Source organism: Erithacus rubecula (assembly GCF_903797595.1).
Source record: "Erithacus rubecula genome assembly, contig: scaffold_237_arrow_ctg1, whole genome shotgun sequence".
Classification (NCBI taxonomy): domain Eukaryota; kingdom Metazoa; phylum Chordata; class Aves; order Passeriformes; family Muscicapidae; genus Erithacus; species Erithacus rubecula.
Window position 1 is genome coordinate 1 of NW_027636085.1, and position 51,647 is coordinate 51,647.

Genomic DNA, 51,647 nt, shown 5'->3' on the forward strand with positions numbered 1-51,647 from the left:
TTCTTTTTTTTTTTGGGCGGAAACTGAAAGGGATTATTTTATTATTTAAACTTAGCGGGTAACAGCAATTTTACATTTGTTTACTTTAATATGAATGCTTTTGTTATATTTCATTTAGAACAGTCATATTCACTTCACAACATTTTGATATGTTAGGGAAAAAAGAGTTTTTTTCCCATAGTTTAAAAAAAGAGAAATTTTATTCATGACTTCTTCTTCCTCTATTTGGGATTTGACTTTTGTTTTGTTTGATTAAGGTGTTTTTATCTTGTTTCTGTGTGTATTACTATTTAGTTTTTGTTGTTTTGTTTTTTTTAATTCAGGAGAGACAATAAAGTACCTGTAGAGGTATATTTTAGGCACTGAAAGAGTTAATGCATGGCCCGGGCAGCAGAGGGTTTTGTGGTTTTTCCAGGTGGGGCGGTCGGAGCTATTTACAATAAAGAGTCTTTCAAGGCCACGCTGGGCTGGTGAGGACTGTAGGGTTTAGCCAGAGGAGCGGTGATGAGTTTCTGGATTCATGGCTGTTCTCCAGCGCCCGCTGCACTCAGTTCCAGCCGCGGGCCGGGGGTTCTTCCTCCACCCTGCCCAGCAGACAAGGCTGTGGGTCCTTGCCTGAACGGGGCTCGGTTGTTTTTCCCCCAGCCCCGGGGGCAGCGGGGCGGGCCCGGCCGTTCGGAGCCGCTCCGGGCCGGGGCAGGGCAGGGTTCTGCCGAACCGTGGCTATGCCGGGGCAGGGATGGCAGCAACAGGCCTGTCCTTTCCATTCCCTGGATATCGGGGTCCCTGCTTGGAAATGGGGCCCGGCAGCTTCCTGAGCTCTGAGTCAGAGCCCGCCTGCCCCTGCCCGGGCAGCTTGGAGGGGCCTGGGCTGGTGTTACTCTGTGAGAGGCCAGAAGGGAAAGAGAACTTTCCCGGGGCTTTTTGTCTTTACATGTGTGTTTCACAAAGATATATAAATTTGCTTATTGCTGAAAAATGTGCTAATCCAACACTGACTGGTTCTTGTCAGATACAAGGGAAACTGTCTCTGCCCCCCCCCGCGAGGCTCCCGGAACCCCTTGCGTGCCCTGCCGGTGGCTCCCCCCCTCATCCCGCCGCCTCGGATGCATCCTCGCGTTTCCGCCCGCCGTTCCGCCACGTCCGAGCCTCGCCCCCTCGGTGCCCGCAGCCGTCCCTGTCCCGGCTCCCAGCCCCCCGTGCGCCGCGTTATCGACCCCGCCCCTGCGTGCTGCCGCCCCTGCACCCGCCGCGACCGCGCTGCTTGCTGCTGCCGCCGCGCCGCCCCTGCCCTCCTCCCCCCTGCCCATGGCTTCCCCTGCACCCCCCACGTCAGGCGCCGCGCCATTACGCACGTGGAGCCCATTGTGCCCTGCGCGTTACATGCCCAGCACTCTGCTGTGTCCACGGCTTTGATAAACACACCCCTGCTGCAATACCCAGCCCCGGCCAGCCAGACCGCGCCGTTTCACTCCGTGCAGGCGCCCCCGGGGACGGTCCCCTTTCCCGAACCGGGGGGAGCCTGTCGGACAGTGAACCAGCCGCCGGAGCTCGCCTGCGGCAAAGCGTTTCCGCTTGGCCATGGCCCCGCAGCCGCGCTGGCCGTGGAGCCGCCGCTCGCACCGTCCCGTCCGGAGCGCGGCTGCAGCCGCGTCGCCGGCCCACCCGCCTTCTCTCGCCCCTCCACCCGAGCCGTCGCTGCACAGCTGCTGTCCGGTGCCGGCGCTGCCGTCGCGGTGCCCCGTCCCCGACCCTCCCGAGCAGCCCGCGTTCCCCGCGCCGCTGCCCATCGCCGCCGCGGTCCCGGATCCGGCCGTGCCGCCTTCACCGCAGCCCCGCCTCCGGCCCGCCGCGCTCCAGCCACGCTCTCGCCTACAGCACCGCAACCCGACCTGGGACCAGAATTCTCCAGCTCAGCCTTATTATCACACCCTGGAACACTCGCTATAAAAGACAGAGGGGGAGGTGATGCCACAGCACCCCCGTTAATAATGGAAAAACAAGGAACTATTTTACACCTGCCAGAAACAGCTCAGGAAAAGAATGGAGTTGTATCGATTGTGTGAATGCATGTTATTTTTCTTTTGTTTTAGTTTTTGTAGTCAAGCTTTACCTATAAGTCAACCAAAGACAAATGTGTGGGTTAATTTAGCCAAGTCTGCAGGCTCTGATACCATTTTCCTATCTAACACAAGTCCTGAAAAACCCTTTTCAACCTGTTTAGTTGGAGTACCTTTCCCAAAAGGTTTTGATAATGTTACTCTTGAGAGGTACTGGCCTTACCATGATCCACATGCTCTTTCAGATCCCAGCCAAAAATACCAAACTTATATTGACAATTCTAAAGTTGACAAATCTGATCTCCAAGAGCTTGAAATCTTAGGTTCAGTAACTATGAACAAATGCTATTTCTTTCATCTCATGGAAGGAGACAGTCCTCATTTAAATGTTACCCCATATCATCCAGTTTATAGCAATGTGACTTTTTGGTGTAATCAAACTAAACTTCTCACATATTTTGAGTCACACACAAGTTGATTTAGCAAACTTCCAATACGATTTCCCAAGGGAATTTGGCTTATTTGTGGAGACAGAGCATGGCAGGGCATATCTTCATATATAGAAGGTGGCCCCTGTGCACTTGGACAACTTACCATAATAGCCCCCAGTGTTAAAGAGGTGGTCAAAAAGAAAAGTAGAAAAATCAGATCCTCCACAGGACATCATTTTGAAAGTGACTTTCGCCCGTGGAACTCTGGCACGACAATTATCACAAGCATTTTTTTACATCAGGTGAGCACTTCATTTGCTCTGAGACAGTTAAATCAGTTGGGATGTTGGGTCAGTAAAGAAGTAAATGCCACATCAATTGCAATTAGTGACTTGGTGACAGATGAGGAGGCAGTGAAACATGCCACTTTACAAAAGAGAGGAGCCCTTGACTTCCTTTTACTAGCTCATGGGCATGGCTGTGAAGATTTTCAAGGATTGTGCTGCATGAATTTATCAGATCATACTGTTTCCATTCATAAACAGTTGCAAAATTTAAAGGATTTAGCTAACCAAATACTACAAGCAATCCAACCTGGCTAGACAGGTTGTTCGAAGGTTGGAGCTTTGTCTCTTGGCTAAAGGAACTCTGTAAAATAGGTCTGTTTATTCTATTAATAATAGTTGTGTTATTAGTGTTTTTAACCTGCATACTCCAGTGTATAAGGAAAATAATGGCCAAGATAGTTTCTAATATTTTTGTTGTTCAACTAAATGGGGGAGATGTTGGTGAAGGAATAGCAAAGACTTATGAATGCCTAGCAAGCAGTTCTGAAACAATAGATGAAATAGAGATCTTAGCAGTATTTGACATAGATGCTGAAAATAGTTATGTTAAGGTTTGAGGCCTCTTCCTTTGTTTAGATAAAACCAAATACCACACATGCCAAAGAAGCACCAGATATCCTGTCTCAAGCCTGGCAGGAAAGATCTCAAGACAAGACTAAAGCCATAAAACATGGTAATTTAGTTGTTCCTCTAGGTTGCATGCAAATATTAGGAAATTAGTATATTGTATTAGATTGGTTGTTTGAATTTAGATTATTCATTATGGAATAATACTTATCATACTGCAAATGGAAAATCTTTCTCTCTCTCCTGCTTCTCTCTCTCTTCTCTGCTTCTCCTCTCTTCTCTCTGCTTTTGTCTCTTCTTCTTCTTCCTCTCTTCTCTCCCCGCTCCTCCTCTCCTCCTCCTCGCTCTTATTACCTCTAATCTCTAACTTTTCTCTAAGCTCTCTCATATACCCACGCCCTATAATAAAATACAACCCTGAAGAACAGCAAATAATCATCTCCTGAGTCTGTCCAGTGACTGTCCAGAAACCCCACGGTCCCACAACACTTGGCCTGTGGGGGACACAAGAGTTTCCCAGGCCTGGGCTCTGGTGCTGTCCCTGCTGACTGAGTGCCAGAGCGGCTCCCAGCGACACCTGCCACATGTTCCTTCCCCTGCCCTCACCTCCCTGAACCACCAGCACCCACTGCAGTCCATGGTGGCATCAGAGCTGTCTCCTGCCTGTTCAAAAGGAGACAGATCACAAACAGGCACAGGGTGCCCATGGTGACATCTCAAGTCTCTCTGGGCTGCTAAAGAGCACTGAGGTCCCATGAGGCCAGTGACTCCATGGTGACATGCCAGACCTCTTTCACCTTCCAAAGACTTGTGAGCTCCCAAGCACTCACCAGAGGACAACAGATGTGCCTCTACATGCCAAGGAGCCCATTTGGCACAGGCACTCACTGAGGTTCCGTGGTTACATCCCAGTGGTCTCTGTGATCCTGAAGAACACTGAGGTCATGTGCAATCCCAAGGGCTCCATGGTGACATTGCAGCAGTCTCTCATCTGCCAAACCACACTGACCTCACAGGCTGTCACAGGGTCTCAATGGCAACATCACAAGTGTCTCCAGGATGCTAAGCAGCTGTGATGTCACAGGCACTCACAGGGACTCTAGGGTGACATTCCAGGGGTGTCAAAGGCTGCAAAAGAACCATGAGGTCACACAGTGTTACAGGAATTCCACAGGGACATCCCAGCGGGCTCCAGGCTGCTAAAGAAGTGCTTTGCCACAGGCACTCAGAGGGGTTCCATTGTGACATGCCAGTGGTTGCCACGCTCCTAAGGAACACGGAGGTCACAGGCAGTGACAGCAGCTCTGTGCTGACATCCCTCGTGTCTCCATCCTGCCAAAGAACTCTGATGTCACTGGCACTGACAAGGGCTCCATGGTGACATCCCAGATTTCTATGAACTACTAAAGAGCACTCAGGTCAAAAGCCCTCCCAAGGCCTCCATCCTCACATCCCAGAGGGAGACAGGTTTTTAAAGAGCCCTGAGCTCACCTGCACTCTCAGGGCTTCTACGGTGGCATCACAGGGCTCTCTGGGGCTTCTAAGGAGCCAGGAGGTCCCTGGCAGTGACAGGCACTCCGTGGTCACATCCTAGAAGAATCTGGGCTGCCAAAGAGAGGTCAGGAGCAGTCACAGGTACTCCATGGTGTGAAAAGTAAGATTCACTTTGCTGGTAAATTTCAAAACGTTTAATAAAAGACAGTAAGAGACAAACAATAAAGCCAAAGGTTATAAAGGTTCAGGTGCTTGACATACAGCCAAGAGCATACACTAACTCAGAAAACATTTTTTAAATGCATCAACATGTTGCATATTCATGGGGCTTCATGCATTATTCAATCAGTTAATCAACTTTAAAAAACTTTTTTTTCTCCTTGTGGCTCATGCTCTTTCTTGTCAGCGCATTCACAGTTAACGGAGATCAATAAATTCCTTCCCTGGACTTCTGGTGTTCATCACCCCTCTGTTCATCCAGACAGAATAATCCAAGAATGTGTAGAAATTCCTGAATATCTTCCTTTTTTTGCCATTTTCCGAGTTAGTTACATGAGCAAAAGCTTTTTACATCACCATGTTACAGTCCAAGAAATATAGATATTTATCACATTACTATTTCTAAGTTTTGGTAAGAGCAGAACTAAAAGAAACTATATTCATACAGCAAAGTTTTCCAACATTATACACATAGCATTCATTTTAATACTTGCGAAAAGCCAATAATATAATATGTAATTATAACAACGGTGACATCACAAGGGCCTTTAATCTTCCTCCCCTCTCAGTCACCCTCAGCACGCCCCACTGCTCCCGGCAAGGGAAGGATGGAGTCTTTAGGAGCCGCCGGAGCTCCTGCCCCGTCCCTGCACGGGCAGCAGCGTGAGACCCTAAACCCGGTGTGCGGGACTCTGAACCCGCCGCGCCCCTGCCCCGCCTGCCGCCTCCATTTCTGCATCGCTCCCTCGCCCCGCTGCGCTCCCGCTCGCCCGGGCTGAAGAAGCAGCGGGGAGGCGTGGGAAAAGCGCCATCAAACAAAACTCCAAGCGACCCGCACAGAAATCTCCTTGGCAGAGAGACACCGGGCAGGGCCCCGCCATCGCCCGCAGCCCGTGCCCGGCCGCACCGTGCCCGGCCCCGCTGCTCGCCCAGCGCAGCCTCCTCCTCTCCCGCCGCCGCCCGGGGCCCTCACGCTCGGCTGCCGCCGGCGGGAAAAGCCCTTCCCGTGCTGCCCCGCGCCACCGCCGAGCCTGAGGGAACCTGAGGGGCTGCGCGGGCAGCGAGGGGAAAACAGAAGGAAAAACAGAAATCAGAAACAAAAAGAGGCCTGGCGGTGGCGGAAAAGGGAGACTAACAACTACCACACTCCCGCCTAAGACTCCTGCCCATAGCCGCAGGTCCGCCTGCCGCGCCGAAAAATAAAACGCCCCGCAGCAGAAACACAAAATTCCCTCCCCTCAGAGCGCAGAGCCAAAGCCGAAAGCCGCCAAGGGCGCCCGGCCCTGCGCTGCCGCGGCGGGCGGGGGAACTCGGGCCGGGCCGGTCGCTTCGGGCCGGGCTCTGGGGGCAGCGGGGCCGGGGCGGCGCAGTATTTCTCTGAATATTCAGGAGAAGCCAATCCCACAACATGTGTTTGTAGCAGCGGCAGAGCCGCAGCGCCCAGCGCTCCCCACTCCCACCCCACCTGCGCCACCCCCTCGCATCCAGCGACCCCCGGGAGCGGAACTGGGGCTCGGGGGGAGGGGGACGGCACGGACGGATCTGCACTGGGGGCCCCGAGCCCCCTGCCCAGCCCTGTGAAGCGCGGAAAAACTCTCTATACCGCACAAAATAAGGTATAAGAGTAGGTATGTATTTATTCAGCGCTCAGGGGGATAACTCCTCCAAAACCACGCACACCTTTGGCGACCTGCACCTCTCTTTTTATTCTCTACAAACTACAATTGCACAATACACCTAATACATATTCATTGCCTGCTCTGCTTCATACTACAATTAGCTACACGCCTCTTTCTGCTCCACACGGCTCCTTGGGAAAAAGGAAACAGTGTTCCTCTCAGTTGAACATTTCATCTTGTCTCCTTGCACATATTCTTTTTACTCCTTTGCTCATCTTCTGGACTTTGATACCAGTTTTCCTGGGTTCAGGGATCTGGACAATCCCCCTTATCCTGTGGTGCCTTTGTCCTTGCATCCTGTTCGCCCACCCCAGCTCTTTATCTTATCCTGCAGCCTTGCTCTCCCCTGTTCTTGTAAGCACCGTAAATTCCAGCAAACATAGGGTTTTGCCAGCCCCCTTCTAGTCCAAGCATTTCTCGATGCTCGATTCCTAACTCTCAGTTGCTCTGTCTCCCCTGCAGGCTCAGGGGGTGCTGCCCCCTCCCCAACAGCCGCTGCTGCGGCGGCCGCGGGGCACAGGGGGTGGCAAAGGGGGGTCCGGGATGCGAGCGGGGGGAGCAGCGGGAGGAAGAGGAGGAGAGGGGAAGGGGAGGAAGAGAGGAAGGGGAGGAGCAGGAGCAGGAGGAGCAGGAGAGGATCAGCGGGCGCAGGCGGAGAATCGCGGTGCTGCAGGGCGAGCCCGCTGAGCCCGCAGCTCCGCTGGCCCCGGCAGCATCGCATTCCTGCATCCCGCGGGTGAGCGCGGAGGGGAAGCTCGGCCCGGGGCTATCGCGGCAGCTCCGGCACGGCTGGTTGGGTTTTGGATTCTTGGGGGATGAGGGTTGGTGTTTGTGCCTCGCAGATTCGGGAATCGAGTCCCAAATGTATTTGGGTGTCCGTGGGAGAGGTATTGTTTTATTGATGTGAGGAGGGGATGTTTCTGGCTCTTGCAGGAATCCAAAGCTGAGCCGTAAATGCTCCTTGGGGGGATTTGGAGGGGCCCACGTGGCGATGGCCCGGTCCCGGCGGGGCGGGACATCGGTTTTGGGGATCCCCGGGAGAGGCGGGGGATGAAAGGCGGGAGCCCCGGCGTGGGGAGAGGGGCGACAGCAGAGCTGGGGGACCCCCGGCAGCCTGGAGGGGAGGTGGAGCCGGGAGATGAGTGGGGTGCGGGCCCCCGAGCCTGGAAGGGCTGGCAGGGAACGGGGGAAGCCCTGAGTGCCTGGAGTGGGGGGATGCTGGAGAGGGGGACCCTGGGACCTGAGTCAGGATCAGGGCAGGATGAGCCCTGGGACCCACAAAACTCCCTCAGCGTGCCTGAGCAGGAGCCAGGAGAGGGGGAATCCCCAGGAGCCACGGGTTCCCATCAGCTCTGAGAACAGAATCCCCATAACCCCAAAGTGAAGACAGTGCGAACAGGGATCTCCTGGGAAAGTGTTTCTGGGCTCCTTCGTGAGTTTTGGTGGTTTTTATGGACACCAAACAGCCCAGGCATTTCTAGAGATGCACTCAGACAGCAGGACCTTCAAAGCCATATCAAGCACTTTGTTTTTCCCCCAAACCAAGATTTTCCATTCCCAAGTCTTATCCAGATGGACGAAAAGGCTGTGAGGAACAGGAAGATGTCCCAGGACAGCCAGGCAGGTGAGGAGGAAATTACTGCCCCTTTCCCCCTCTGTCCTGCTGGGGAGGATTGGGGGCATCTCCTTCTCCTTCCCTCTGGCACAGAGGTAAATCCCATCCTCTCCTTGTCCTTCCTCCTCCAGACCAGGAGCTGAGGACGGAGACCAGGGAGGACAAATCCCCACAGCAGAACCTCGTGGAAGAGGCCGTTTGCAGTGGCTCCACAGTGCAGGAATCCAACAGGGAGGAAAAGCCACGGAGATCCCGCACCAGGAGGGGCTGCAAACGCAGATCATGGGGATCCGAGGAGGAAAGACCCAGCCTGGGCCAGGCAGGCAGCCAGAGATGTGGCCAGAGCTCTGAGCTGAGGGTCCATGAGCAGCTTCATGATGGCAAAAAGCCCCTTCAGTGTTTGGAATGTGGGAAGAGTTTCCACACGAGCTCCAGTCTCGTCCAGCATCAGATGATCCACAATGGGGAGAAGCCGTATGAGTGTGGGGAATGTGGGAAGGGATTCGGAGGCACCTCAGATCTGATCAGGCACCTGACAGTGCACACTGGGGAACGGCCCTACGACTGTGGGGAATGTGGGAAGGGATTCAAGAGCAGCTACAGCCTATCCGCCACCAAGGACCCACACTGGGGAACGCTCCCTATGAGTGTGGGGCAATTTGGAAGGGAGTCAGTGCGCGTCCAGCCTGATATGCCACCAGAGGACCCCACTGGGGACGGCCCTATGAGGTGGAATGTGTAAGGGATCAGTTGTGAGGTCCCGTTTGACCTACCCCAGGGATCCACACTGGGAAACGCCCTACGTGTGTTGGTAATGTGGGAATATTTCATGATACTAGACCTCACCCCCACAGACGATCCACAGTGGGGTAAAACTGTATGGTTGGGAATGTGGGGAGGAGCTTCAGCCGAAACACAGCCTGATTTTGTCCACAAGATGAATTCCACACTGGGGAACGATCCTATTGTGGTGGGGAATTGTGGGAAGAGGCTTCAAGGCCGGAACAGTAAACTGATTGTCCACCAGAGGATCCACACTGGGGTACGACCATATGTGTGTGGGGAATGTGGGAAGGGATTCACAGACATTCTGGCCTGACCCCACCAGACAGTGCCACATGGGGAACGGACCCTACACGATGTGGGGAATGTGGGAAGGGATTCAGCTGCAGCTCCAGCCTGATCTGCCACCAGAGGATCCACACTGGGGAACGGCCCTACAAGTGTGGGGAATGTGGGAAGAGCTTCAGCCAGAGCTCCAATTTGATCTGCCACCAGAGGATCCACACTGGGGAACAGCCCTATGTGTGTGGGGAATGTGGGAAGGGATTCCGTGACAGATATGATTTAATCTGCCACCAGAGGATGCACACTGGGGAGAAGCCCTATGAGTGTGGGGAATGTGGGAAGGCCTTCACCGTCAGGTCCCATTTGATCCGCCACCAGAGGATCCACACTGGGGAACGGCCCTACAATTGTGGGGAATGTGGGAAAAGCTTCCATAACAGCTCCGAACTAATCTACCACCGGAGAGTGCACACCGGGGAACGGCCCTACGACTGTGGGGAATGTGGGAAGAGCTTCAGCGCCAGGTCCAGTTTGATCCGCCACCAGAGGACCCACACTGGGGAACGGCCCTACAAGTGTGGGCAATGTGGGAAGGGCTGCCATGACACCTCTGGACTTCTGCAACACCTGACAGTGCACACCGGGGAACGGCCCTACAACTGTGGGGAATGTGGGAAGAGCTTCAAGCACAGATCCCACCTGATTGTCCACCAGATGATCCACACCGGGGAGAGGCCCTATGAGTGTACTGAGTGTGGGAAGAGGTTTCAGAGGAGATGGAGTCTGCTAAAGCATCAGCAGATTCACGTAGAGGAGAGGAGAGGCCCTTCTGCTTCCCCTAGTGCAGGAAGAGCTTTAAGAAAAACTCCACCCTCGTCACCCACCAGCGGATCCACGCCAGGGAGAGCCCTAACAGTGTCCCCAGTGTTGGAAGAGCTTCTCCCAGAACTCTGCCATGACCCAGCACCAATGGGGGCACTGGTAAGGGAAGCTCTGTGAGTTCCCCATGTGTGGGAAGAGGTTCCTGTGCTGCTCCAGCTCCATCTCCTCTGTTGGACCCTGTTGGATGCTCCCCAGTGATCCATAGTCCTGGTGATCCATGTTGGGAATGCACCTGGCTTGTGGTCTCCACATCTTCCTGGCTCACCGTGGGCACCTGGACTCAGCAGGCCAAAAATCCATTGGGATGCAGACTGACATCAGGAATTCATTTGGGACAGCGGATTTTACTTTCCACCTCAAAAAATTGCACTTTTGTATCCCATAATTTCTACTGGCAGCGTCAAGGAGTACTGGATGGACCTTGAGATCTTCACCAACCTAAACATTACATGATTCTACTTCTGTCTGGGCCACAGGCATCTTCCACAGCCAAATAGCGATGGACTGGGGCAGAAAACCGAGATTTTGGAGACAATGGAGTGGAAAGTCGTCTAAAAACAGTTATTTTTACCTGCTGAAGCCTATGCATACCCAGCCAGCATGAACAGGTAAATGCTTTTATTTGGGCCCTGATTTTCTTTAATTTTTCTTCATCCCTTCACCCAACATTGGGGTAAAAATAAAGACATTGAACTAAGATATTGACATGGACATTGTGGGTGGGGACATGGTGGGCATGGGAATATGGATATGCACACAGACATGGGTATGGACATAGACATGGACATGGACCTGGATATGCATATGGACATGGACTTGGATATGGACATGGGCAGGGCTGTGGATGGAGATATCAGGCTTGGGGGGGGTCACAGACATAGATGGTGACATGGGGGAATGTGGTCATGGATGGTGACATGGCGGTATGGCCATGGATGGTCACAAGTGGCCTAGGGGACAAGTCCATGGGTGGACACATCCACACCATGACGTGTCCCATGACCAAGGAGAACACATCCCCACCACCACCACGATGTTGTCCCTTTCACTACCGTTGATTCACTGCTCCTCCCCTGGGTGTGACACCTGCCTGGCGGGATGTCCCCATGTTCTGGTGACCCGTGTCCCTCAGGCCACTCCCACCAGTGGCTCCAGCAGCAGCCAGAGCCCGTCCTCGGCTCGCAGGATCAGCTCGGGCTTGCGGCGCGGGGGTGGCCTCGCTGTGTCCCTCCGCAGCACGAACCGGGACAGTGTCAGTGCCACCACCACCTTCATCTCAGCCATGGCAAAGCTCTGCCTGATGCAGTTCCTGCCACCACATCCCCATTGTCACTGTCACCCCACTGTGATCCCAGCCAGGGATGGGGGTGGCACTTGGGGACACTCCTGTCCCCACCCCACCACGTCCCTGGGGCCAGCAGAGAAGGGGATGAAGGAGGACGGAGACCGTCCCTTGCTGTTCTCTGGGCTGAACCTCAGGGGATTGAACACCTGGGGTGACAGTGACACTGTGAGGACGCAGCTGTCACCACCATGGTGACAGGGACACCTCGTAGGGTGGCACTACCTCAGGCTCGGGCCAGAGCTCTGGGTTGTGGTGGGTCCCGTAGATGCTCATCAGGCAGATGACCCCTGGTAGGATGGGAATGGCCACTTTAGGGACAGCAGGTGACAGCAGTGGGTGGTGACACTGGGGACACACTGGCCACGCCATACCCTTGGGGATAACACGGCCGTCACGCAGGGGGACGTCCTCGGTGCAGCGCCGGGACACGGCAGTGACAGGAGGGTGCAGCCGCAGGCTCTCCTTGATGCACATGGTGGTGAAGGGCAGCTGGGACAGGTCCTCCCTGGGGACAAGCAGGAGTGACACCGTGTTCCCTGGCCACACAGCCAGGGGTGGCCCTGGGGACATCTCACCATTCAATGTCTGCAGTGTCCCGGCCAGCTAGGAGCTCCTGGACCTCTCGGCGGCACCGCTCCTGGTGCTCAGGGTGGCCAGCCAGGTTATAGAAGAGCCATGCCAGGCCACTGGCCGTGGTGTCATGGCCTGTGGTGACATGGGATGAGTGAGGGGACACTGGAGTGGCTCTGCCCCAGTGGCACCTGGGAGCTCGTGCTCACCCTCAAACATGAAGGTGTCAGCCTCGGCCGTGATGTCCTCGTCTGACAGGGTGTGGCCGTCCTCGTCCTGCGGGAGTCAAGGTGAGCCTGGGGCCACCTGGGGCCACCAGTCTATGGCCAAATCCCTTCCATGGCCACCGCCCTACAGGCACCACTATCCCACTGGCTACCAGCTCTATGGTCAATGGTGTCAATGGCCACCACTGTTGCCTGTGGCCACCGGTCTATGGCCAATCCTTCCATGGCCACCACCACCCCCTTGACCACCATCCTCCATGGCCACCACCCTATGGCCACCATCATCTCCCCATGGCCACCACCACCCTCTCAACCACCTCCATGTCCCCCTGACCACCACCCCACGCCCACCTTGGTGAGCAGCAGGAGGTCGATGAAGTCCATGCTGCGTCCCCGGTGGCCATTCAGCCAGGCCTGGTGGCCCAGGCGGGCGAGTTCGCGGCGCCGGCGCTGCACCACGTCAGCGGTGAAGGCGTGGACAGTGGCGCAGGCGCGGGCGAAGCGCCGGCCATCAGAGGAGAGCCTGTACAGCCACCATGGGTGGAGAAGTGGCTGGAGCTGGCGCCGGACCACCAATGAGCTCAGCTCCAGGATGGCCTGGATGTACTCGCTGGGCCGCCTGTGGGAACCAGGGACACTGAGGGACATTGGGGCCACCAGCATGGCCAGCAGAGACCATGGCAGGGCCTTGGGGACACCAGCATGGCCAGCAGAGACCATGGCAGGGCCATTAGGGCCACCAGCATGGCCAACAGAGACAATGGCAGGGCCATTGGGGCCACATGGCCAACAGAGACCATGGCAGGGCCATTGGGGCCACCAGCATGGCCAACAGGGACGATGGTGGGGTCACCATGGCTCCCAGGATGGCCAGCAGGGACAATGGTGGGGTCACCACAGCCCCCAGGATGGCCAGTGGAGACAGGTGGCACTCACTCCTGGCAGTGGCTCTCATGGTTGAAGATGCACTTCTGGAGCGTGTCCAGGGTGAGGAGGCTCAGGGGCTGCAGCACCTCCATCTCCAGCGGCCCCCCAGCAGCGGCCGCTGCTGCTGCCCCCCACTTGTCCTGGGGGGATGGATGGGGTCAGGGACTGAACAGGAACAGGGGCAGGGGATAAATTGAGGGGTGGGACAGGGTGGTAGAGGGGCAAGAATTGGGGTGGGGGTGTGGGACAGGGATGTGGTGATGAACAAGAGGTGGAGTTGGGTTTGGGGGCAGGTTTGGGGTATGGGACAGGACAGGATTTGGGGTTTAGGACAGGACTTAGGGTGCAGCAGTGGATGCAGGACAGAATTTTGTGTGCAGGACTCAGAGTTTGGGATGCGGGTAAGAGTTTGGAGTGTAGGTCAGGATTTGGGGTGCAGGACAGAATTTTGGGTGTAGGACTTAGGGTTTGGGATGCAGGTCAGAGTTAGGGGCAGAAGTCAGGATGTAGGGTGCAGCACTTATGATTTGGGGTGTAGGTCAGGATTTGGGGTGTAGGTCAGGATTTGGGGTGCAGTGGGGACTCGGATCTCTCACGAGCAGCACGCGGGTGCTCTGGTTGAAGATTCCCAGGTAAGCCCGGAGAACATCCCCGTGGAAGGCGGGGGTCAGGAGCCGCCGGTGCCGCGCCCAGCGCTGCCCACTGCTCAGCAGCAGCCCCTCCCCTGGGGAGGGAACAGTGGGGTCGGCCCAAGGCACCCAGGGGGTGTCCTGCCCTCCACTGCCCTTGTGACACACCCGGGTACATCCTGGGGGCACCCAGAGTGTGTCCGGGTCACCCACTGCCCCTGTGACACACCCGGATCCACTGCGGGTGCCCAATGGTTCTGTCCCCAAAACTTGCTGTGTCCTCCCCTACGACACCATCAGGGGCACCCAGGGCTGCTGTCCCCAACCGTGTGACACCCGGAGGTGCTGTCCCGACCCGTGTGACACCCAGAAGTGCTGTCCCCACCCAACCCCCTCCACTTACCAAGCCAGGGCTTGAGGAAGCCATAGAAAGTTTTATCCTTGGGGGCCACGAAAGCTGCAACACACAAGGATGGGGTGGGCAGGGATTCACTGGGGTGGGGACACTGGGGTCCCCCGGGTGGGGACACTGGGATGAGGCACCCTGTCTGCACCCCTTAACCCACAGTGGGGACCCTCTCCCGGCACCCACGGCCTTAGGGAACCTCAGGGACAGGTTGGTGGCCACTCTGGGGTGGTGTTTGGCCTGGCCATGGTGACACCTCTGGGGACCTGTGGGGTTGGGCTGGTGGCCACTGCCTGGGCACTGCCAGGTCTCTGTGCCAGGTGCAGTGACACCCATGGGTGGCCCTGGGGACCCATCTGGTGTCTCGTGTCCTACCTGAGGCACTGAGGAGTGGCCGGAGGGTGCTGGGGTGGAAGAGGCGCAGGACGGGCAGCCAGGGAAGTCCCCACCAGAGGCAGCCATGACGGTACCGGGCCACCAAGGCATCCACCTGCTGCAGGCCCTGCTCTGTGCTCTGGCCCTGGGGACAACAGGGGACATGTGTGTCATTGGGGACATGCACAAGCTTAGGGACACGTGTGCCCTCAGAGCACTGCCAGCCTTGGGGACAAGTGTGTCTGTCCCCACTGTCCCTTTGCCAGTGCCACCACCCCATCCTCACTGTCCTCCCAAGTGCCACCACCCTGTCCTCATTGTCCTCCCAAGTGCCACCACCCCAATCATTCCTTCTGTCCCATCACAGGTGTCACCACCCTGTCCCCATTGTTTCTTTGCAGGTGCCTCCAGCCTTGATCCCGCTGTCCCCGCAGGTGTCACCCCTGTCCCCTCACCATGCCAGTGTGTCCCAGCAACCAATTGCGCCATGGCGGGGTGGGGAATTTGTTCAGCTGGCGACAAGTGGCCCGGAATCGGGTGACAGCCAGCAGCGCATCCCAGAGCCACCGCAGCAGCAGGGCCACCAAGAAGGTGCCCAGGGCCACCACGGCCAGAGAACCCAGCGCGGCGGCCACCGCCATGGAGCCGCTCCTGGGGACAGGCTGGGGACAGGACAAGGGTCGGGCGGGGCGGTGTCACCCGCGGGTCACGCGGTGGCCCCGCGCTGGGTGTCACCGCATCCGGCTTTTGTCCTAGTGCGCGTCCTGGTGACATCGTGTTCCCGCCCCTGCCCCGGTGTGTCCCCGTCTCCCTGTGTGTGTCCTTGCCCCCCACCCTGTCCCCCCCACCTGTGTGTCCCTGTCCCTCTGTCCCTCTGTGTGTCTCTGTCCGCTCCGAGTGTCCCCATCCCCCTCTCCCCCGTGTGACCCTGCTCCCTTCCGTGCGTCCCTGTCCCTTCCCGTGTGTCCCCATCCCCCTCTCCCCCGTGTGACCCTGCTCCCTTCCGTGCGTCCCTGTCCCTCCCCGTGTGTCCCCTGCTCCTGCCCCCCCTCGCGGGATCCAAGTCCCCGAGGTCCCGGGGCCGTGTCCCGTCGGATGTCCCTGTGTCCCACAGGGAGTTCCCGTGTCCCATAGTGTTATAGGTACATATTACATTATTGGCTTTTCGCAAATATTACAATGAATGCTATGTGTATAGTGTTGGAAAACTTTGCTGGGTGAATATAGTTTCTTTTTGTTCTGCTATTAACAAACCTTAGAAATAACAGTGTGATACATATCTATTTTTCTTGGACTACAACATAGTGATGTAAAGCTTTTGTTCATGTAACTAACTCGAGAGAATGGTAAAAGGATAATCGGGATTTTCTTCACAATCTTGGATTAATCCATCTGGATGAAGACGGGTGACAACACCAGAACTCCAGGGAAGGAATTAATTGATTTCCATTATCAGCGAGTGCGCTGACAAGGAGACAAAGAAGGAAAAAAAAAAAAAAAAAAGTTGTTTTACAGATTGGGAGGTTGAGGGGGGGGGTGATTTTGAATAATGCATGAAGGTCTATGAATATGCAACAGGTTGATGCATTTAACAAAGTGTTTTCTTAGTTAGTGTGTGCTTTTTGCTGAATGTCAAGCACCCGGCCGTTATAACCTTTTGCTTTATTCTTTGTCTCTTATTTTCCTTTATTAAACCTTTTAAAATTTACCAGGAAAGTGGGCCTCATTTTTAGCACACATGTTCCCGTGGCTGTTCCTTGCACTGAGCATCTGTGTCTGTCCCGGCACAGACAGGGGCACCCAATGACACCCCACGACTCTTTGACCTCTGGTTGTGTGTCCTTTCTCCTTGATTTGGGTCTTTTCTGCCTCTTTTGGATCCTTTAACCCTGTTTGGGGTCCTTTCCTCTTTTTCTGGCTCATTTTCCCCCATTTTGGGTTCTTTCCCCAGTTTTATGTGCATTGTTCAGATTTTGGCCCTTTCCCATAATTTTGGGAGCCCTCCCCATGGCTTTGATGCATTTTTGGGTGTCTGTGCCCCTCCCTTCCCCCCATATGCCCCCACCCCCTGCCCACCTCTGTCTCCCCTGGCATCCCCACGGGTGTCCCCCACGCCACATGGACTCTGTGACAGACACCAAGGTGTCCCTCGAGTCCCCTGGGGTGGCTCCCCTGTCACCACCATGGCACTGGGGCAGGCACTCAGGGTCTGCAGCAGCCTGGAGTGCCAGGCAGTGCTGGGTGAGCACCCCTGGGACCCCCCCGGGGCCTCAGTGCCAGGCAGGGGCAGCTCCTGACCGAGCTCCTCTGCCACGGGGTGGGTGTCCCAGTGGGGCTGGTGGGAGGGGGCTCGGGGTGGTGCTGGGGCTGACTGTGCCCTGTGCTGTGCTCCAGGGTCATGTCCCCTGTCCTGTGCCCTGTGCCATCTCATGCCACACTTCACACCATGCCCCATGCCATGCCCCAGGCCCCACACCAAGCTGTGCATGGCTGCCTCGTTCTGTCATTGTCCCCATTACTGCACCCTTCTTGCTGTTGCTCCAGGGTTAAAACCTTCAGCTCCCTCCAGGACTGGTGTGACATTGCCCAGCCCTGGGCCCTGCTGATGGCTGCCCTTGTCCCCCAGGATGGGGGGTGACACTGGCACATATCTGGCACACATCTGGCACACAGCTGTTATCAGTGCTGGCACCCGACTGGGACCAGGGTGGGACTGGATAAGTGCTTGGAATCATGGCTGGGAAATGAGCCTGGGAACTGGGACTGGGGCTGGACAGTGGGGCTGGACACGAGGACTGGGCAGTGACACTGGGGACTGGACAGTTGGACTGGACAGCTGGGATGGGCACTGAGGCTGGACACAGGCACTGGACATCAGCACCGGGGCTGGACACTGGGAATGGACACCAGAACTGGGCACTGAGGCTAGACACTAAGGCTGGATACTGGGGCTGGGCATCAGCACTGGGCACTGAACCAGGAGCAGGATGAACCCCTCTGTCCCTTGGTCTCCCTGAACCCCCCTTTGCCTACCCAAAGCTTGGCTGCACCAGATCCCAGCAGGATTTGGCACCTTTGGGGGATGTTTCCCAGGGAAAGAGGGGTGGTCTGGGGGTACTGGCTGTGCTGGCTCTGGCCCCCTCCAGACCCAGATGGGAGGATGCCCTGGGGGGCTGCAAGAAGCCCTAAAATGAGACTCCACTCCCCAACCTCCCAGTTCATCAATCTCAAGCTGGGCACCCCCTACCCATGACCCCCTCCCCCGCCAAGGGTGCTGGTCCTGGGGGTGGCACAGAACTGTCCCTGTCCCCTCCTCCAGGGGCTGTTATGGAAGAGGCTCCTCCCCTTCCACAGGAGAGGCAAAGTCGCAGTTCACAGTTCACAGAATTAACTGAGTTGGAAAAGACCTCTGAGATCATCAAGTCACACCTATGACCTAACAGCACCTTATCAACTAAACCATGGCACTGAGTGCCACATCCAGTCTATTTTCATACACCTCTAGGAGTGGTGACTCTACCACCTCCCTGAGTAGCCCCTTCGAATGCCCAATCACCCTTTCAGTAAAGAATTTTTTCCTAGCTTAAGACTGTGTAGTCTCCTTCTGTCAGTGGTTGCCTGGGAGAAGAGAGCAGCGCCCATCTGGTTACAGCCTCCTTCCGGGGAGTTGTAGAGAGTGCTGCAGTTGTGACAGTGGTGACAGACTCGGTGGGGAGAGTTGTGGAGTAGGAGGGGTCCCAGTGACACTGCTGTCCCTGTAGTCCCTGGCTGGGGGTCCCAGTGACACTACTGTCCTTGCGGAGTCCCTGGTTGGGGGTCCCAGTGACACTGCTGTCCCTGCAGTCCCTGGTTGGGGGTCCCAGTGACACTGCTGTCCTTGCACAGTCCCTGGTTGGGGGGTCCCAGTGACACTGCTGTCCCCTCAGGGTGCCCACCAGGCACCCCATTTGAGGTGTATGTTGGTGCTCGGGGGTCCCAGTGACATTCCTGTCCCCACCAGAGCAGTTTTGGGTCATTCTGGTGACACTGCTGTGTCTGCAGGGTCCCTCTGAGTGCAGCAATCAGGAGAGTTCCCAGCTCACAGAGCCCCACTCACAGGGACTGTGCTGCTCACCCTGCTGCAGCCAGCACAGCTCCAAGGGGCTTCTTTGTTTAGAGGGCCCCAAGGGATGGCCTTTATCACAACCAAGTTTTATCCTGGCCCCATTTTTAATTGATAGCTTTCTCTGCAAGTGTGATGTTATAAGTACATATTATATTATTGGCTTTTCACAGATATTAAAATGAATGTTGTATGTGTAACATTGGAAAACTTTGCTGTATTAATATAGTTTCTTGAATGGGAAAAAGATAATTAGGAAATTCTTCACATTCTTGGATTATCCTGTCTGGATGAGCACAGGGGTGATGAACACCAGAACTCCAGGGAAGGAATTTATTGATCTCTGTTATCAGGGAGTGTGCTGACAGGAAAGAGCCACAAGGAGAAAAAAAAAAAAAAAAAAAAGGAAAAAAAAAAGAAAAAAAAAGATGATTTACAGGTTGAGGGGGTGAGTTTGAATGATGCATGAAGACCTATGAATATGCAACATGTTCATGCACTTAACAAAGTGTTTTCTGAGTTAGTGTGTGCCCTTGGCTGACTGTCATGCACCCAGCTGTTATAAACTTTGTTTTATTGTTTGTCTCTTATTGCCTTTTATTAAACTTTTAAAATTTACCAGGAAAGTGAGCCACATTTTTCACATGGTGATAAAAGCCATCCCTTGTCCTCCATGTCCACATCCATGGGATACACCTCTATGTCACCACCTGAGTCTGTGACCCACCATGCCCTATAGCTCCATCCACAGGCCTATTCACACCCATATCCATATCCATATCCATGCCCATGTCCATGTCCATGTCCATGTCCATATCCATATCCATGTCCATGTCCATATCCATATCCATATCCATATCCATGTCCATATCCATATCCGTATCCGTATCCATGTCCATGTCCATATCCATATCCATGCCCATGTGCATATCCATGTCCCAGTCCCCACCATGTCCCCATCCACAACCCATAATGTCCACGTCCATGTCATAGTTCAATGTCTTTATTTTTACCCCAATGTTGGGTGAAGGGATGATGAAAAATGAAAGAAAATCAAGGCCCAAATAAAAGGATTTACCTGTCCATACTGACTGAGCATGCATGGGCTTGGGTGAGTGACAGAACCTTTTTTAGAGGCCTTTGCACTCCACTGTCTCCAAAATCTTGGTTTTCTGCCCCAGTTCATCACGATATGGCTGTGGAAGATGCATGTGGCCCAGACAGAATTAGAATCATGGAAGCATTTAGGTTGGAAAATACGTCCAAGACCATCCAGTATTCCTTGATGCCACGAGATGAAATAATTGGATGCAAAAGCCAAAATTTTTTGGGGTGGAAAGTAAAATCCATTCTCCCAAGCCAGGAAGATGTGGAGACCACCAGCCAGGTGAGCTCCCAACAAGGATCACCAGGACCATGTATCACCAAGGCTCTGCCCAACGAGGGTCACTGGGGAGCATCCAATGGGGCCCAACAGAGGGGATGGAGCTGGAGCAGCGCAGGAGCCTCTTCCCACACACAGGCACTCACAGAGCTTCCCTTACCAGTGCCCCCATTGGTGCTGGGTCACAGCAGAGTTCTGGGAGACACACTGGGGACACTGTTAGGGGCTCTCCCTGGTGTGGATCCGCTGGTGGGGGACGAGGGTGGAGTTTTTCTTAAATCACTTCCCACAGTCAGGGCAGGTGAAGGGCCTCTCCTGTGTGTGAATCTGCTGATGCCTGAGCAGATGGGATCTCTGCTGAAACCTCCTCCCACACTCAGGACACTCATACAGCTTCTCCCCAGTGTGGATCCTCTGGTGGACAATAAGGTTGCATCTCTGGCTGAAGCCCTTCCCACATTCTGAGTACGTGTAGGGGCATTCAGCAGCGTGCATTGCCTGGTGCATGATCAGGCGAGAACTGTCACGGAAGCTCTTCCCACATTCCCCACACACATAGGGTCGTACCCCACTGTGGATCCTCTGGTGGTGGGTGAGTTGGGAGCACATTCTGAAGCCCATCCCACATTCCCCACACTCGTAGGGCCGTTCCGCAGTGTGGGTCCTCTGGTGGTGGGTGAGTTGGGTGTGTGTCCTGAAGCCCATCCCACATTCCCCACACTTGTAGGGCGATTCCCCAGTGTGGATCCTCTGGTGGTAGTGCAAACTGGAGCTCTGGTTGAAGCTCTTCCCACATTCCCCACACTTGAAGGGCCATTCCCTAGTGTGGGTCCTCTGGTGGCAGATCAGGTGGGAGCTGACACTGAAGCCCTTCCCACATTCCCCACACACGTAGGGCCGCTCCCCAGTGTGGGTCCTCTGGTGGTAGATTAAACTGGAGCTCTGGCTGAAGCTCTTCCCACATTCCCCACACTGGTAGGGCTGTTCCCCAGTGTGGATCCTCTGGTGGACGATCAGGTGGTAGCTGCAGCTGAATCCCTTCCCACATTCCCCACACTGGTAGGGCTGTTCCCCAGTGTGCACTGTCAGGTGCCGGATCAGGTTGGAAGTGTTTCTGAATCTCTTCCCACATTCCCCACACTCGTAGGGCTGTTGCCCGGTGTGGATCTTCTGGTGCCAGACCAGGCTGGAGCTCGTGCAGAAACTCTTCCCACATTCCAAACACTGAAGGGGCTTTTTGCCATCATGAAGCTGCTCATGGACCCTCAGCTCAGAGCTCTGGCCACATCTCTGGCTGCCTGCCTGGCCCAGGTTGGGTCTTTCCTCCTCAGATCCCCATGATCTGCGTTTGCAGCTGCTCCTGGTGCGGGATCTCCATGGCTTTTCCTCCCTGTTGGATTCCTGTGCTGTGGAGTCGCTCCAAACGGCCTCTTCCACGAGGTTCTGCTGCAGGGATTTGTCCTCCCTGGTCTCTGTCCTCAGCTCCTGGTCTGGGGGAGGAAGGACAAGGAGAGGATGGGATTTGCCTCTGTGCCAGAGGGAAGGAGAAGGAGATGCCCCCAATCCTCCCCAGCAGGACAGAGAGGGAAAGGGGCAGTGACTTCCTCCTCACCTGCCTGGCTGTCCCGGGGCATTTTCTTCTTCCTCACAGCCTTTTCCTCCGCCTGGATAAGACTTGAGAATGGAAAATCTTAGTTTGGGGGAAAAACGACATGAGTGATATGGCTTTGAAGGTCCTGCTGTCTGAGTGCATCTCTAGAAATGCCCAGGTTGTCTGGTGTCCATAAAAAACTCCAAAAATCACTAAGGAGCCCAAAAACACTCTCCCAGGAGATCCTTGTTTGCACTGTCTTCACTTTGGGGTTATGGGGATTCTGTTCTCAGAGCTGATGGGGACCCGTGGCTCCTGGGGATCCCCCCTCTCTTGGCTCTTGCTCAGGCACGCTGAGGGAGTTTTGTGGGTCCCAGGGCTCATCCTGTCCTGATTCTGACTCGGCTCCTCCCACTTCAGGCACTCAGGGCTTCCCCCGTTCCCTGCCAGCCCTTCCAGGCTCGGGGGGCCCGCACCCCACTCATCTCCCGGCTCCACCTTCCCTCCAGGCTGCCGGGGGTCCCCCAGCTCTGCTGTCGCCCCTCTCCCCACGCCGGGGCTCCCGCCTTTCATCCCCCGCCTCTCCCGGGGATCCCCAAAACCGATGTCCCGCTCCGCCGGAACCGGGCCATCGCCACGTGGGCCCCTCCAAATTCCCCCAAGGAGCATTGACGGCTCAGCTTTGGATTCCTGCAAGAGCCAGAAACATCCCCTCCTCAAATCAATAAAACAATACTTCTCCCAGGGACACCCAAATATATTTGGGACTCGATTCCCGAATCCGCGAGGCACAAACACCAACCCCCATCCCCCAAGAACCCGAAACCCAACCAGCCGTGCCGGAGCTGCCGCGATAGCCCCGGGCCGAGCTTCCCCTCCGCGCTCACCCGCGGGATGCAGGAATGCGATGCTGCCGGGGCCAGCGGAGCTGCGGGCTCAGCGGGCTCGCCCTGCAGCACCGCGATTCTCCGCCTGCGCCTGCTGATCCTCTCCTGCTCCTCCTGCTCCTGCTCCTCCCCTTCCTCTCTCCTCCCCTTCCCCTCTCTTCCTCTTCCTCCCGCTGCTCCCCCGCTCGCATCCCGGACCCCCCTTTGCCACCCCCTGTGCCCCGCGGCCGCCGCAGCAGCGGCTGTTGGGGAGGGGGCAGCACCCCCTGAGCCTGCAGGGGAGACAGAGCAACTGAGAGTTAGGAATCGAGCATCGAGAAATGCTTGGACTAGAAGGGGGCTGACAAACCCCTATGTTTGCTGGAATTTACGGTGCTTACAAGAACGGGGGAGAGCAAGGCTGCAGGATAAGATAAAGAGCTGGGGTGGGCGGTCAGGATGCAAGGACAAAGGCACCACAGGATAAGGGGGATTGTCCAGATCCATGAACCCAGGAAAACTGGTATCAAAGTCCAGAAGATGAGCAAAGGAGTAAAACGAATATGTGCAAGGAGACAAGATGAAATGTTCAACTGAGAGGAACACTTGTTTCCTTTTTCCCAAGGAGCCGTGTGGAGCAGAAAGAGGCGTGTAGCTAATTGTAGTATGAAGCAGAGCAGGCAATGAATATGTATTAGGTGTATTGTGCAATTGTAGTTTGTAGAGAATAAAAAGAGAGGTGCAGGTCGCCAAAGGTGTGCGTGGTTTTGGAGGAGTTATCCCCCTGAGCGCTGAATAAATACATACCTCTCTTATACCTTATTTTGTGCGGAATAGAGAGTTTTTCCGCGCTTCACAGGGCTGGGCAGGGGGCTCGGGGCCCCCCAGTGCAGATCCGTCCGTGCCGTCCCCCTCCCCCCGAGCCCCAGTTCCGCTCCTGGGGGTCGCTGGATGCGAGGGGGTGGCGCAGGTGGGGTGGGAGTGGGGAGCGCTGGGCGCTGCGGCTCTGCCGCTGCTACAAACACATGTTGTGGGATTGGCTTCTCCTGAATATTCAGAGAAATACTGCTCCGCCCCGGCCCCGCTGCCCCCAGAGCCCGGCCCGAAGCGACCGGCCCGGCCCGAGTTCCCCCGCCCGCCGCGGCAGCGCAGGGCCGGGCGCCCTTGGCGGCTTTCGGCTTTGGCTCTGCGCTCTGAGGGGAGGGAATTTTGTGTTTCTGCTGCGGGGCGTTTTATTTTTCGGCGCGGCAGGCGGAGCTGCGGCTATGGGCAGGAGTCTTAGGCGAGAGTGTGGTAGTTGTTAGTCTCCCTTTTCCGCCACCGCCAGGCCGCTTTTTGTTTTTGATTTCTGTTTTTCTTTCTGTTTTCCCCTCTCTGCCCGCGCAGCCCCTCAGGCTCCCTCAGGCTCGGCGGTGGCGCGGGGCACCACGGGAAGGGCTTTTCCCGCCGGCGGCAGCCGAGCGTGAGGGCCCCGGGCGGCGGCGGGAGAGGAGGAGGCTGCGCTGGGCGAGCAGCGGGGCCGGGCAAAGTGCGGCCGGGCACGGGCTGCGGGCGATGGCGGGAGAGGAGGAGGCTGCGCTGGGCGAGCAGCGGGGCCGGGCACGGTGCGGCCGGGCACGGGCTGCGGGCGATGGCGGGAGAGGAGGAGGCTGCGCTGGGCGAGCAGCGGGGCCGGGCACGGTGCGGCCGGGCACGGGCTGCGGGCGATGGCGGGGCCCTGCCCGGTGTCTCTCTGCCAAGGAGATTTCTGTGCGGGTCGCTTGGAGTTTTGTTTGATGGCGCTTTTCCCACGCCTCCCCCGCTGCTTCTCCAGCCCGGGCGAGCGGGAGCGCAGCGGGGCGAGGGAGCGATGCAGAAATGGAGGCGGCAGGCGGGGCAGGGGCACGGCGGGTTCAGAGTCCCGCACACCGGGTTTAGGGTCTCACGCTGCTGCCCGTGCAGGGACGGGGCAGGAGCTCCGGCGGCTCCTAAAGACTCCCTCCTTCCTTTGCCGGGAGCAGTGGGGCGTGCTGAGGGTGACTGAGAGGGGAGGAAGATTAAAGGCCCTTGTGATGTCACTGTTGTTATAATTACATATTATATTATTGGCTTTTCGCAAGTATTAAAATGAATGCTATGTGTATAATGTTGGAAAACTTTGCTGTATGAATATAGTTTCTTTTAGTTCTGCTCTTACCAAAACTTCAAAATAGTAATTTAATAAATATCTGTATTTCTTGGACTAAAACATGGTGATATAAAAAGCTTTTGCTCATGTAACTAACTCGGAGAATGGTAAAAGGATATTCAGGAAATTCTTGGATTATGCTGTCTGGATGAGCACAGGGGTGACTAACACCAGAAGTCCAGGGAAGAAATTTATTGATCTTCGTTATCTGGGAATGCGCTGACAAGAAAGAGCATGAGCCACAAGGAGAAAAAAAAGTAAAAAATAAAAAGTTTTAAAAAGTTGATTTACGGGTTGAATAGTGCATGAAGCTCTAGGAATATGCAATACGTTGATGCATTTAGAAAATGTTTTCTGAGTTAGTGTATGCTCTTGGCTGGATGTCAAGCACCTGACCTTTATAACCTTTGGCTTTATTGTTTGTCTCTTACTGTCTTTTATTAAGCGTTTTGAAATTTACCAGGAAAGTGAATCTTACTTTTCACACCATGGAGTACCTGTGACTGCTCCTGACCTCTCTTTGGCAGCCCAGAGTCTTCTAGGATGTGACCACAGAGTGCCTGTCACTGCCAGGGACCTCCTGGCTCCTTAGAAGCCCCAGAGAGCCCTGCGATGTCACCGTGGAAGCCCTGTGAGTGCAGGTGAGCTCAGGGCTCTTTAAAAACCTGTCTCCCTCTGGGATGTGAGGATGGAGGCCTTGGTAGGGCTTTTGACCTGAGTGCTCTTTAGTAGTTCATAGAAATCTGGGATGTCACCATGGAGCCCTTGTCAGTGCCAGTGACATCAGGGTTCTTTGGCAGGATGGAGACACGAGGGATGTCAGCACAGAGCTGCTGTCACTGCCTGTGATCTCCGTGTTCCTTAGGAGCATGGCAACCACTGGCCTGTCACAATGGAACCCCTCTGAGTGCCTGTGGCAAAGCACTTCTTTAGCAGCCTGGAGCCCCCTGGGATATCCCTGTGGAATTCCTGTAACAGTGTGTGACCTCATGGTTCTTTTGCAGCCTTTGACACCCCTGGAATGTCACCCTAGAGTCCCTGTGAGTACCTGTGGCATCACAGCCCTGTGAGAGCCTGTGAGGTCACTGTGGTTTGGCAAATGAGAGACTGCTGCAATGTCACCATGGAGCCCTTGGGATTGCACGTGACCTCAGTGTTCTTTAGGATCACAGAGACCACTGGGATGTAAGCATGGAACCTCGGTGAGTGCCTGTGCCAAATGGGCTTCTTGGCATGTAGAGACACATCTGTTGTCCTCTGGTGAGTGCTTGGGAGCTCACAAGTCTTTGGAGGGTGAAAGAGGTCTGGCATGTCACCATGGAGTCACTGGCCTCATGTGACCTCAGTGCTCTTTAGCAGCCCAGAGAGACTTGAGATGTCACCATGGGCACCCTGTGCCTGTTTGTGATCTGTCTCCTTTTGAACAGGCTGGAGACAGCTCTGATGCCACCATGGACTGCAGTGGGTGCTGGTGGTTCAGGGAGGTGAGGGCAGGGGAAAGAACATGTGGCAGGTGTCGCTGGGAGCCTCTCTGGCACTCAGTCAGCAGGGACAGCACCAGAGTCCAGGCCTGGGAAACTCTTGTGTCCCCCACAGGCCAAGTCTGATCACAGGAATCAGGTGTGCCGTCTGCTGGGATGGGAGGCCCTGTTGTCCCACTGGAACAGGGGACCAGGTGTACCCTGTGTCCACAGCATGCCAGGTATGGTCATGGAAACCCAGCTCTACCCACTGGGCTCTCACACATGGTCTGCCTGTTGCCAGCATGGGAGGCCTTCCCTCCTCACCTCAGGAGGCCAGGTGTGCTCACCAAAATGATCAGAGTAGTGGTATGAATGGCCAGAATGCCAACAGGAGATCAGCCCACTGCTGAATGTGCACCAGGCTCAGCAGGGTCTTCTTTCCCCCCCTGATTCTGCCAAGCCTCTTCCCTTGGCTTTGGTTTCACTGGATAGGAGGTAGAGACTGTAGGAATCTCGTTCATCCATTCATGCACATTACTAATGATGAGGTATTTGGCTATTTAGCTGTCTTGGTTTAGGGCAAATTTGGGAAAAAAATTCAAAGGGTCCCATCCCCCACCCTGGAAGCAAATCCAAGCGACTCCTTCCCCAACCAGTTCAGGAAGAAATTTCCTCAGAGAGAAGTGGAAAAAACTTTATTTTATTCAACAGGAAAAGCACTGCCCAGCAGAAAAAAAAAATTAACTATATTAAACAACAAAACCTCTGTCTGCTCTGAAGAGGTGACAAATTCAGAAAGTCTCTCTCCTGTGGGTGGTAGCTCAGCTGAGTCTTTTCTCAGTCCCTCCAGTACTGGAAAATGCCACTGCCCAGGCCAGGTGCTGGTGGGCCACAGGTGCAGGACACAATGGCCAGAGCTGCACTCACTTTGTCACTGTGGTCCTGTGCCTGGAGTGGGTCACACAGCAGGAACAGGAGTCTTGGATGTGGCTCAAGCTATGGCTCCATGGCCTTTTGGCTATGACCAAAGATTGCCAGATTGCATTTGAAGGAGGTGAGGAGGAGGGGGAGGTCTTTTGCATAGGATAAAAAGGATGTATTAGTTTGGGGAATTCGGAGGGCACAAGACAAAAATGGTGAAGGTGCAACGACTTAAATATGGGGGAGGTTCAAGGGGAAGATACAATTTATTAGGAAATTGGAGAAATTCTGAAGAGGGTTATAGGGCAGGGTTAACAATGGCATTGTCCAATGAGAGAGGTAGTGGGGAAAACTGGGTCACATGGAATAATGAGTTTTAGGGGATTTCCAAAGGGGAATTCCAAGCAGGGGGCTGGCACAAAGCAGGATTGACAGGTAATGCGGGATAGATTGACAAAGTGGGTGGGACGGCATAATTCTGGATTTAACCATGAACTTGGGCAATAACAGAGCATACCATTTACAAGAGGCACACTGCAACAGGTGCAAGCTCCTGGTGCTCCCCCAGTCCCCAGTCCAGGGCAGGCTCAAATAATTCCAGGAAAAAAGAAAAAGCCATCTGGGGAACTTCTCTGCTTCCGTTAGTCAAAAACTAAAAGCAAAGGGGTGCTCTCTCCCTCTGTCCACCACGGCAGCACAGTCCAGGAGGTGAAGTGATGAAACTCTTATCTGTATGTTTTGAAAACAACTGCCTCAGACATTCCACCTCTTTTCCTTCCCACTCTTTACTCTCAGATCCAGCCTTAAAGGTACAAAACTTATTTCTGGGCTAAACAGATGAATGGGGATACAATTCTACATCACAAAGTCACCCCATATATTTCACGCCTTATCCCCATATTGTCATCTCACTACTAAAACTCATATATATTCTAGATCTGCACACATATGCATTATGCATATATATATATGCATAGTGTACAGCAATGTACAGACAATAGCAGTAACATTTAGCAAACAGTGATATTTGCATATTGTTCTCACCCAACAATCTGATCTCCCTGAGGTACAAACCATGGTGTTCCATCTTTCTGCATTATCTGCCATGTGCAGTCTGGTCCCTGAGCAAAGACAACCGCACCAGGGAGTTTGTCTGTACTTGAGGCAGAATTGATCCAAACTGTCTTCCTTAACAAACCTCTGGCATGCACCACTGGGACTTTGTCTCCATCGGCTGTATGTAAGGACTCAGACTGGGCTGGGCCTGCTTGGCTGGTGGAACCTCTGGTGTTAAATAACCAGCTGGCCTTTCTTAGGTGTTGCTCACTGTCCAAGTTTAGGACAAATTTGGGGAAAGATTACCAAAGGAGCCCCCCCAATTCCTTCATTCATCGGGCTCAGAAAGAATTTTCTTCAGGGGAAAGTGAAAAAAGCTACAGATAAGGGACAGGACTGGAGCTATTTCTGAATAGGTAAATAACCCCAGAGACCAGAGAGGTATTAAGACCTCAAAAAACCCTACTAACCAAACCCACATGCCAGCCTCCATCACATAAGACATTATAAATCTATACCAATGCACAGTTACAAAGTAATCAAGTTTTTCAACTTCCTCCTGCCCTACATTGGGCACCAATAAATATTTGTCCTGGTTTGGGACAAAATTAGGGGAAAAATCTCCCAAAGGAGACCCCCAGGAAACAAACGCCCAGAACTCCTCCCCCCTCCAACTACCGGCTTTGGGAAGAACTTCCTCCGAGGGAAAAAGTGGGAAAAACTTGTTTATTTAGCAAACACACACAAAGAAGAAATACTCCCCAAGTTACTCTGGCAAGTTACTAGTCAAAATAAACATTCCAAGCATGAACAGCACACGAGTTGGGGATACAAAGCGTTGTAACATCAACCCAGGACAGTACTAGAAGCAAAAATGTAGATTTAAAGCTTAAAGCAGAGATGTATTTAGGTGAGAAATGTTTAGCTATAGAGTTTAAGATACAGAAAGAGTAAAAGTAGTTGCAGAAGAGACAAAAAGTCTTAGACTAGGTCTGTGTGCCAGAACTGGATTCGCTAAGAAAGGTCACACTGCAATTAGACTAAATTTCTTAGTTTTGAATTAAAAATAAATATCTGTGTTGGCAGTGTTTTATTGGTGAATAAATCCTTAAAAGACCTTGTAGGCAGAAGTTTTGCAACTTCCGGCCATGCTCTTGACACTTGTAACTAGAACTCACTTTTTTGTAGAAGAAAAATCAACTGCACTTTGAAAAGCAACTGGAAGTCCTGTCTCCTGGCTGGGATCCCCAGAGACCCCTCCCATTGGCTTGGGGCACTGTAGAAATGGGACTGGGACCCCCAGAGACCCCTTCCTCTGCTTCTTGCAGGGCCTGACGGGGCTCCAGGAGAGCTGCGGAGGCACTGGAAGCCCCCGGAGCTGCTCCCAAAATCCCGATGTGACCCCGGCCCCTCCCCCACTCCACCCTCACACCTGCCTGCCCCACCCTACCTTGGGCACAAGCCACGCCCCTTTTGGGATCCTTCTCCTCCCGACCAATCAGATTGCTCAGTCACGCTGTGGCCACGCCTCCTCATTGTTACCTCACAATGCGGGACATTGGCTGCTCCGCCCCCACGCTTGTTCCTCGATGCCTATTGGCTAAAGATATAAGGGGCGGGGCTTGCTCCGCGTATATAAAGAGCCGCGGTGGCTCGAGTCGGGAGCAGTGGCGGCGGCGGGAGGAGGAGACCTCAGGAGAGGAGCCCCGAGCAGCGCCGGGAGGAGACCCCAGCCGTGACTTCGCTCCACGGAGACCACCCCCTTCCCCCCGCCCCCAGCCCACCCCAAGGTACGCACAGAGACACTCCAGCTCTTCTCAATATTAGGTGGAGGATGGGGATGGCCGACCCCACCGCAGAGCAGCGAAACGGCAACAAAGGGCGCGGAGACCCCAGCAGAGACTCCTCCGCTCCATGGGGCGCACCCCCGCCCACACCAAGGTAAGCACGAACCACAGAGACCAGCCCACCCCCTCCCAGTAATGGGAAGCGGGCGGAGATGTCCTGACCCCTTATTACCACAGTGGGCGAGGACGGAGATGAACCCGCTGCCCCCTCGTAGTGGGGAATCAGCAAGGAAGGGCACGGAGACCCCAGCAGAGACTCCTCCGCTCCACGGAGAGCACCCCACCCACACCGAGGTAAGCACAGAGACCACCCGGCCCCCTCCGTGGCAGAGAAGGACGGACATGACCTGACCCCCTCATTCCCATAGTGGGTGAAGACGGAGACGATCCCGCTCCCCCAATAGCGGAGGACTGGCAACGACAAGGGCAGAGACCCCACTGGTGACTCCGCTCCACGGAGACCCCCCAGCCCACTGCAAGGTAAGCACAAACAGAGACCACCCAGCCCTCTCCCAGTAATGGGAAGTGGGCAGAGATGACCCTGTTGCCTTAATCCCCACAGTGGGCGAGGGCAGAGATGATCTGGTCCCCGCTTAGTGGAGGAGCCGCAACGAAGGGCGCGGAGACCCCACCAGAGACTGCTCCACTCCACGGAGATCCCCCCACCCACACCAAGGTAAGCACGAACCACGAATGGAGACGGCCCAGCCCCCTCCTAGTAATGAGAAGCAGGTGGAGATGTCCTGACCCCTCATTCTCACAGTGGGCGAGGACGGAGATGAACCCGCTGCCCCCTTGTAGCAACGAAGGGCACGGAGACCCCACCAGAGACTGCTCCCCTCCACAGAGACCCCCCCAGCCACACCGAGGTAAGCACGAACCACAAATGGAGATGGCCCAGCCCCCTCCCAGTAAAGAGAGGAGGATGAAGATGACCTGACCTTCATCCCTACAGAACGCTCCGGACCCTCTAGTAGGGGAGAAGGGGCAACGAGGGGCATGGAGACCCCACCAGAGACTGCTCCGCTCATGGAGACCACCCTGCCCACAGCAAGGTAAGCACGAGCAGAGACCACCCAGCCCCTCCCTGTTACTGGAGGAGGACGGGGATGACCTGACTCCTCATTTCCACACAGGACAAGGGTGGAGACCATCGGACCCCTCCGTCCCGGGGCAGGACCGAGACCATCGGACCCCTCCGTCCCGGGGGAGGACCGAGACCATCGGACCCCTCCGTCCCAGGGCAGGGCTGACACCATCGGACCCCTCCTTCCAGAGGAGGACCGAGACCGCCCGGCTGCCACCCACTAGGGGTGGAGGTTTGGAGTAGACCTACTACCTCCTTAGTTGGGGGACGGAGAAGAGCCCGGACCCCCCCCCGCCGATCACGGGGCTGAGGACGGGATGGCCTGGTCCACACCCACTAGGGGTGGAGGCTTGGAGTAAACCCCGACCCCTCCGTAGCTGGAGGAGGGAGAAGAAAAGGATTCTTATCGCGACCAAGGTGATGATGATGAAACCCCAGCTCCTCCATAGCGGAGGACAGAGACAATCCTGGTCCCCCTCAGTAAGGTGAGGAGGATGGAGGCCACCCGGTGCCCCCAAGTGGAAAGATGAGACCCGAGAGGAGGAGACAGACAGTGACCCCCACCCCTTGTGGCAGGAGGACGGAGACCCTCTGTCACTCTTCCAGGGTGAGAAGGATGGAGACCCCCGATGGGCAGGGATACTTCCCTAGATCCCCTCCAGGCATCCCCCAGGCCGAGAGGGACAGAGACCTGTTGAGCATTCCCCAAGCTCCAGGCAGCATCAATTTAGCAGAAATAATTTTACAACACATTTAAAAATCTCTTCATGCTTTGGCTGATATTGACTCTCCCAAGGAGTCCCTTGAGATGAAAATGCAAATGAATCACAACCCCTCCCCTGGGGTGAGGAGCAGGGATGGCCCAGGCTTGTCTCCACCCTTGTCATACTTGGGGAGTGCTGGGGGGACTCTACCCCTGTATTGTGGGGAGATCAGTAGAGGCTGGGGGTGATTTGTCCTTCTCCTCCTGGGGATTCAGTGCCCCTGGGGCTGTGGGAGATGCTTCTGGGGTTTGGGGATGGGGGTGTGTCTGTTGCTGTCATGCTGGGGGATTCTCAGGAGGTGACCCCTTGATGGGAGGAGGGAGACGGGGACCATCCAACCCCCCTTTATGGGAGGAGGATGGAAAGGAAGAGTGATAAAATGGAGAGTAACCCTCCCTGGGCCTCCTCAGATCTGAGGCCCCCAACTCCCCAGCATGAGAGCAACAGACACCCCAGACCTCCCAAACACTTCTCAAAGCCAGAAAGATGGGCTTTGAACTGAGCAGCCAGGGGCAATGGCTGAATTAAGATAATTTGGCTCATAATTTGGCTCATAATTTGGCTTTTGGCTGCTGATAATTCAGCTCATCATAATTTGGCTCAATTTGGGTTTTGGCAGATGATAATTTGGCTGATAATAATTTGGCTGATAATAATTTGGCTGATCTTGACTCTCCCAATGAGGCACTTGCAATGAAAACGCAACTAAACCACAGCCCCCCGGGCGGGGAGCACAGGACAGCCCAGAGATCACTTCCATCCCTATCACACTTTTGTTGAGCCTTGAAGTGATGGCCAGGCTTCAAGGCTGCAATTGTGAGTTAAGAGGCACAGGCACACCCCCCCAAGTCCCTCTAAAGTGTCTTCCAGTGTGAGATGGACAGAGACCCCTCGAGCAGTTCCGAGGTTCTGGATGAAATTAAAATAAGCGACAGAGATCTGACAACTCATAACAGGCTTGGACTGATTATTTATTAAAGTGTGAACAAGGTCAAATTCCAAGAGTGGTAGGGGTTTGTTTAATGGTAAATGTCAGGTTGAGGGAGAGGGGAAGAAAAGCAAGAGAGTGGCAGAGAGATTAAGCAGAAAAATCCAGGGCTGATTCTCAGCACAGCTCTGGGCTTGGCTTTTTGGATTCATCCTTCTCCCTCAGCCTTGTGCTGCCAGAATGGGCAAAAAGTCCTTCCTGGCAATGGCTGAGGACTTAGGAAGGGACTGGACTTGGGGCTGGGGTGGGAGTTAGACTTGGAATTGGGGTTGGCTGTGAGGTCAGGGTTAAATGTGTGATTTAGTTTAGGAAGGGGCTGGAACTGGGGCTGGGTTTGGGGTCAGCATTAACTCTAACCCAGCCCCATTTCTGGGGTGCCCAGATCCAGGGGAGGGGTCTCTGAGGGTCCCAACCCCATTTCTGGTGGACCCAGACCCAGGAGGAGGAAAAAGTGGGAAAAGCTTGTTTATTTAGCAAACACACAAAAAAAGAAACATTCCCCAAGTTACTCTGGCAAGTTACTAGTCAAAACAAACCTTCCAAGCATGAACAGCACACGAGTTGGGGATACAAAGCGATGTAACATCAACCCAGGACAGTGCTAGAAGCAAAAATGTAGATTTAAAGCTTAAAGCAGAGATGTATTTAGGTGAGAAAAGTTTAGCTGTAGAGTTTAAGATACAGAAAGAGTAAAAGTAGTTGCAGAGGTGACAAAACATCACAGACTAGGTCTGTGTGCCAGAACAGGATTCGCTAAGAAGGGTCACACTGCAATTAGACTAAATTTCTTAGTTAGGAATTAAAAATAAATATCTGTGTTGGCAGTGTTTTATTGGTGAATAAATCCTTAAAAGACCTTGTAGGCAGAAATTTTGCAACTTCCAGCCATGCTGTTGACACTTGTAACAAGAACTCATTTTTTTTGTAGAAGAAAAATCAACTGCACTTTGAAAAGCAACTGGAAGTCCTGTCTCCTGGCTGAGATCCCCAGAGACCCCTCCCATTGGCTTGGGGCACTCTAGAAATGGGACTGGGACCCCCAGAGACCCCTCCTATTGGCCAGGCCACCCGCAGAGACCCCTTTCTCTGCTTCTTGCAGGGCCTGACGGGGCTCCAGGAGAGCTGCGGAGGCACCGGGAGCGCCCGGAGCTGCTCCCAAAATCCCGGTGTGACCCCGGCCCCTCCCCCACTCCACCCTCACTAAAGCGGCGGCAGCAGCAGCAGCAGCAGGGCAGCCGAAACACCAGCCTAGATAAAACAGCCTGGGGGAGGGGCTGGCAGCTCCATGGCGGGGCAGGGAGAGGAGCTAGTCAAAATATCAACCCATAACAAGCTGGAGTTTGTCCCTAAGAACCGTCGGAGAACACAAAGAGATCCTGCAGGTCGCCTCCAATATGTTCATGTAAGCATTGACACATATTCAGGTGCAGTTTATGCCTCTGCCCACGCAGGAGAAAAGGCTGTTCATGCCAAAGAACACCTAGTGCAAGCCTTTTCAGTGCTGGGGATCCCTAGGGAAATTAAGACATAATGGCCCAGCATATGCATCCAAGAAGTTCCTAGAATTTGTCCAGCCTTGGGGAGTGGAACATAAAACTGGCATCCCCCACTCCCCCACAGGCCAAGGTGGGATCGAGCGTGCCCATCAGACACCCAAGCAGGTCCTGGAAAGACAGAGCAGTTCAAATGTGTGGATGTCTTAACAGCAGAAGCTCTGCAAAGCCATGTTTACTATCAATTTTCTAAATTGTTCATTTGAAAATATGAGTGCACTTGTGGTATGTCACTTTAACAGTGGTAATCAGTTCAAATTGTCCCAGCGTCCACCAGCCTTGATTAGCGACCCAGAAACTTGGGAAACCAAGGATCTCTGTGAGCTCCTTACCTGGGGATGTGGTTATGCATGCGTAGCCACTCCCTTGGGTCCTCGCTGGATTCCCCAGAAGTGGGTGAAACCTTTTATTCCAAAAAATCCAGCACCAGCAGAAGGAGAGGAGAAGCAAGTAGCCATTGCTTCAAAAAGAAGACGCCACTGGAAGGAGGACAGAAAATCTTCCTACGATGTGGCTACATTCCAGCAGACACAGAGACTTTTAGCATGCTTTAAAAATGTTTGTTTTTCCTTTTAGAGAAAGCCTGATGCATTTCTTTTAACTTTGTTAAACAAAAAATGGGGAGATGTTGTATTTCACTGATTTAGATAGAGAAAAATGTTTTGTACTGTACTCCGCTAAATTCTGTGAAGTTGGCTCAGCCCTCCCTTAGCCCCTCCCCAACAGTTCAACCCCATTGGGTGCAACTCAGTTTCCCCTCTCCTGACCTAAGATTTGACATTCCTCACCACTCCTTTGTTTGCCCTCTTTTTCCCCTGGACCCCTTCAGGAATAAAGCTTGGATTATCCCGGGAAGAAGAGCTTCCTTGGTCTTTTGCTTTCTCTATGCCAAATTCCCTCCATCTCTGACTCAGAGCTAGCCAGAAGAATGGTCAGACAGTGGGGAGGATCATGGCACTGCAGCACCATCAGACTCTCCCTCTTTAAAGCAGGAGGAGGGTTGAGGGTTTCTCACCAGCTGAGGAAAAGTGCTCCTTCAGCATCTCGCCCATCTCCTTCACTAGAACCCCCATCCACTCCAGCTGGTTCCTTTCCACGGTGGGCTGTGGGGCACGGTCAGGGCCTGGAGCAGCATCCTTAGACTCTGGGGCAGGGTCTGGCTTTGGAGCAGCATCAGGCTTTAGGGCAGCATCCCTATTTCCTGGGTTAGGTATCAGGGGTGTTATCCCAGTCAATCCCCCCTTATCTTTGAATGCTAAATAAACAGGCCTATCAGCAACACCAGTCACTGTGTGATATCATTAGCATTTAAAGTGGATCTGAACTCCTTGAAAACTGCTGTGGTGAACTGAAAAAATTCGGTGATGGGTTGGGGGAAGATTTCCCCTGCTGTCATCTCCTCACAGTAAGTGCCATTATTGAAGTAACTCCAAAACCACACAGTTAGAGTGTGATAACTCGAGATCCATGTGACTATGTTCCAGAGGAAGTAAAAAATCCATCAGTGCCTCACCTGATCAACCCACCAAATTAATTGGATAATAGCTACAGTAACTTTGGTGACGGGACAAATGTTAAAATAAGGGCTTGCAAATGGGAGAGAAGTATCTGTGATCACATGGAGCCCAAGCCAGATTAACCTGGACAATATGGTGCCACCTAACACAAAACCTTAGGTAACTCAAGAACTGTTATTCCTTTTTTCACCCTGCTCTCAATGCCCTCAGGCCCCACTGTCTGGGCACCAAAATCTGCCGTGGTTTGGAGGACAGGTATTTGCCAAGAAAGGCAGGAGCTCCTTCCAGGATGGAGAATGTAAACCCCCTCCCTCCTAGTTGTTATAATTTTGCAATCAGGGGCTCTCAGGCAGAGATATGGGGGTAGGACTAACAGCTCTTTACTAATATATCTAACCAGACAAACAAAAACAACAGCAGCTATGAAAATTAACAACAAACAGAACAGCAACTCAGCTCCAATCCTTTTTGGCCACAGACACTTTTTCTGTGCTCAGTGCCAGTGGTGGGTGCAGGGCAGGTCCCACGCAGCTGTGGAAGGCTGGGACAATGTCAGCAATGTCCCAGGTGGGAGAAGGGATGGAGGAAGGACTCCCCGCTCACCACAGGGGTTGTGGCACTCGGCTGCATGTGCAGAGGCAGCAGCTGGAGCGGGGCAGGCAGCAGTGCAGTGTCCCACAGCAGAGAACCTGGCTCCTGGTGTTGGGATGGCAGGGGTGGAAGTGAGCAGCCCCCAGACATCTTCCTCTGACCCCACCGGCGAGCACAAGGGCCAGACCCTGCCCAGCTACTCCCCATCTCTTCTGTCACTTGCCATCATGAGCTAGGGTGCAGCACAACAAGCTTTCTTAGCATCATAACAGGGAAATTTCCACAGAGAAAAAAAGGAAGGGAACAAACCACAACCCCCAACACAGTCACAGTAGCCTTAGTTCAAGGGCCCCTGTTTAGATAAGGGCCTGCAAATGGGAGAAATATAGCCAAGACCACGTGCCACCTGAACCAGGGCAAGCCAGACCACATGATACCACCTAATGAGGTTTTATATCCAGCACACAAAAATTAAGTTACTCAAGAACTGTTACTCTTTTTTCTCTCGATGCCCTCGTGCCCCACAGAGGGCGCCAATATTTGTTTGTTTGTAAGACATGTCTGCTAAGAAAAGCAGAAGCCTCTCTTGAAATGCACAATGTAAATCCCCTTCCTCCAAATTATTATTATTTTGAAATTAAGCAGGTCTCAGGCAACGATATGGGAATAGGAGTAACAGTTCTTTTACTAGGAAAATTAAAAAACAGTACTAATAAAAAAAAAAACAAACAACTAAACCCCAAAGACAGACAAAGTCAGAATACAAGCTGACACCCTGTCAGTTAGGGTGCTGGTAGCAGTCCCATTAATGGTGTCTGCAGTCCTCCTGGAGCAACAGATGTAGCTCTTTTGCAGTAGTGGTTTTGTAGAAGGCTGCAGTTTTCCAAAGGTCCAGTGATGATGTGGAAAGGTCTGGTCTTCCTCTGGAATCCAGAGGAAAGATTCCTATACCTCTGGGAATAGGCTGCCTTGGTGTTCCTAAGTTTGCAGATTTTATCTACAATTTTATCCTTGGCTCCTTCCCCTGCGTGCAGCATCTCACAATGGGATGATGTCATTTTATCAGTCATGCAGTGGGACTCAATGGTCATTAACAGATGATATCTTCTTGGAGGAAGGATGGGTCTTGGAAAACATAAAGAACACTGCCCCACCTGATTTTTAACAGATGCCCCATTAACAGAGATCTCCCATGGAGATAAGGAACTCTGCTGCACCTGGTTTCAACACTTCATGAAGATGCTGATAGAATACATACTTTCAGGCACATCTTTACACTGTAACCTAGGACAGTCTGGGACTAAGTTCCTGAACTTTTAACAAGATTTTAGGGCTTTTTACTCTCTTAAGGCACTTACAGTACATTCTTACTTAAAACTAAAACATCTACTTCATATTTATGTGATGTAATAATATTCCTAACTTAAAACTAAAACTTACATTTCTACTTCATGTCTGTGTGACTTAATGTATTTTAATTTCTGTAAAGGCTTTAATTAAATCCCTGCATTCTCTCTCACTGAGGGACTCAGAGAGGCTTCTATTTTACACACTCCAACAGGCTCTGATGTTGGGAGTGGGGCCTCACAGTGAAGGACATGGGGAGCCCATATTAGGGAAAATCTTGATACTTTCTGCCCATTTTGAGAGCTCTAAACGGCTTGTGGTACCCTCACACAGATCCTCCCATGGGGATGGAGTCAGAGCAGAGCACGAAGCTCTTCCTGCAGTCAGGGCACTCACAGGGCTTCCCTTAGTGGTGACCCCGTTTGTGACAGTTCAAGGCTGAGCTCTGTGAGAAGCTCTTCCCACACTCAGGACACGCATAGGGCATCTCCCAGTGTGGATTCGCTGGTGGACAGTGAGGGTGGAGTTTTCCTTGAATCCCTTCCCGCAGTCGGGGCAGTGGAAGGGCCTCTCCTCTCTGTGAATCCGCTCATGTCTGAGGAGTTTGGAGCTGGTCTGAAACCTCTTCCCACACTCAGGACACTCGTAGGGCCTTTCCCCGGTGCGGATGCGCTGGTGGCTTCGGAGGCAGGAGCTGTGCCTAAAGCTTTTCCCACATTCCAAGCAGGTGTAAAGCCGTTCCCGTGTTTGGATCACCAGGTGTCGCATCAGATTCGAGATGTCACTGAAGCTCTTCCCACATTTCCCACACTTGTAGGGCCTCTCCCCAGTGTGAATCCTCTGGTGTTTGATCAGGTCTGAGCTTCGGCTCAAACCCTTCCCACATTCCTCACAGTCATAGAGCTGTTCCCCAGTGTGGATCAGCTGGTGCTGGATCAGATGGGAGCTCCAGCTGAAACCCTTCCCACATTCCAAGCACTTGTGGGGCTTCTCCCCTCCATGAGGCTTCTCCACCAGCTCTGAGCTCTGCCTGCATCTTTGCCCACCTTCCTGGCTCAGGGAGGGTCTTTCATCCTTGCAGCTCCCTGGGTTGTGATTTTAATACTCCTGTTTTGCCCCTGAAAAAGCCTGATGGATCATACAGGTTAGTACAAGATTTAAGAGCTGTTAATAAGATAACTGAAGACTTATACCCAGTAAACCTTGTTAACTCTTTTAACACCTGAACTAACCTGGTTTACTGTTCTAGATTTGAAGGATGCTTTCTTTTGCCTCCCTCTCCATGAAGCCAGCCAGAAAATTTTTGCATTTGAATAAGAAAATCCAAAAACTGGACGTAAAACTGAACTCACATGGTGTGTATTGCCCCAGGGGTTCAAGAACTCCCCTACCATGTTTGGAGAACAGCTGGCAAAGGATTTGGAGTCTTGGGAACCTCCACCAGGAGAGGGATAGCTGCTTCAGTACGTGGATGAACTCTTAACAGTCACCCAGACCCAGGAGGCATGTGTGGATTAGATGGTGAGCCTCCTAAACTTTTTGGGCCTGCAGGGGTACCGGGTATCCCAAAAGAAAGCCCAGATGGTGAAACAAACAGTGATTTACCTGGGCTATGAAGTAAGTGCTGGACAAAGGACCTTGGGGAAAGACCACAAGGAAGAAATATGCCAAACCTCAAAACCCCAGATAGTGAAAGAACTGAAAACCTTTCCAGGCATGACGGGGTGGTGCAGACTGTGGATTTATAACTATGGATTGTTCGTTAAACCCCTGTATGCCTAATCACAGAAAGGAGCAGGGATCTTCAGTGGACAACAGAAGGAACACGAGCCTTCAACCAACTGAAGAAAGCTCTTATGTCACCTCCAGCCCTGGGACTACCAGATGTGAGTAAACCATTCTTTCTGTTTTCTCACAAAAAACAAGGGATTGCTCTGGGAGTACTAGCACAGAACCTGGGGCTGTACCAGAGGGCAGTCGCCTCCCTCTCCAAACAGCTGGACACGGCAGCCAAGGGGTGGCCAGGGTGCCTCAGAGCTGTTGCAGCAGTAGCAGTGAACATCCAAGAGACACACAAATTCACCCTGGGCCAGAAGATGACCGTGCTAGTATCCCACACAGTGTCTGCAGTCCTGGAGGCAAAAGGGGGACATTGGCTTTCCCCACAAAGATTTCTGAAGTACCAGGCCATACTGGTAGAACAAGATGATGTTGAAATTGTGGTAACTAACATTGTGAACCCAGCTTCTTTCCTCAGCTGGAGCATGGGAGAACCAGTGATCCACGACTGCCTGGAGACCATTGAAGCCACCTACTGCAGGCACCCGGATCTGAAGGACACCCCTCTGGAGGAGGCTGAGAGCTGGTTCACTGATGGGAGCAGCTGTATCATCAGTGGAAAAAGACATGCTGGGTCTGCAGTTACCACAAGCAGAGAGGTAACAGAGTCTGGACCATTGCCAACAAACACCTCTGCACAAAAAGCTGAAATAATCCCCTTAACCCGGGCCTTAGAGCTGGCAAAAGGAAAAGAAATCAACATTTATACAGACTCAAGGTGTGCATTTGGAGTGGTACAAGCACACGAAGCAATTTAGAAAGAAAGAGGACTGCTCAACTCACAAGGATAAAATATTAAACATGCCCAAGAAATACTAAAACTATTAGATGCAGTTCAGTTAGCTGAAAAGGTAGCTATTATGCACATCAGGGCACACCAAAAAGTGAGCTCAGAATTGGAAGAAGGAAATATCCTGGTGGACAGAGAGGCAAAAGATGCAGCCAAAGGTGAGGAACCCAATGAAATAGTCGAGGCAGCATTAATTCCAGATGGAAAGATCTCTATTGAAGGTAAGCCAGTATATAACAAAAAGGATGAAAAACTTATTAAGGAAAAAGAAGCAACTTATAACCAGGAAGAGTGGGCTGTAACCAAAGAAGGAAAAGTTGTAGTACCTTCTTACTTGTTGTGCTCACTAGTGCTTAAAAAGAACATGAGAAAACACATTGGGGAATGGACGCCTTGTGCAATTATTTAAAGGATAGAATTCTGGCTAGAAAATTACAAAGCACAGTTACACAAGTAACTCGTCAGTGTGGTCTTTGCCTCTGAAGTAATCCTAGAAACTTGCCAAAGCCTAAAGTTGGACAAACTGGGAAGGGCTATGGACCTGGGCAGCAATGGCAAATTGATTTTACGGAATTGCCCAGGAAAGGGGGATATTGTTACCTATTAGTGTTAACAGATACCTTTTCAGGGTAGCCAGAAGCCTTCCCTACCCGAACAGCTGAGGCATGAGAGGTGACCAAGGCATTGTTACAAGAAATAATACCACGTTTTGGAGTCCCAGCCACTTTATCTTCTGATAGAGGGCCACATTTTATCTCAAAAATTGTACAGCAAATTAGTCACCACTTGGGAATAAATTGGGAATTGCATACTCCATACCACCCTCAATCCAGTGGCCAAATAAAGAAAATGAACTATATGATCAAACCACAAATTGTTAGGCTGGGGCAAGAGGCAAATTTCCCTTGGCCCCAGGCTCTTCCACTGGCATTAGTACAAATTAGAACAAAACCAAGAACAAAAGGGAAATTAAGCCCTTTTGAAATATTGTATGGGAGACCATATGCGGTCCAAGAAGGAATAACACCCATTCAAGTAGAGGAACAAACTCTACACAAATAAATGGTGGCCCTAAATAAACAACTTAGAGAAATTGGAAAATATGTGGCTGGGGCCCAAAGCAGAGAATTAGATGGACCAGTACATGATGTACAACCTGGGACTATGTATATGGTAAGTCTTTTGCAAAGAAGACTTTGGAACCACAGTGGGAAGGACCATTCCAGGTACTCCTCACCACCTTCACAGCAGTCAAGATCAAGGAACAGAAGGCGTGGATCCATCACTCCTGAGTGAAGAAGGCTCCTGAAAAAATTTGGGAAATTGCACCAGACAATGAAGACCTGAAGCTGAAATTCACCAAGAACAGCGAGTAATGGACTTATTATAGCTATCATGGACATAATGCAGATGGTTGTGACCCTTGTGGTCATTGCCACGACTATAATAAGAGCCAAAGCAACACCACATCAGTACAATGTAACCAAAATTTATCAATGCCAAGGGAAAGCTTATGATCCCTACTCTTGTAGGGCTTTGAGCAGAATGTTAAGGGTCACAAATGCAAGTATGTGGGAAGGAAGGAATGTTTGGGGACGTGAATATGCATTTGTACAAAATGGGTTCCATGAGGCTTACCATCCACCCATGGAACTCATCCAAGTTGGTCCTGGATTTGCTGTGACAAATGTTTGACCACATGTCCTGAATTTAGACTTAAAATTGAAGGATGTGCAGCAAAAGGGTTTGATCTTGATTTTAATGTTACTCAATATTGCACAGAGCTTCACAAAATGAAAGCCAAATCAACCCCACCAGTGTCAGAGAGGGCTGTAGCAATCCAAACTCGGGTTATTTCAAAGAAAAAGGAACAACCCATATTTCCCACAATTACTAAAATTAGACCATATGCCATCAAGAAAACAGGAATTCAGAGACTGCTAACTAACCCAAAATGGTCTCTAAAGCGAGTAGAAATGGGAATGCAGGTAAATGCTTCTACCATTCAGCCAGAATGTGCCCCATTTCTCAAAACTCCTTTTGTGGAATGGACTACTCAGCTTCAAAACCATATGCCCTCTAGTTTTAAGAAAAAGAGAGACCTCACTGGAATATTAGGAACAGGATTGGGAGTTTTAAACACAATGGACTCAGAGGTGTCAATGAACAAATTAACTGTGATGGGAAGTCATTAGTTAATTTACAGAAGCCTTTGCAATCTTCTTTATTAGCACTAGGTAACAATCATTGGAAACTAACCAAAATATTACCAAAATGGGAAAATATAGAAGAGCAAGACCATGAGGTAATAATTAAAGCCCCAGGCACAGCTAGTGCAAACATTTCTCTGGCTCTTGGATGTACTCAAGCACAAATGTGGATGCAGTCAGTGGATGCCGCAGTTATCAGGGAAGGTGAAGAAGGGATATTTCCTGCTGAAATTTGCAAAATTGTTTGGGATAATGCCTCTGAGATGGAAAGAGAGCTTCAACCTTGGTGGGTTTTGGTCAATTTTACCTATGACCCTGAGGCAAATACAGTGACAGCTTTTGTTTTAACTATACATAGTGCATCTGTGAGCTTAATACACCCAATAGTTGCTTTAGGACTAAATCATGAAGGGACTGTACTGTATCCTTCTGAACATAGAATGTGGGCACGAAAAATTGAAGAAAAATGGCAGACCATTAACCTAGAGCCCTGTTCTATGAGAAAACAATTGGGATATATATGTGAGGGAACTTTAGAAGACAACAAAGATACTTGTCTGGACATGAATCAAAGCATTTGCCACTTTGAAATGCATCTAACCAAGCAAACAATTTCACTTCTGTATATAGGACAAGATAGTGTCTGTCTCTAAACAGCATGTCCCACCATAACAATAAACAATCAAATCATGGATGAGACTCAGTTCAATTTATGTGTTTGCAATTTTGCTAAAATCAAAGGATGCGACTTTTCCTATCAGGCACCTGTAATATCACATCAGTACATAAAGGCAAACCTGGTTACTGTGCAAGAAATATTGCCTGTGCCTATAGGAATGAATTTAACTCTAGTCGCTCAGCTACTGAAACATCAAGAATTAAGAAAAATTAAAAAAAAAATTCAAGATGCAGGAAAAGAACTTTGGTCACGATACACCATGATGCAGAAACCATAAAAGGAGTCTTTAAAAGATTTGAAGAACATGTGTCTCATCATTGATGGGATGTGCTATTTGGATGGTCACCAACAGCAACTGGTTTGCTTAATGCTTTAATTCACCAAATCACTGTGCTGCTTATTTTAGTCAGTACAAGTTTGATTTTGTCTCTTGCTGTACTTGTTTGGAATTGGACAATATTACGACAAGTGGCAGACTCAGCATGGCTATCAAAGGCGAATGGCTTGGTGCTAAGAGATCGCTGCCGTGCGTCTGGGATAGATGAAGAGAAATCCCCACATTGAGTAAAAGAATTCACTCATGTCAAAGGAGAAGTGAGGAATGAAACACTAATCTTGGAAAATTAGGATTTTAGTGACCTTGCTGAAAACAATTAAAAAATTAGAAGGGACTAATTATCTGAAACTTAAATAATTGATTGTCTGTCATTTTATGTTTGCTCAGCTGCGCTTACAATGGGAAAAGACGAAACTAGGGAGCAGATCCAAAGGAATATAGACAATGCAACCAGAAACCCATTCTTTGGAAAATTGGAATATCCCCAGAAATCATTTCTATTGTCACTGATAGAAAAGGTCAAGAGTTTAGGGTGAGGAAGACTCACCTTGCTTCCTCCTTTTAAGACCCCTCCCCATGAAAACTTCTCCATACTTAATTTAAGAAGTCAATCAATCATGCTTAATAGCTATTCAAGATAATTATCATAGGAAGCAGGGGATGGGAGGGGCTGTTATTATGAATATGTATTTGTTTGATTCCTTGGCTAATAAATAGACTTAGTGATCACCTGTAATGGCAGTGCGTATTAGAGGATTACCTCATGCTGCTGCCTAGCACTGAATAAACATGCACTTTCTAACTTTAAACTGTTAGAGAGTCTTTTGTCTGTCACAGTTGAGTGTCGGTATTAGACCAATACTCGTATTTTGATAATTCACCAGTAAATAGGAAAAATCTAAGATGAAATCAGAGCACCCAGTCAAAAGAAATAAGAAAGGAGGGCCCTCACAACCTGTAGGGGAGCCAGAGGTTGAGATCATCACCAAGACCTCATCTTATAAAAGGCTGAAATCTACAAAAAGACATCGTACCACGGGGGTGTGAGGCTTATACAACCTGGTTCCTTCAGGTGTGGGAGCTTATGGGTACAGGTGTGCACCTGGATGGTTCTGAGGCAAGGAATTTGAGACCCTTGACCCAGGACTGAGGTGTGGATCAGGTATTCCTAAGGGAGCAAGGCCTCCTTTCCCTCTGGGAGCAGCTTTTAATGAGTGTGAGAGAGAGGTTTGTCCACAGAGAGAGAATGCAGGAGCAGCACCATAGAATGTGCTGGAAGAGCCTTGAGGAAGGGATCCAGCAGCTGAGAGAAGTGGCAGCACTGGAGGTGCAATTTGGGAGGGGTGGACAGCAGTACAATGACCCTGACAAGGTCAGGAGCACAGGGCAGATGATATGGAATCTGGCAAACCTGGGGCCATCCAAATACACCTTTACTGTGACAATTAATGCTGACAACAACCCAGAGACAGTGGGTTCTGTCACCAACAAGCTCAGAAATTATGAGAGTGTGATCAATGGCCAAATGCAGGCTCATGTCTCTGCTGTGGTTAAAGAACTCAAAGAGGAGTTTAAGGAAGAGATGAGGGAGATAAGGGAAGAGGTGAGGAAGATCAGTGCAGCATCAGTGCCAGTCACAGGCCCCAAAGTCAGAGCCCAACATCCCCCAGCCAGGGAGAGAGGGTACACCCCACGAGCTGACCTGTGGTTCTTTTTGCACAACCATGGGGAAATCATGAAAAGGCAAAATGAGAAACCCACTTCTGTGCTGGCAGCACGAGTGCATCAACTCAGGGAGGGAAGCACTAAGAGAGGGAGTTCCACTCAAGTGAAGGCAGCCTCAACCTCCCATGACCAAGCTGCCTGGTATTACAGAAAGGAAGATGACCTGTGGGATCCTCTTAAAAGAACCTCTAGTATGTATGCCCAGGAAGGAAATGATAACCAGGGTTAGAGGGGCCCTGCCTCTAGCCAGGGAGAGGCACAGGACAGCCAGGTCTTTTGGATGGAGTAGATCCAATGGCCTGGCACATCAGAGCCTTTAGCTGATCCTGGTGCACAGTGTACCCTAATGCCACTGGGACATGTGGAGGCAGAACCTGTTTCCATTGCTGGGGTGATGGGGGATCACAGGAATTGACTCTGCTGGAGGCTGAAATGAGCCTGACTGGGAAGGGGTGTTAGAAACATCAATGAGATCATCACAGTGTCTCCACCAACCAACAAGAAGGAAGCACAAGCTTTCCTAGGGGCCATAGATTTTTAGGGAATGCATTCTTGAGTGCAGCCACATTGTGAGCCCTCTCTACCCGGTCACCCTAAGAAGAACAATTCCAGCTGTGGCCCTGAACAGCAACAAACCTTCACCCAGACCAAGCAGAAAATCGCTCATGCAGTGCCCTTGGCCCAGTCAGGACAGGACCAGAGGTGAGGAATGTGCTTTACTCTGCAGCCAAGAACAATGGCTTGTCCTGGAGCCTTTAGCAGAAGGTGCCTGGGGAAACTCGAGGCTGAGCACTAGAATTCTAGAGTCAAAGTTACAGAAAGTCTGAAGGAAACTACACTCACAAAATAAAAAAAAAAAAAAAAGTTATCCGCCTACAATAAGAAAGTTCAAGCCACCTCAAAAGTAATTAGTACAAAAGCACAACTCCTCCTGGTACCCTGACTCCCGGTGCTGGGGTGGATGTTTAAAGAAAAGGCTCCTCTACCCACCACGCCACCCACACCACATGGAGCCCATGGATTGCTCTCATCACACAGCACGGCCAGACTAGAAACACAAATCACCCTGAAATTTTAAAAACAGTTAAAACCGGACACAAGATAAAAACTTTAGTCTCACTAACAAAAAGGAGCAGAAACAAGTAACCCAGGCTAAAAAAGCTCCACCATACAACCAACTAGCAGCACAAGAAACACGCTGTGCTCTTGTCACTGACAGTTTCTGTCTCATGGTTGAGATGAACCAGAAGTGGAAAGTGGCCGCAGGGAGCCCCACACGACGAGTCACACAAGCTACTGAAGGAGAAGGTGAATCAAGTGCACTTGCTGAACTCAAAGCCATTCAGCTGGCCCTGGACACTGCTGAAACAGAGAACTGGCCAAAGCTCTACCTTTATACTGAATCATAAACAGTAACCAATGCTCTGTGCAGTTAGCTAGGAAGGTAAGAAAAGGCCAGCTAGCAACATAAAGGAAAACCAATTCAGGCTGCTGATGAATGGAAAAACATTGCCACTCAGACAAACTCTCTGTAAAGGTCCATCATGTAGATGGCCACGTCCCCAAAAGTCAGGCTAATAAAGAACACTAAAACAAGGAGCAAGTAGATGAAGCTGCAAAAATAGAGATGTCACAAATAAATTTTAATTAGCAACATAAGGGAGAGTTGTTCCTAGCTCAATAGACCCTTACTGCCTCAAGCCATCAAGGCAAAAATGTCACCTCTAAATAGGCACAAAACTGAAAAGCAGATTTAACTATAAATTGCATTTCTCAAGTTATCCATAACTGTAAGACATGTGCTAAATACAAGCAAGCCAAGCCCATAAGGCCTCTCTAATATGGGGGGCAGTATTCCAAATATAAGTATAAAGAAGCCCAACAAACTAACTACATCACACTGCCCCAAACCCCCCAAGGCAAGTGCTACGTGAGCACAATTGTAGAAGCCACCACTAGATCATTAGAAACCCACCCTGTACCTCACACTACTACTCAAAACACCGTCTGAAGCCCAAAAAAGCAAGTCCTATAAAGACACAGCACCCCTGAGAGAATCGTCAGACAACAGGACCCATTTCAAGAACAGCCTTAGAAACACCTCAGCCAAAAACAACGATATTGAATAAATAGATCATATTCCTTATCACACACCAGCTGCCAGGAAAGTTGAACTGTACAACAGACTACTTAAAATTACCCTAAAGGAACTTGACAGGGAAACATCCAAAAATTGAGAAATGGACTTAGCAAAAATCACCTAAATAGTCAACACCTGAGAGTCCATCACTCAAGCAAGTCCTGCCCAGTCTGAAGCCTTGCACACAGTGCATGGGGATAAAGTCCCTGTAGTACACATAAAAGGTATTTTAAGACTGTTTAGATTAGGCCCACCTCAAGCAAAGGCAAACCAATCCGTACAATTGTTTTTGCTCAAAAACCCAGTTACACTTAGTAGCTAATGCAGAAAGATAAAGAAACCCATTGAGTATCACAGAAAAACCTTATCTTAAGTGAGAACTGTGTGTAAAGTTTCACTGTGGATAAAAATATATTGCAGAGTTGAAAGAAGGTATTAATTAAGGTAGGATGCAGATGGTAATAGAATAAGGAGTAGATCATGTCTTAAGTTGCAATGCAAGATGCAAGCAGAAGTATACATTCTATCACCATCTGCTGAAACCAGGTGGAGCAGGGCTCCTTATCTCTGCCATGACCCATCCCTCACAACTCCTCCCCACTAGGAGTTATACCTTATGGGAGATGCCCCACCCAAGGAGAAAAACCAAGTATTTCTTACCTAAATAAAATCTGAAATTTGAAACATCAGAGCAGCCTTTCCCACTAAATTCCCAGAAGAAGACCAGGCCTATCTCCATCACCACTAGATGTTAAAAAAGTAAACTACACCCTTCTCCAAAATCATTGCTCCAACAAAACCACATCTGTCACTCCAAGAAAACTATAGGTACCATTATTCAGACTGTAACCAACACCCTGAGCAACAGGGTTACAGGCTGCATTCTGACCTTGTCAGTGTTTTGGTCTTTATATTACTATACTTTTATTTTCATTTTCCTAGTAAAAAACTGTTATTCTGAATCCCATATCTTTGCCAGAGAGCTCCTTAATTTCCAAGTCATATTAATTTAGAGGGAGGGAGTTTACATTTCCTGTTTCAAGAGAAGCTCCAGAGCTCCTCAGCAGACACCTGTCTGTCAAACCAAGACAGTGCCCTGCTGCAGCTCCATCCCCATGGCAGGATCCGCGCTGGATGATCCCCAGGGACCCCCGGTGGGCAGAGCCCCCCTGAGCCCTGGTGCTGCTGATCCGTGTTGGGAAGACACCTGGCTGGGGGCTCCACATCCTCCCCGTGGCCTGGATTTTCTTTGCATTTCTCTTTGTCCTTCCCAAACACCCAAAACCAGGGTAAAAATAGAGATGTTAAATAACGACCTGCTTGGGGACACGGGGGGATCTTCCAGGGGATGCGGCGGACGCTCGGTTCCAGGGATTTGAGGGGTCCTGGGAGGGACCTGGAGGTTTCTCAGGGCGTTGGGCACCCCAGTTCCAGCGGCTCCGGCTGCGCTGGGAGAGAAGGAGGAGCGGGAGGAAGAGGGAAGAGGAGAGGGAAGAGACGGAATAGAGGGAGCGGGAGGAAGAGGAGGGACACAGGAGGAGCGGCAGGAAGAGGAGGAGCGATTTTGGAACCACGCTCTTTTGCCGCACGCCCGCACAGACCGCAGCGTCCCCCGGGAGCGGCAGAATCGCCCCCCCAAGAACCCGCAGGTGAGTGGGGAGGGGGAGCTCGCCCCAAATCCATCATGGGGGGCTCCGGGAGGGTTTTACTTTGAGGTTCAGGGGATGTTTGGATGTTGGAGGAGCCGAAACCCGAGCCTCGGAGAGGGGAGAGCGCAGAGGAGCGATCCCGGAGCCGAGGGACCCCCAGCAGCCTGGAGGGGTGCGGGAGGTTGGTGCTGAGCGGGCTCCGGGCCCCCGAGGCTGAAAGGGGCGCTGACTGCTCCAGCTGCCCTTGCTCCAGCGCCACCATCAAACGAAACGTGCTCACCCCTTGTTTTCCCCCCCAAACCAGGATTTCTAAACCTCGGCTGCATTGAGGAGGAGGAGGCCATGTGGACGAGGTCGATGTTTTGGGAGCCGCAGGCAGGTGAGGAGGAAGTCAGTGCCTCTTTTCCCCTGTGTCCTGCTCCATCTCCCAGCTCAGCACGGCCCTGGCTGCAGCACAGCCCTGGGAGGATCTCCTTGCCCTTCCCTCTGGCACGGAGGCAAATCCCATCCTGTCCTTGTCCTTCCTCCCCAGACAAGGAGCTGAGCACGGACAGCAGGGAGGACAAATCCCCGCGGCACAGCCTCGGGCAAGAGGCCGTTTGCAGCGGCTCCACGGCGCAGGAATGCAACAGGGAGGAAAAGCCCCGCAGATCCCGCAGCAGGAGGGGCTGCAAACGCACAGCCCAGGAATCCCAGCAGGAAAGAGCCAGCCCGGGCCAGGGAGGCGGCCGGAGCTCGGAGCTGGGGCAGCGTGAGCAGCTTCACCATGGGGAGAAGCCCCACAAGTGCTCGGAATGTGGGAAGGGCTTCAGGTGGAGATCAGAGATGATCAGACACCGGAGAATCGAGACTGGGGAGAGGCCCTACGAGTGTGATAAATGCAGGAAGAGGTTTGAGAGCAGCTCCAGCCTTCTGAAGCACTATCGCACTCACTGGGATGAGAGGCCTTTCTGCTGCCCCAACTGTGGCAAGAGCTTCCAGAAAAACTCCAACCTCATCAGGCACCGACTCATCCACACTGGGTAGAGACCCTATGACTGTCTTGAGTGTGGGAAGAGCTTCTCCACGAGATCTCACTTGACCAGACACCAATGGAGTCTCCACTGAGAGAAGCCCTGTGAGTGCCCTGAGTGCAGGAAAAGCTTCGTGCTGGCTCTCTGTGACCTGGATTTTCTTTGCATTTCTCATTGTCTTTCCCAGACACCCAGTACTGGGGTAAAAATGAAGACATTGAACTAAGACATGCCTGCAGACACAGGGGGATCTTCCAGAGGATGTGGTGGACCCTGTGTTCCAGGGACTTCAGGTTTCCTTGGGGGTGTCTCAGGGCTTTGGGCACCCCAGGCCCAGCGGCTCTGGCTGCACTGGGAGATGCTGACGGAGGTTCTGGGGCAGCTGATCAAGGACCCCCTGCCCTGACACCCTCCCCGTTTCCCCCTGACCCAGCTCCTGCTGTCCCCTGTCCAGGATCCTCCTCTCCCCACTGTCACTGCCCTTGCCCTCAGCCCATTCCCATCTCACACCACTCCTGCCCCCCGTCCTAGTTCAGATCCCATTCCCAGTATCATTCCCTGTCCTGTATTCTCTGCCTGGTTACCATTCACATATTCCCAGTCCCATATTCCCTGTCCTGTTACCCTTCTAGTATTCCTGATCCCAGTCCCATTCCCATATTTCCATTTCTATATTTCCAGTCCCCTTCCCATATTCCCATTCCCAATCCTGTTGCCCTATCCCTATGTCTGTTCCCTGTCCCATATTCTGAATCCCCATCCCATATTTTCTCTCCAATTTTTATTTCCATATTTTCTGTTCTTGTTCCCATGTTACCATTCCCTAATCCTGTTTTCATTCGCATTCCAATGTCCCTTTCCCAGTCCTCCAGTCTCAGTCCCTGTCCCCATTTCTGGTTGTTGGAGAGTGGAACAGAGAAGCCTCTCTGACTCCCTCCGAAGAGAACAGTATGCAAGAATTAAATTTAAAATATTTTGAGAAGTTAAAATGCAGGAAAGCACACACACATGAAATAGAGGTCTAAGTTTTAGTTTAAGGAATTAGAAATATTAAGTAGTATAGATGTGAAATAGAAGTTAAATCTTAGTGTGAAGTGCGTAGAAATATGTTTTAAATACCATAAAAGTAAAAGCTGTGGAATCTCCTATGAAATACTGGCTGCACTGAGATATTAAAAAC

General features: G+C 52.0%; 2 protein-coding genes and 1 long non-coding RNA gene across 3 annotated transcripts; 1 reads left to right on the forward strand and 2 right to left on the reverse strand.

The window, feature by feature from the left end:
• Nucleotides 1–10,978: 10,978 nt before the first annotated feature.
• Nucleotides 10,979–15,528, reverse strand: LOC306815804 (cytochrome P450 4F3-like). The gene is made up of 13 exons (XM_079332344.1): nt 15,297–15,528; nt 14,842–14,986; nt 14,464–14,517; nt 14,028–14,155; nt 13,441–13,571; nt 12,856–13,123; nt 12,487–12,553; nt 12,283–12,412; nt 12,079–12,212; nt 11,930–11,994; nt 11,759–11,853; nt 11,452–11,659; nt 10,979–11,023 (listed from the first exon to the last, which is right to left on the reverse strand). Exons 1-12 carry the CDS (start codon nt 15,480–15,482, stop codon nt 11,491–11,493), a joined length of 1,572 nt encoding a protein of 523 aa, XP_079188470.1. The 5' UTR covers nt 15,483–15,528; the 3' UTR covers nt 10,979–11,023; nt 11,452–11,490.
• A 2,920-nt stretch (nt 15,529–18,448) lies between these two features.
• On the reverse strand, nt 18,449–21,999 carry LOC306815808 (uncharacterized protein; the record flags this gene model as incomplete). The annotated part of the gene is made up of 3 exons (XM_079332346.1): nt 21,940–21,999; nt 21,038–21,817; nt 18,449–18,459 (listed from the first exon to the last, which is right to left on the reverse strand). The coding sequence occupies exons 1-3, from the start codon at nt 21,959–21,961 to the stop codon at nt 18,449–18,451; spliced, it is 813 nt and encodes a 270-aa protein (XP_079188472.1). The 5' UTR covers nt 21,962–21,999.
• Nucleotides 22,000–24,076: 2,077 nt separating this feature from the next.
• Nucleotides 24,077–26,014, forward strand: LOC306815807. Its single transcript, XR_013777474.1, has 3 exons — nt 24,077–24,464; nt 25,415–25,592; nt 25,956–26,014. It is a non-coding gene; the product is annotated as an uncharacterized lncRNA (long non-coding RNA).
• The last annotated feature ends 25,633 nt before the right edge of the window (nt 26,015–51,647 follow it).

Coding starts and splice junctions, on each gene's coding strand:
- LOC306815804 (XM_079332344.1), bottom strand. CDS start 15,482: ATGGCGGTGGCCGCCGCGCTGGGTTCTCTGGCCGTGGTGGCCCTGGGC. Junction 13,572..14,027: donor AGAGCACCCGCGTGCTGCTC/GTGAGAGATCCG, acceptor CCATCCCCCCAG/GACAAGTGGGGGGCAGCAGC. Junction 12,413..12,486: donor TGACACCTTCATGTTTGAGG/GTGAGCACGAGC, acceptor ATGTCACCACAG/GCCATGACACCACGGCCAGT.